The sequence below is a fragment of the Eufriesea mexicana genome, unplaced genomic scaffold (genome assembly GCF_001483705.2).
Source record: "Eufriesea mexicana isolate 0111107269 unplaced genomic scaffold, ASM148370v2 scaffold265, whole genome shotgun sequence".
Taxonomy (NCBI): domain Eukaryota; kingdom Metazoa; phylum Arthropoda; class Insecta; order Hymenoptera; family Apidae; genus Eufriesea; species Eufriesea mexicana.
This window is the reverse complement of record NW_016908444.1, coordinates 1,303,589-1,375,677: the sequence shown is the minus strand read 5'-3', so window position 1 is coordinate 1,375,677 and position 72,089 is coordinate 1,303,589. Positions and strand designations below refer to the sequence as shown.

General features: G+C 44.4%; 2 protein-coding genes across 2 annotated transcripts; both read right to left on the bottom strand.

Moving 5' to 3' along the window:
* Positions 1 to 34,785: 34,785 nt before the first annotated feature.
* Positions 34,786 to 40,063, bottom strand: LOC108555728 (uncharacterized). Its single transcript, XM_017911511.1, has 12 exons — positions 39,828 to 40,063; positions 39,305 to 39,762; positions 39,019 to 39,237; positions 38,446 to 38,948; positions 38,285 to 38,390; positions 38,035 to 38,189; positions 37,100 to 37,202; positions 36,288 to 36,522; positions 35,769 to 36,226; positions 35,241 to 35,701; positions 35,100 to 35,185; positions 34,786 to 35,004 (listed from the first exon to the last, which is right to left on the bottom strand). Exons 1-12 carry the CDS (start codon positions 40,058 to 40,060, stop codon positions 34,833 to 34,835), a joined length of 3,189 nt encoding a protein of 1,062 aa, XP_017767000.1. The 5' UTR covers positions 40,061 to 40,063; the 3' UTR covers positions 34,786 to 34,832.
* Positions 40,064 to 43,020: 2,957 nt separating this feature from the next.
* LOC108555749 (ras-related protein Rap-1) lies at positions 43,021 to 69,461 on the bottom strand. Its single transcript, XM_017911540.1, has 4 exons — positions 69,408 to 69,461; positions 45,042 to 45,152; positions 43,814 to 44,237; positions 43,021 to 43,707 (listed from the first exon to the last, which is right to left on the bottom strand). The coding sequence occupies exons 1-4, from the start codon at positions 69,413 to 69,415 to the stop codon at positions 43,408 to 43,410; spliced, it is 843 nt and encodes a 280-aa protein (XP_017767029.1). The 5' UTR covers positions 69,416 to 69,461; the 3' UTR covers positions 43,021 to 43,407.
* Between the last annotated feature and the right edge of the window lie 2,628 nt (positions 69,462 to 72,089).

Sequence of the window (72,089 nt, the reverse complement as noted above, 5' to 3'; positions counted from 1 at the left end):
CATCAAAGTGCGAACACGCCTGGCTTTATCGGCCAGCAAACGGCTAATTCCACCTACGACTTTGGCCTTCGGCCTCGCGTTTCGATTGGCCACACCCAGCAAGGACCTGTTGATGTCGATATACCCCGTTAACCCGGCTGGTTCCTGCGACTGTCACCGAATCTTCCGTTTGCTCGTTGAGTTTCTACCCTGATCGCGTCATGCAGACAGAAGGGTGCGGACACAGGGTGTGTTTGACGTTTTACGAGGGATTAAACGCGACGTTTCTTCGATTCCTTTCCCTGACACGCGTGTGTTGATTATGATCGATGGTGGACGATGAATTCTGATGCTTTCGCGAATTGTATATTTACCGAGAAGGGGATCCAAGTGAAAATTTGACTTCCGACTTCTTTGTCTCTTTCCTTCGCCAACTCTTTGGTTTCAGCTCTAACTTCCTCGCAGGCTGACCGATATCCTCGTAAGCTACCTATAGCAGTTGATACAATTTCTGTCAGGGAAACCGCGGGAAACGTAACCAGTTGAAACCGCTGCTTCCTCGAAATACAAGTTCGATCCGAGTGGATTCGTGGATATTACTCGACCGAATGAATTGGCTCTGGTCTAGATCAGGTGCCTTCCCAAATTTTACACGGGACACCGAAATATCGTGTCACCTTAAACTTCTTGAATCTTTTACCAACCTTTTCCGCGAGACGTATATCGATGCCTGGTGACGGACCCTAGGAAGTTTCGACCAAGATTAAATGGTTCTTCGACACTTTTCGCCTGCTCGAAACACATGGGATTACGAGGGGATAGAGGAGGAAGACCTCATTGGTATTCCAGTGGCGAATGATTCGCGATTCCAGTCGTGTCACCCGGCGCGGTTAATTTCGCTGAGGGTCGATTCGCGTTTCTTGTCTGGGGACCTTTTAATTACGTTAGTCGCCCACGCGTGGATACAAAGCTTACGAAGGTAAAGAACACGGAAAGGAGAAGCAAAGTTGCGAGGCGACGAATCTCTTTGGAGTTCTTTCTCGAGTTACCCTCTTGGATCGCAAAGCTGCCCCTCCTGACCGCTTAACGAATAGCTAATAATATCAACGTAAACTAGTTTAGTATCAAATACAGTTTCCAAGCAGAAATTGGGTATAAATTATTTCGAGTTCGTTGTAGTATCGGTCATCCTTAGTTCGGTCAGGACTGACTTGGAATATCCGAATCCCCTAACTCGCCTAATAGCTTCCGACGTGGCACTCTTCTGGCTCATTCTTCCCGCCATATTTGTCTCCTGTCAGACATAAAAGAACGCGAGATGAAACGTAGGGTGAAGAGAAAGAAGACGACCAGGAGACAGGAAACCCAATATGGACCGCAAACAATCCCTGAACGACGTTTCGTTCGAGTTTACTAAAAGTCCAGCTCTTAATCCCTTTTCTCTATTAATCGCGTGTTTTCAGCTGCATTTCTCGGACGATTTGCGTGACTCGATATTCCTTTGCTGCAAGCTAAAGTCGTATCGTAAATAGTTTGAAAATATCTCCTGCTTCGACCTTCCTTTAAAACCATAAATTTATCGCGTACACTGTTCTCCCCTTCTACCGTACGCAAGTACCATTTACGACTGTTGGGACGGAGAGGGAAAGAAACGATAGCAGACCCATCTCTGTCAAAGTTGCGAGATAACGAAGAAGCGAGAACTTCCGCAAACACGCTCCTCCATGTTTAATCGTTTCAACTTGATTCCACGAGTCACCCTCGCACCAGTTGAACCTCACGGTCTTTTCTTCCGGCGGACACGTAATTCTCTCGTTGATTCACGACGAGCAGCTCCAGGTCGCCGCTGTCTCGCGCATCCCGCACGGACGACGTTATTTTCGTACATGGGCGAGCAAAGTACTTTCTTACAGTGCTGCACGGCTACGTGACGCCGGCGACAACGACGTCCTGGAAACTCCGTTATCTGAAAGCGCCGGTGTACCAGCGCACGCCGGTAATAAAGCCACTGTGCGCATTTCCTGGCTCGGTATAATGACCGGTGACTCCAGGGAGGAATGGCAAAAGGGGATCCAGCCGCGAGATAATCGACGACAAATTGCCCAGGTTGCAGATTGAACCTGTGTCCAAATAGCCTTGTTTCGGCAAGATTAATTAAACTTCGTTGGTCGAAGAAATTTCCGAGGTCCAAGGTGGCCGAAGACGATTCGCCTGGCTCGATTGGACCGTACGAATGGCGTTTCCACCAGCAAGACAAACGGCCACGTGTAGACGACACTGGGAAAAATTGCTGGACACGAGAGGGACGCTTGACGAAGGTTACCGTGCTCGTCCCTGACGCGGAGTAGAGTCTGGACTCCGGAGGAACAGGCCTAAGCGCCTCCTCTGCCATGGGTGCTACAAATTTCAGGCTTCCCCGAGATCGGGGAACGCGACTGAAACAAAGGACGGTCTGATAAGATAGATGTCCCGTGAGAACGAGGACGAGACCCTGCGGGATATAGCAACGAAAGTATGTCTTGCTCGCCGGGTTGGTAAATTATGAAGATAATTGCGTCAGTCGAGATACTTCAAAGGTGTTACAGTTTGTCAAATTCGCAGTCACGTTTTTAATCGTCGCAAAGCGAGGTTTCCAAGATTTTCAGCTTCCTTGGACACCTCGCGCGCTAGCTACCTCGAAAGCTACGAGGCGTTCTTTGAGGATTACGCCAGGCCGCCTCGTAATTAAAGCAAACTGGCATTCTTTGTACAACCGGAGCTGGCTGGACCCGTCGTGCTCGCAGTAAAAAAGTAAATTGAAATCTCTACTCGAAACTTCTCCCTCACGGTCTCTTTCCATGTAAAGCTGCTAAAGAATTCGTTCGAACGAGACCCTTGGAGGTACTCCGCTCGGATGCAGGATATTCGAAGATGGAACGTTGTTTGTCTTATCTAACGTTGTTCCCTGGATAACTCCTGGGTACTCCCGTGTTTTGATAACTTTAGTCCGTTTTCCTATCCGTGTTCCGTAAAATCCTCGCAACTTCTATCAACCCTTTCGCTGGAACTTCTCTATGCACGGTCTCTGTTATGAAATAGAGAAAAAGTAGCATTGAGCGATTAAAAATTCTAATTAAAACGTGATATATTACATAAATTAAATAGCACCATCGCGGTATCCTCCTGGGAGCAATACGTAAAACTTGCGTGGCAGTCAACGCTGAAACTACTCAGGACTTTCGTTATTAACGACCACGAATTATGATCGTTCTTGAATAACGAATTAAAAAAGGAAAACGAAAGAATTCTATGGATAAATTTGTCTACGTTGGTCGTCAGCGACAAAAGGAATAAAAAATAAGAAAAAGAAGAGAAAGAAAATTCATCGGAGCAATTATGCGACGTAAAATATTCAGGATTCTTTTCACCGAAGTCTAGCCCGAGTTACAGCACCTTCGCAGCGTCTTTGCAGCGTATTTTCCTGCGGAAAGGAGCGAGCTGGTAGAGACGGTAACAGGCTTCGAGAAGTTCACTGCTGATAAAGAAACGACAGCAGTGGGTGTGTTTGAAAGCGGACGCCATCATCGATCAAGGGAAACCAGTGACGGCAGAGGAACGAAGTCCGAGCGCATCTCGCAATATCTCTTCCCGTATTTTCCTCCTTTCAATCGTATCAGTCGGCTCGATACCGTAACGGGAATAATGCAGGATACCGTTATTGCGTTCCGGAGAAAAAGCCGGATATTTTTTAATAACCGCCTCACGCTGAGATTTTCTTACCGAGCTATCTCGCTTCCTTTCCGCGGACGTTTCCTCCTTGCTGCTGCTCTTTATTTCCTCGCCCCTTAGATTAGGTTTTTCTTCGCTCATACCAATGGTCCTTAATTATTTCGCCATTCCGAGAGAACAATTCCCTTTTAATCTACGAGACTAAGGGGTACAATAAACGCGAATATCCTTCGCTCAGGGACGCGTTTTATTCTTATCGTAAACGTTCCGCGAGCTTCTACGCGCTTCTGGGACCAAGCAGGTACAAGGTTTTTCGAAAATCGACTTGGGCCATGCTTGCGAGCAAGTGCATTTTTATTATCGCACGACAGGTCTTCTCAGCGAGGTAAAGCGAACGGTATAAGAAGCAGAGGATGCTGAACGAACGAAATTCGAAGCTATTTTCGGGATATATTTCCTGCATTAAAGAGGAATCGTGCAGGGTACAGGCGAAGCGGTGGAAAAATTAATAAACTCCATCTCGCGGCAAGGGCCGAGCCTTTAAATCATAGAGACACTTCATAACTTCGGCTTCCACACGCGACTATGGCCCTTTAAGGAAATGGAGGAAAAACAGGATTAAACGTCCCTTTATTATTCACCGAGAACTTTTAACTCCCCGTTTTTCGCCACGCTGCTCATATTTATTCGAAGAATATCGCCGCCAACCGCAACCCCAGCTGCTCGTCATTCTACCCCCATCCAGTGTCCCTTTATGTCATTAATAAATCATCGTGTAACTCGAAGGGTAGCAGCCTAGTTTCCGTATTCTGCTCGTCAAGCTGTCTCGTCTGCGGAAATTCGCAATTTTCTGGGAAAAATCGTGGCTAGACGAGACGATCGCCACACTGCATAAAGGGATGAATCGGATATAACGCGACGATGGGGTGATTTATTATTCGAGAACGCAGGTTCCGTGAGTTCGACGCGATGACGGGGATTTCGGTGCCTTGTCCGAAGAGGATGCAAACTCGGATGGAACGCGACGTCGTAAAATTATTCATGACCCGGGTGATTTCGCGAAAGAGTAAACTAGGTATAGGGATGATTGTACTCCCTTTTCGTGGACCATCGAAACACCGGAGTGTACCCCGCCCTCGACGCCACGCGCGTTACACCTACGCGCACCCCCTTGCAGCGTTAACCTCTAATTTTCCACGGTCGAGATGCGAGATCCGAGGGATTCGGCGGCAAGTTTCGCAAGCGTTAAGGCTCAGCTCACTCGCCACCCACTGGAATCTCTCTTAAGTTGTTCTTCGTCACGTAGATGCTCGGTCGGCTCGTACAAACAGCGAGGGAGTGAGCGAATGGGTGACATTCTAGGCAGTAGACAGAAGGGATCGGGGATAGTGTACAGGGATTAAGCCGGCGAGCTTTAAGTTTCGAAGAGAAATTTACGAGACGACCTTACGGTTATTGTCGCCATCTTTAGCATCGCTGCGTCACGAGCGTTCTCTTGGGCTCGGCTTTACGGACGATTACATGACGGGGTGCTTAACATTAGACGACGCCATTATCATCCCGCTGTTGCCGTTCTTGCGCTCCTGTCAGTCTCGATGGAGCGAAAAGATGGCTCGCCCGTAACAAATGTTGCTTCGCAGAGTCGTAAAAGATCGGGGGGGTGGTAGGTAGCCGGATTCGGGAAACTTTCGAGCCAGAAACGTGTCGGGAATGTGGAAGATGTCGTTAGGAACCGATGAATCTCCAGCTTTCATTTAGTCCGCGAATGATCCAATTCATTTCGATAAGAAGAATTATCGGCGAGTTTAATGGATAAAAAGTAATACAATGACAGCGTTCGAACCTGTTATCTGGAGGTTCTGCAGACACAAAGAGAAATGGCGACTCGAAGGGGAGATATCGCTTGCTTCCTCCTAAAAGGCAGGAAATAAAACGGTATCTCTTATTGTCCTAATATTTTCACAAGGTGAAAATAAACTGGTTCTCTCTTTTCCCATGTTCCCGTTCGTTTCTCACGATCCATGCGAGCTTTAACACGACAGGCGGAACGGAAGAGAAGGAGAGTCGCGAGAGCACCCCTGTTTTCATTCGGCTCCCGAGTGAATCCCCAAAACTGCGTTGCCGTTAAAAATAATTACCCGACGTCCACTGTGTTTTTACGCTCGCGACGTCGAGGATCCTCGAGAAGATTCGTCGAGGAACAACCAACCTCCCTTCCTTTATTGTCCAGAACTGTTGCTCCGGCGAACGAGGGGGCGGATTTATGGCGAGGTTGTAGCGTAAGACGGCCGAGCAACGATAGGCAACGAATGGACGAAAATAAACGCTCCGTAATTGAAAAGGAAGACATCGGGAGACAGAACAGCGTGTGTAATTATAATCTACACGACAGTAGCAGTCTTCTTCCGCATTCATTTTTAATTCAGGTTGCACCGAATTTTTAATTCAGATTGCATCGAATTTTAATTCAGGTCATCACTCTATCGATGAATCGCATTTTAAATCTTCGCTAACGTGGATAAAATCGCGTAGAAATTCATGACAATTTTTGTCATTGTCATTGCAACTGCAACGACAATAACGTCATAACCAACGCGGAAAGTTCGATGATTCTTAGCCGAAGAGTATTTAAATTCATCCACAGCCACAGGGATTACCGAGGTTACAGGGGTTGCAATGTTCTCGAAGGATTTCAGCGAGGTTTAATAGTCTTAAAGGATTTATGGCGCAGCGTGAAATCGACTCTCGAATCCTGGAATCTGAGTACCTTCGAAATTCGGGAATTGGTTGAGGATAATTCTTTTAATTTCCTAGTAAATCGTTAAGTGCCTTTGCAATCCGTGGAATTGCCAAAGTATTCTGTAACTGTTTCGAGTCGAGGATAATTCGCGGATTTTCTAAATTTCGAAGAATCATCGTTGGTGCTCCGCAAATGGGACACCGAGACGAAGTAGCAACAGACGGTAAACTAAAAGCACGACAAGCGGATCGCGTAACGAGTTTTTCTTCGAAGACGTCACCTTCGTTTTCGAGTTGTAACCGCATTACCGAGAAATCCAAGTTGGCTCTGCTTTATCGCGGGGTAACAAGGAAGAGACGCTTTACATTTTCTCTCGCGGAACTTCCGTGGGATGTTGAATGCGGAAGAAACTTCCTTCCATGGAGCAGCTTGTGGAATTACGATGTAATGCCCGGGAAGGGAATTCGCGTCGTTTCCAATTGAATCGGATAGTACTTTTGATGAAATTGACTGATTACATTTTTCTTCCCGAGATTCTAACGAGGTAGATCCAGGACTAATGACTAGGGAGATGTTGATATTGAAATTTTGAGAAATATATGGTTCCGTTGATCTGCGGAATGTACAAAGACGAGAGCAGACGTGCAATTTTTCAGAGCAAATATTTCCCTGTAACGCATGAAATGTGTGTCCGTAGACAATGCTCTCGCGTTTACATAGATGAACAAAGTCGCTATTTGCTGGAAATGTTCCCCATTATATTTCAAATTTACATTTCTGAAATATAAAAGTCCATTCGTGACTCATGACAAAGAACCTGGAAAGTTGACAGAAGAAAGGAAACCAACGCGATGTCCATACGGTTATTAAAAACAAGATGGTTTCCACAATACAGTGTTTTCCTTCTTTATGACCCAGCTTTCCTATTTACCTTGCAACAGGGACAAAAGTGTTCGATGATTTCGATGAGTTCGATGATCAGTATACGAGGAAAAAAGTGTCACGTATATCTGGTCGGGAGTATACAGCCATGACAAAGGACGATGTCCGTTCGGCCATTTTCCCTGCCATAAATCTGCAGGCTAGTTAAAGCGACTCCTCTCTTCGCGGTTCGTAATTATCCTCGTTGTACGACTCGCCAGTCTGCATTCAAATTTATAAAACTCCAGAAGAATGAAAATGTTCGTTTTATTTTCCTTGTAATATTCCTTCTAAATATTATTCTTTAATTAATTTTATAAAATTATACTTCTTTCCGCGATTCGAAAGTTCCCACGCTGCGGTGTCTCTATAATAAAACCTATAGGATTATAAAATCTTCGTGCAATTATGCTAGACAAAGGACCACAAGGAACATTCGCGCGCCATTCTTTCCGCCAATTTCATTTTCCCAACGATATCATCGCGGTTCATTTGCTATGCCAGAAAATTCCTCGAGTTGCCAGGTTCGACGCAGCAGAAAATCACACGACATCTCGAGACTCTCTTGGACGCTGCGAAACCACGAGAAGAAGGTTCGTGCAGTCCATAACGACTGGTGTCTGGAAACTTGTAGATAGATCCCACAGATCGGGAAACAATTAACGTCGCGAAAGTTTCTAGATCCCATAGAGTCTGGGAGCCCTGGAGAACAGCGGAAGATGGCAAGCTCATGAGCTGAACCATATCCAGTGGCGCATATCGATTGTTGTTGCAGGAGATACGAGTCGCTAGACCAGTCGTAACCATCGGAGAATACCTCTCCTCTGCCGTTCTATTCGTGTTGTAATCGTGTCGCCCGTTTTGTCATACTGTTTACAGCGGCTGTTTCATCGCACGGTTGCGTAACGCCGACACGTGGAGCAACTAACAGTGGCAGGATCGTCGTTGGCAGGAGTCCATATAGTCACAGGACTCGTAAACTACACCCTCGAAATAACGATACGATCGTTGACTGGATGGAAACACGGTTGGGATAGGAATCGTTTCGCTTGCCACTTGGCTGACCAATTTTGTTCATACTCCTGCGATCCTGCGCGTGTTATCCTTGGACACGTTTAAGCCTGGTCTTCGCGAAGATCCAGAGATCGCTTTATGTAACTTTTAGTACGGGCCACACCGGTTCTGGCATTATTCATGTGCCTAGCTAGGGTCAAGTGTCGCGAAGAAGATGGAGCTTTACGATCCGAGTGTTATCGCCTCGGTGGTTCTTCAAAGAACGATGAAACGGCTGAAACGTCGGTGAAAACGCAACGAGCGTCGCGATGCGATATTTTCCGGCTCATTGTAGCTTCGACCTCAGGGTTCACGGAATCCGAAGTGGCTCGGTATTCCTCCGGATGGTGGACGCGATCGAGATCAGCCTCGGCGAATCTTCGAGCACCTCAGATATCCGGAGTGGCTCCGAGTGGACGACTGATAGAGACAGAAGCCGCGGTATGGGCTATTCTACTTGAAATCTGGGAAATCGAACGAGGCCCAGCCGCATCCACGATGTCAGGAATCGCACTCGAGCACGATGGTCTGACGCTGAGAATCGTCGGGATTACACGATGAACTTTGCCCCGAAACGCGACGCGCTCGTGGCTTGGTTGAACTACTTTCGCGGTCAACTCTGCTCGCTGGGAAGGCGTGGTCGACTAACAAGTGGGTGGTACGATTCAATTTAGGGGATCGCGGAGAGTGTTGCTTATTAAATGAAATTTCGCGGACGGTGCGAAGAATGTTTGACATTGGTGTCTCGCGTAGAAAGCTTCGTGGTTTCAATCTGTCAATCGCTGCGATCTCGATTTCAGCTTTTTGGCAGACGTCCACCAGAGTGGCAAGATATCCTGAAGCTTCCAAAGTTCTTCCTCGGTCGTTGACATCTTGGATTTTGTCCAACGTGCTTCACTTTTGTGTCTTTCTTTACAATTATCGCTGTTTCGACGTGCAATTTGCTGTCCTCTTTTGGTCTGGTTCCCGTTGTCTTTCTCAGTTACCTGTTTCCCGATATCGACTTTTATTTTTACGATTCCCTTGCCGTTGATATTTTTATGCCGTTTTTCTGTGGCTTTTTTTATTCCCGGAATTCATCGTTTCTTGGAAAGTTGGTGAAAAGTTCTCTCAGGAATGGCGGACATTTTGCAAAGTCTCAATTTCATTACGCTGGAATGTACTCCAGGAAAGTATTGTTGAATGGAACCCCGTAGGGGAATAAATTCATTTCTTACCAGTCGGGAAGGACACTCCTCTGTGGAGGAACTGGGAACCAGGAATGAATCCCCAGAAATGTCTGCGATAGCCAGGTAGTTGGTCAGAACGATTTCGGAGGAAGTGACTAGTGGTGACCACGGACTGACCGCTGAAGGAAGTGGATATCCACGTCGGACACTCTCGGCCAAGAGGTAAGTACTTTTGGTAATGTAGACCAATTTCGGATTCCCGTGCGGCCGTAGAAAATAGATGGGACGAGAAACTGGATTCAGGTGCATCGCGATATTTTTCCACTCGACAGAATCGATTGCTCTTTCGTGGAATATATAACAACACGCGCAACAATGGGAATAGAATATAAATCCGATAGAGCCATTCATTAGTCAAATCGATTAATAGCACAAAATAAAAAATAGCAATTTATTTAAAATATAAAATTAATCGCCGATCAAGTGCTTCGATAGAAAAATGGAAAAAGAATTGGAAAAGGAGAGTTAAATGTTTTGACCTATAAACGACTCAGTTATAACCAAACATTTTTATAGCAGAATTTCTTTGCCCGTATATTTCTCCTTTTGTTCTTTATCATTCGTCATGCCATACATCGTCAAATGTCAAACGCAGAATTAAATATTTATATAAACGTCTATCGACGAATACAATTTTTCCGTTATATTTCCACCATTTTATCGGCCAGAGATTTTCGCTGAAACCCGTGTCCAGTACTTCGCGAAATTCCATTGGACGTAGGAGACGTCTGACCATACACGGACACTATCTACTCCATCACGACCGCAACCAATCTGCATTCGACTTTACACGCCATAAATTTATTTCCCGTCGAGCTCAGACCTCCTTGCAGCGATGAAATTTACTTTGTACCAAATTCGAGCGCGTCTGACCACGAGACGGCTGAAACTACTTTGCAGACGGCCGACGATATCGCGTACCGTAACTACGTCGGACTGCGTTTCATTGTACTCGGAACTTACACCGCTATGAATTCGAACTTGCCCAAGCTTGTCGTCCAATTTGCCGAGATTCGATCACGTCGTTATGACGAATAATGCAATCGCGATTAATACTCACCGAATTTGATCGCGGACGTTTGGCAAACGGTCGCAGATGGCTGGAATTAAACGCGATCCTGTCCGACCGGGTATCGACCGAAACTACTACGTTCCAAAGCTGCGAGCAGCTGTTCGAATGCCATTAATTTATACCGAATTTCAAGGTGATAGCCAATCGGAACTACTTTACCCCGAATATCGAACAAGAAACATCCGAAGCCTCTTTACCCGGAACTCGAGTTCAACCGCGATGATTTCAACTTGGAATCGCATTCGCGCCGATCGCCGTCGAATTTCTCCCGCTCGAATGACGCATAACCTATTTTCCACGTTGTTGACCTCTCGAAAGTCTCTCGAAACTCGCGTTCGCCGAGCCGCGCGAAATCTGACTCGAGACAGACGTTCTCCGATCTTCCATCAGACGCTTCTCTGCGTCGGCGGAGAAGAATGGAGGACACGTCGAACGCACGAGTCCTCGGATCTTCGAATCGTGCTCGGCCATCACGAGGAACGCTGATTCGAATGTCGATGGGAATTTCGTGGACGAAGATCGAAGGGAGGATTCGAGACGAGAAGTCGAGGGCGCTATTGAACGGTGACGCCGGATTTCGAGAGAACCGAAATCGGCGTGAAACCGATTAGCCGATCGGCACGCTCCGCGTCCATTAACTTTAGGCAACGAGCGTGGAATAGTCAAAATATCGGTTTTCGTTAATTGACTGTGTCTCCGCGTACGTCCAGCGAATACGCTTTCCTTTCTGTCGCTCTGTGTCCTCGACAAAGCGGGAAATTCGACGAAATATCGACGCCATGCACGCAACGAGCGTGGTCAGCCTCGACTGCGGATCCTCGCTGCCTTTCCGCTTCCATTTTTCTCTTTGTTTCCGCGTGGACGCTGCGGAGAAGACAACCGATCGTTCTTCCCTTGTGTTTCCCTGCATCGTGTATATTCTTCTCCTGCTTTTCTCTGTCGACGGTCGGGAGGACATATGTCGCGTTCCAACCGATATAAAGAAAGCTGGGGGCGTCTGTGGGGTGGAAAAAATCGATCTTTCTTCATTTAGCTGAAGCACGATGGCGCGAGGTATAAAAATGCTTCGATTCGTCTCAAAGCGGTGTTTATCGGTTGCTTTTCATAAAGAAACAAGAGTCAATGCGAGTGAAACGTAGGAGTCGATCGTGACGATGTTCTTCGCGAAGGCCACGTCGAAACTATTCATTAGAATCCCTGCGAGTCTTTATTTTCATTCTCCTCCATGCCCATTTATTTCTTCCCTTTGAATTTCCTCGCAAAGCTGTACAGCTGGTAGCGGCACGGGTGGCCCGACCGTAATTTTTCCACATTTTCTCTCGTTAAAGGCTACGCAGATCGAGCAGGCCGAGTAATTCGTTCGTTGCGTCGTGCGGCGATGAGAATGGATCGGATGATTTCATTGGCCTCGCGGCGAGAAGAAAACTTCAGATTACCATTATACACGACAACGGCTGTAATACTTTCGTTGCGTGTGTTCCCTGCTATGGCCGGCGTGAATCGCGAGAGATGCGAAGGGAGAAATAGAGCAATCGAACGATTCCGCGAAACGCAACGTTTTTACCTTAATGGCCGATGTATTCCATGTTACCGCGAGTAACTACCTTATTGGTCTTTAAAGCAAATTGCACCGACTTCTGCCTTATCGATTTCGCGTTAGTCGATGTAGATGAATTTCGTACCTATTGTCGCGTAAAGTGTATTCGTGTTTTCTAATTGGATATTTAAAAACAAAGATATTCAAACAGAGCAACTGGTTTCAAAAATTTTGATTTTCATACTCGTCGAAGGCACGCGATTGCGTTTAGTAAATTTAAGAAATATTGTTCCGAATTAACTTGTTATTCTAGGGAATAAATGATAAAATGTTAATGTCATGAAATTTTCCGTGAATTTTAGAAGACCTCGCACTCTGGGAAATGACGAAGACTCATACCCGCGGTAAAGTAATTAATCGTCCAGTTTATCGCGGAGGACGTTGCAAGGAAAGGCAAAGACGACAGCAGATGAATTTCTTTCGAAGCGCTACGCGAGCAACCAGTCGCTTTGGGACCAGTGTTTCCAGTCGCCGGGAATAATTTAACGCGCCAATTTGTACGAGCTTAATGCCTGCAGGCGTTGGACGACAAATGAATCCGGGAAGCTAGAGAACATTTTTGCAAGGATGGGGTCGTTATCAGTTCTGTCAAGTTTCGCCACGACAGTTGGATTACTCGGACGAAGACGCGGGTAATCGCTCCGAGTGCCGGCCAAGCGACGCGAAGGACGGAGCGACGTCTCATAATTGCCGTCTGCGACAATTAATTTCGATAATAGACGCGCAGCGTGTGGTCATAAGGCTGATGATCGAGTGTCACGAACATCGAGTGCCTTGGAATTCTAAATCACCGGAGGTCCGAGTATCTTCGGCAACGTCTCTCTTTTGTCCAGCCTCGTTAGCAGTTGCCGTTAATTAAGGTTATTGTTAGCGGTTACTGCTCGTGTCTTAAATTGCTAAATTGTCGGAGATCCGAGGGTGCTCCGAAGTGTCATTGGTAATTACTAGCCAGTGTGGGGAATATGGATTGATAAAGTGAAATTAAAATGTAAAGTAATTACTATGAACAACAATTTCTCTCGCTCTTTTCATACCGCTGCTTTTCTGTTCGACTAATCTTCCGTATCGCTACTTGACTTTATATTTGTTCTGTGACTCTCCTTGCTTCGTAGATCTGTCAGCTTTTTTCCAATATTCCAAGTATTTGGAATATTTACTTAAGTATATATTTACTTAAGTACTTTCTCGCGCAATCTAACCTAAACATCCTCTCGATTCGCTCGTCGTTCACACCGATAATCGTACAATCTATCCGTTATTCGTACCGACAGTCACCCTAAATATTTTCACCCCTGCACTAGCGTTACAACGATCAACAATGTTCATTACTGCCAAGTTTCTCTTATGATCTTCTCTCTGATCGTGCTTCGAAATTGCAAATCGTTCAAGATCCGAATTTCTTCCAGACCATCCCCCTCCTGTTCAGTGCCATTGGTAGTTACTGTCAATTCGCGTTGCTATTAGTAATTACCATTCCCCATTCCAAAGTTACTTCTTCCTTATGAATCGTTCCGTGAAATTCCAGATAGTCGACGATTCGAATATCTTCCAGAACATCTCTCTGCTGTTCAGTGTCGTTAGTAACTACTGTCAGTTCGCGTTACTGTCGGTAATCACCGTTACTAATTCCAAACTCGCTTCTTCCTTACGAATCGTGCCATGAAATTCCAGATAATCGAAGATCCGAGCACTCTAAAAATCCCATCCCTTCCTTCACGACACTGCTACTACAGCAATGGCAAGCATTCCCTAGTAATATCCTTAATTCGATAACGGAACGTGCACAGCGTTTACCCGGTCTCATAGTTCAGAAAAGTCGAGCAGATTTGAAAGCGTTCCCCTACGGCTGTGCTGCAAACGGAAAATAACCCGGTAATATTCCATTCCGACGTAGCGTGGCCATCGTGCGTTCTGCCTTTCCACCCTCTCTCCTCTCTTTCTCTCTCTAGCTTTTCTTTTTTAGTTTCACACACGCGCCCGTCCTACGGCGTATAGTGGTGCTACAGGGGTAAAAGCGAACGAAATCCGGCGTTCTATCTGGAAACGAGAGGGTGGATATGCCACTCGTAAGGAGACGAGATGCTATCTGCCAACCAGACCGCGTTAACCCTTTCATCGATCGGCCAACCAGCGTCTGGTAACAATGTTTGCTTAACGCCAATTCACCGCCACCGCGGCTTTTCGAGGACCTTTGGTCTCCTTTCAGCCGTGTCAGCACACAGCTCTCGAATATACGTGTCTCCGTGCTCTGTGGCCAATGACTAGACACGCGAATGCGTCTCACCCTGCCTTTTTCACGATTTTACGACGAAGTTTGTACCTCGAGCGTGCCGGTTCCTCGCATAGCACTGGAAATACCTGTGCTTCGAGCGTGAACGGAAAATTTGCGCGGAGAGTAGACTGTATGAAACTCGATTGTATCGATTCAGTGGTTCAACAGGCGGTTCCTCCGGTGTCTAACGCGCCACCGATGCTGGATGCGCGCTTTCGTTCACGTTCGTTTAATTCCACGTCCGTTTATGCGAATAATTCTTACATTTTCCATGTAATCATTGGGAAAAAGGTCTCGTTGCCGGTTCACGTTCGACTCGATTCGAGATTTTGGTCGAGTTAGCTCGTAACGATGATTGTTTGTCGAAGAAACGGGGGATGTCGTACCGTAACGAGTATTCAACAAGTTTCCGCAGCTGTGCGTTGCCTTTGTTACGACTACGTTTATCTTTTCAAATGGTATTTGGAGACTGATAAAAATAGGAAGATATATTTCTAGTCGTGTCGACAAATTTCCGGACCGACGTTAATTTGACACGAGATAAGCAACAAGTTCGCCCACCGGTATAAATTACTCGCGTTATAACCGGCCGCAAATTTCTACTTTCTTCTTTTATTTTATCCCACGTGCTGCTGTTCGACCGACTGTTTTTTATTACTTGCGCAATTAACCTCGTTTAGGCAGCGATGAACGCGAGAGTTAGTTTTCGTGACAGCGTGCTATAGTTGGGGAATATACGGCGCTCTAACACCCTTTTCGTGAATCGCCGAATGGGCGACTTTGGGAGTGGCTAATTTCCGCTCGGAGACTTTTAAAAACATATTTGGCTACGCGCCTGGAAACTCGCAAAATTTGCGAGGGAAAATAATTTTGGTACTCTGTAAATTGAAGATCGAAATCAGCTTTATGTCGAATTCGAAAGTGGTTCCAGTAGCTCTTAGAATGGGAATATTTAATATATAATTGTTCACCGATATAGAAATTATTTTCATCCATATTTTAAAAGCTACTTCGATATATTTAAGCATCTTTTTTACATAACGATCGTAAAATCATTGTTACTTGTAATTATTTTCCAAAGATACTTCGCATAGAGGAATTATTTATTTATTTATTTATTTATTTGTAAACGGATTGGAAGTCCCTTATGTACGTAACTGTGTAAACAAAATTTGCGAGGGAAAATAATTTTGGTACTCTGTAAATTGAAGATCGAAGACAGCTTTATGTCGATTTCGAAAGTGGTTCCAGTAGCTCTCAGAATGGGAATATTTAATATATAATTGTTCACCGATATAGAAATTATTTTCATCGATATTTTAAAAGCTATTTTGATATATTTAAGCATCTTTTTCACATAACGATCGGAAAATCATTTCTATTTGTAATTATTTTACAAAGATCCTTCGCATAGAGGAATTATTTATTTATTTATTTATTTGTAAACGGATTGGAAGTCCCTTATGTACGTAACTGTGTAAACATAAAATTGCACGCGATAGATAAAAGAAACAGAAGAACAAAGGTTTTATAATTTCTGGAAAGCCTGTGTGCTTATAAAATTTTAAAGTTTTCGTATAATTGTGATGTTTTGCAATTGTTTGAAATTTTGTAGGAAACCGATAAAGAAGACAATGTTTTTGGTTTTGACGTTATTTACGTAGAAACAAAATTTATCTTTTTATTTACATAAAAAAAAAATGATCGACAAATACGTTGAAAACCATTTCAACCCCTACGACTGACTGTCCTAAAATTTTTCGATATCACCCGTGCAATCGAATTAAAATCCGGATTAAATATCGAAACACGAAATTCCTCGTGTATGTATCCGAAACGGTAGGAAATTGAAACTCGAGAGCCGTCGGAAACGCTCGAATCTTCAAAAGCGTTCGACTCTTTAGTCGATTAAGTTGGCCGACGAATCCAGGCGGTTTCAGCCGCGTTTCTAGAGTAATATGTTCCACGAGCGTGTTGCACGCGTCTCGACCACGATCCGAATTTCGCTGCAGGGGATGGTGGTCTACATTGTGCCGTGTAACGTGCACGGAATTCGCGTGAGTGCTGGATATTCGTGTCGTCCATCGCTTTCGGCTGCCACCGAAATGGTCGACGATTTTACGATTTTACGATCGCGAGAGGACTTTAAGCATCGCGGACGATATCGCGCTAAAGTAGACCCATTCAATTCGCCGGTCGCTTCGCGTTAATGCCGCTCGCTTTGTAAATTTCCGCATAATCGCGTTTATTAGTCTCGTTGATACCTCGAAGCATCTTGCTTCGAGAGGGTCGAGACTAAGAGGATTTGACTCCGCGGCTGAAAAACGGCAAATGAATACGCGAATTGGAGTCTCAAATCCCGTATTTAACGCCTAGGAAGATTATTATTGTAATATCTCGGAGTGGATGGAGGAAAGTCGAGCCATTTCCCTGTGGCAATTTTGATTAAAGCTGTTTAAGTCAAAGCCATTTTAATTGAAGCTAATTTAGAAAAGGGGAAGAAGCATCGATCCAATTCGTAAATTATAAATTACAGGTTTTCGTTAAAATTTTGGTACTCTTCGATTTTCTCCTTTTCAACCCTCAGACAGAATGTGACCTCGAATTTCGAAATTATATTATGGTGAACTAGTGGACGAATGAAAATCGTCGTGCTAAGGTCCGATCGAGTTAGAGAGCATGCACAAGCGTGTTTGAAACGACCCTGTGATCGCTTTTGTTCGATGATTTCGATACAATGCAGCGGTAAGTGCATAAGCGAGATAACTTGGATTGTCCGCGCGAGACGTGGGAAGCAATGTAACAGTCCTCTGTTCTTCTCCGATTATCCTTCAATTCTCCTATTTTCCACGGTGCTTCCAATCCCTCCGCCAACTCTTCGTTCTTTGCGTAATCGCATTTCTCTTTGCTCTGCTCCACACTCGTTCGCGCGTTCTCCTTTCTTCGTAATCCTTCTTCGCGTCCTTCCTCTTCCGTCTATTCACCCCGGTTTATTCCTACCTCGTCCACTTTCCATACCTCGTTTTCCTCTCCCCAGCGGTTCGACATGATTCGAAACGACGGAACGACATTCGCACGAGGGTAAAGTGGAAGACGAGTTACTGGCCTGATTCGGCAGCGACGAAGCTGGCAAAGGATGATCCAAATTCGATAAATTCCCCTCGCGTGCGGCACGATCCGCATAAATATATTCTCGGCTGTCCCGACAAGCGGCGGGAGGTGAAAAATCGATCCTACCGCGTTCGATTTACATCACAAAAGGGTGTGCCCTCCGGTTTCCAGGAGATAAAGACCGTGCGTGTCACGTCGCGTAATCCCTTGCCGCGAAATTTAGCGGAAAAACGAGTCCTTCGATCTCTATAAATATTCCGAGAACCGGGCCCGGTACGATCCGCGTGTTCCCCTTTCGATTTACATTACAGAAGAAGAATATACGTCTTTTGGCGTGGCCCGTCTCGGGGACCTTCGAGCGGAGAAGAAATTCCACGGCGTCTTCCAATGCCGCGAAGCAATTAAATCCTACCCCGTTATCGCTCTACGCAGATCTCCCGGACACGTGTTGCCATATGGCAACGACCATAACTCGACGTCAAAACCCTCGGCCAACGAACTTCGATGTCCCTCCGACTCGTACGTACACGTTCATCGAACGATGGAATCGCGGGAACGAACGAACGGGAAGCAACGAGGAGCCTTGCAGGAATCGATGCCGATCCCGATTCAGGGAACAAAAGGGGTGTGCGGATCACGTCGCGCGGTTGTTTGCGGTAGCGAAATTTAATATACCTGCTGGCCAGCAGCGCTTCGGCACTCGGCCGACTCGTGTGCGTTTCATCAACAAATTCCAACTGGATTTATCGCGACTGTGGAGGGTGGTGAGGCGCGAACAATGGATCCCGACTGGCCCATCCCTCTACTACTCGTGGCCGGTATATGGGCTAATAAGGGTGGGGGACGATGATGACGCCCTGTGCCATCTTCGCGACGCGTACTCGTGTCCACGAGCGTCCACGCGCGTCCACCACGACGACGGAACGAGAGGAGAGAGCGATAGCGAGCGAAGAGACGTCGGCGAGCTACCTATGGATACCTATGTGCGGGTCATGGCGCATGTCAGGCCTGAGAGGGTGCGGCAGAGAGCGGTACCTCGAGGACTAAACCGCGCCAGGGCGGATCCGTCCTTTTCTATGCTCGATCGTGTTTTCCCTTGTACTCGACTCCCGCAAATCCTCCGGACGCGGCCGACGCCGCTCCCTTTATCGGCGGCCGCGTCTCGCTTTAACGTGCGCCAGCTCGGCTAAATCTCGCCGTGCTCGTTTCCATGCGCTCGACACACTTCCTTTGTTGCCCACCACCGATCCCCGCCAATTCGTCCATCCACGATTTTTCCTTCTCGTTTTCTCTTTCGATACCGCCCCATTCTTTTCACACCGCTCTCCTTTCTCTTCTCTTTTTCCTTTCATCCGCCCTACACTCGCGCCCGACTCCGTCGATGCTTTTAAGGCTTCGCGAAGCAGCCACCAACTATTCTCCCTTTCAACCACTGACCCCCGATTTTTCTCTCCGAGCTCCAAAGTATCGAATTCCGTCGCGGTTTTACCTCGCTTTCCTCGCCACGGTTATCCTCCAATTCCAAATCGAGAGAAGATCGGGGGCTTCCAGCCTCTGCTCCATCCAGGTTTCCACTCGTAGTTTCCGGCTCGATTTCTTTTTTATTTTTCTCCGCTTTTTTATGTCGCCACTTGCTCCCAGGCGAAGATCCAGGTTAGAAGAAAATCGAGAACGTTTCGATGGAGGACCTATGTCTTTTGGATCTTTGACCGGAGATCCCGATCTCACGAATAACCTATACCTATGCTTATCTTGCATTTCAGTCTCTAGCTAAGATTAATGTAGCTGACTTCATTTTTTATCGCTCTCCATCCTCCCTTAATTATCTCCACGCTTCCCTCCGGTTCCCTTTTAGAAATGCCCGAAATTCCCCATCGCTCCTCTCCGTAGCTGCTCCGTGAACCGTCTCGCGAATTGCTTCTAATTTCATCTCGGTACTCTTCGATCGAGTATTTCTGACACAGACGGCCACCTATCGTGACGGTCGTCGGGATCGGTAGCGAACTCCTACGTGTCTCCACGACCTTCCCAGTTCTAATATTGGATCGTAGAGTTCAGCGAGGGAAACAAAGCATCGAATCCAGGTTTATCCACGGTTCGTTACCAGAGTCACGCGAGAAGCTGATTCGTCCCGGTGAATCCGATAACCCTAACCTTCGGAGACAAACGAGATTCCTTCGAATACTCGGCGAATTTTTAAACTTTTCTCGTTTCGGATTTCAGGTTCCTGGCTCCTCGGGGATTTGCAGCCTCGATTACTAGTTTTAATCATCGACTCCGTAAAGAAGCAACATCTTGCACCTGTTTGCTAAACGAATCAGCGGAGAAGGGAAATGTTACGCCTGAGGGGTAACGCATCGTCGACCCCCAATTTGCAACCCCCAACCACGATGTTCGGCGAATTCGTGGAGTTACGGAGCCTCCTGAGATTGCTGTGTCGATTGAGCCGAAGCTTAATCGTCGCGAGGAATTCGAGATTAATACGAATCGATACGAATTTTTCGACTATAGTTCACGTCGAATGCTCGTTGCGTTTCCTTCGCGATGCCAGTTCGACCCCGTTTCTCGGATATAACTGATACTTTTACCGATTGTGTCCGAGATAATCGTCTTCCAGCGCAATGCAAATCTGCCGATGTACCATCGCGGAACCTTGGCTGTTTGCGAGCAAGGCCATTTAATGGCAATCGCGAGTAGAACGTGGCTCGATGTCGCTCAAATATTCTTGCGGCAGCTGTATCAATTTCGAGAGGCTATAAAATCGCTCGCAGAGCTGCGTTGAATCAACGGACGGCCATTTTGTGCAATTGCTGGAAAGGTATGCACGCGTGAATCGAACAGGCGCGAAGGCTGACACAGCCGGTGAAGTCGAATCGATGGCACTCGATGAAACGAATCGATGCACGAAATTATCGTAGATTCGAAAAAATCTTAACGTATTATCGATATCGACGAATCAATCGGATGAAACGATACAGGAAGTACAGTTTCGTTATCTTCAATGCCTCTCGAAACCGTCGCGAGTGGTGACATTTCGGGATGAAACCGAGCGACGAAAATATTAAATGGCGCAAGTGGCTCGAAATCAAGCCCTCGTTTTTCTCTATAGCGAATTTCACATTTCACTGACTTTTTCCACTCGTTTCTCGCCCAATCGATCACGGATATGCATCGCGAGAGTTAGCCTTTCGCCGATGAATGCGGAAAATTCGACGATTCGACGAAAAAGTTTCCCCGGTTCACGCATCCTCGTCATTCCCAAATACAACTGCGATTTTTCCAGCGTAGTGGAAACGACTTTACGAGCAGAAAGTCCACGTTATCTCGTTAATTCGAACGAAACGTTACCTTTGTCGGAATACGTTCGCGTGTTAGCACTTCTGGATTAATCGCGAGTTCGAAATTATTCGCGAAATAAAACGAAATGAAATTTCATCGAAACTTTTCCAGTCAAGCCAGTCGCTTAATCAGGTTCGAGTGTCGTATCCAACGAAATTCCAATTCGAATTTAGTCGCGTGCAAACGACCCTAAACGGATGTACGAGTGAGCCTAGACCTTCCGATTCTTGGCTCTTAAAACAGACCGTCGGTTCGAGAGGACACTACGTAGCCTGACAAGTCATCCTCGCGGTGGAAAGTTCGTAAGGTAGCTCGTTGCGAACGCTTCTCTAATCATAGACGCGACCGAGCGAATAGGCCTTAACCCCCGGACGTATGGCGTAACGAAATTTATGGGTATAATTACGGTGCTCCGACGCGACGCGATCGATCGATCACCGGTTGCGCGACACGTCGAGTCGGCCTACTGGATGCATATTTATCCACCAAGGTGTTCGAGCAGGAACTCGACCGAGGAAGTCGAACCTTCGTCTCTGCTCTTGTTTTCGACGCGTGAACGCGCGAGAAAGAGATCAGAGGGGCGAGAACGATGGAACGGAAAGAGAGAAAGAGCGAGAAAACTGGTAACGCGAAGGCTGGATGATGGCCTGCAAGGTATTTAGGGAGCCGCTGCTGTTGACGTAGGATTATTAAACATTGAGCGAGTTATATAAGACTCCTGACAGCAGCGTGACAGCGGTCGTGTTTCACACGAGCTCCCCGTGCACGATACACTGTATGCTCTCAAAGTTTAGCGAAAACGAGCTTCACCGATGAGCCTAGTGTATCCAGCTTCTTCTGCTTATATCGAGATACGGAATCGCGTGTGCAGCTCCAAAATTTAATCCCGGCTATCGATCTCGATGCCGGAAACTCTTAACTCCCGGAAGATCGATCTCACCCCTGTAACTCGATTCGTAGATACGATGAATTGCGATAGGAATTCTCGGAGACGTATTAAGACTGGCTTAATTTTCGCATTTCTCCGCGTTCGATTAATCTATTTAGCAATTAGCCTGGACATCGGCTCGTCCCGTTATAACGTCGCAGACGACACTCGATAGGGTGTTACGCAATTTATAGATCCTTTTCACCGATCGATCCGAGTTCCGCGCACGTACGCGTCGCTCTTGATTAATTGGAAGCAACAACGCGTTAAACTTGATGGACATTTACTTAATCGTGGCGAAGCATCGACGAAGAGACGCACGAGTTGCACGTGTTCGCGCATAGAGAGTTGCACAAATTGCGTTAAAGTCGCTTATCAAAAAGAAAAAATATAACATCCGTTCATATCCAGGCAAAACAACCCTTTGGCCTTTGCCTCGATTCTATTCTCGCGTCGAGATCCAATGTTTCTCCTAACTGCGTTCGGAACAATAGCAGACGCGAGAACTTTATCGACGTTACGTTCCCCGACTCGTCTTCGAAATGCCGAAATTGTTTTCATAAACCGAATACCATGGATTCCCGCCGATTTAAATCGATTCCACAGCGTTCTATTTCATCCCGCGTTTACGATAGTCGAGGAAAATGTACTTTGACCCTCTTGCGAAGTTACCCTTATCACCCTCGAAACCGGGTAAGTATAATAATAGCATAATAGAATATATACGGTGTAGTAATAAGCCATATATCGAGGCAATGAAGCCAGCATACAGCTCGCCCGCACGTGGCTTTCAATCAGCTTCGTTAGAACCACCTCAAGAGCCATTTAGAGAACCCAAAGACTACACACCACACAACTTTCCTCCTCCATCGCGTAATCCCCATTCCCAATCATCGCTCGAATGCTTGAAAGACCTCTAGAGAATAGAAATTAAAATTGCAAATGATCTTTCGCCTTGCATTTCAACCCCTCGTATTTAACGCGTTCTCTTCTACCTCAAAAATATAAAAAAAAAAAAGGAGAAAAGATAATCTACGTAGAACAACCCTCGTCGAACAGATGCCGCGTACTCGCGGCGAATTCGAGCAACAGAAACGGGACGACAAGGTACTTTTTCGCAGTTAGCTCGAGCACATTCGTCATAATGCAACCTGTTTGCACGAGGTACTCCTGCGACACGCCAGCATCCCGCGACAATGCCGAATCGGGGAATTTTACGCGCGTTGGGCTAATTCAATGGCGGCGACACGAGCCGAACGTTGCGGCGGGCATACCTCTGTCAGGCGCATTCGCACGATCGTTCGTGTAACTGCACGAACGCGTGACTGCGAGGAAGTGGTAATACGCGACCAATAAAGGGTGAAGGCGGAAAAAATGGAGGAAAAATCACGACGCAGTACAATAACGAACGACCCAGAAAACGACAGCGAAAGAAATGCGAGGCGGAATGACCGAGCACCGTGCATGTTCTCGTTTGCTCGCTATGGAAAGATGTATCGCGGTATGGAACAAGGTCAGCCATTTTTTTCCATCTTCGCGTGTATTTCTCCCTCGAATATGACACGAGTTACGTTTTCGATAATCGTCCATTCGATCGTTTTCGTAGACCAGGAGTGAAATAAAACGTTTGGCTCAAGTTTGATCGATTTAACGAAATTTGATATATTTTTAATATTTTTTGATATAGGAGTATTCATCGTGGACTAGGTACCAGAAGAAACTTCATCCCCGAACGTATCGCTGTAATTCCCGAGCTTCCTCGAGCTTGGGAAAGCTCGACCGAGCTTTACTGGGCCATGCGTTAGTCCAGTAACGTTTCATCGGGACACGTGGAAAGGAAACGTCGATAAAAGTGTCCGGTGTTGTCTCGCGTTTCCACCCCGTCGATTCGCAGCCCGAAATTTCAGCTTTCGACGAGTAAATAGAGGTAGGAAACGGCGACGAGGCCACGGTACACGTGGAGCCTGAGTCAATACACCCCCATGGAATCGTCGGGGCTAAAAGGAAGGGCTCTGAGCTGTCCTTTTCAAGCAAGACGACGAGTTTACACCAAATAAAGCAGCGCGCTTACCCTCGATTTTTTGGCTCCCTTATCGATCGGCGGACGAGGAATGATCGCTCGACTTGGCCTGCGAGTCAAATTTCGAACGAGCAAGGTGCAACGACCGCGGACGAATCGTCGCGTATGGAACATTTATGTCACGGAACGCCGAGAAATATTCGTTCATAAGCGCGTGAATTATTCCAGCGTGCTTCTTTCTTGCCACTGAAGTATAAGTACCACCGAGACGCGGTGCGTCGCATAAATAAACGCGTCGCGTCACCGCCTGTCTTTCGAGCTTCTCAGCTTCACGTATTTTTGGGCCACGCTTTGGCGACCGGGGGGAAAAAGGGAATCCATGTCACGGCTCGCGTGAACCGTGCACTCGTATTTCGAGTTCCTCGCCGTGTTCAACGTCGCGCTGAACGCCGCGCTGTCAGCGACCTGTTGGAGCCCGGAACGTTAACAAGCCGACGGAAAATTATAGGTCCCATCGGGATCCTGAATGTCCCTCGAAATATACGATTCAACCTGGATCCTCCGAAACGTGATATCCTCGTGGTCCACCCCCGCGCGCTCCCAAGTCGCCCGCTAAATTCGAGTTCTTCGAGTCTCGATACCCGGCTTGGAACTAATACCGACTGGAACCTCGCGTGATTTTTGTTTCTCTTACCTCCGCTGTCTTCTCAGGTCCTGTGCGACGATATGGGTCGACTCGTCTGCCACATCGCGTCGTTTGTCGTCGGATCGAGCAGAAACCTCGTCGTCTGCAGGAGTCTACGAGACTCGCGTCGAGTCTCGCGACGGACGAAGCGGACGGAGCTGTTCGAGTCTCGTGCTGCCAACAGAGTCACGTGCACAAAGGGTGGACGTGCCGAGATCGCGCACGAGATCCGTGGAAATTCGCGAACACTCGAGAGGGTAGAGCGACGAGCAGAGAGGAGCCGTGTCGTCGCGACGTGTGGACGCGTACTGCTCGAGAGACGCGGACGGCACGGTCACTGGGCGTCGCGACGACAACGAACACCACCACGGCAACCACGACGTCGACGTCGGCGTGTGCTACTAGCGGTCCAGGGACGTACGGCGGCTGCGCAGGAGCCCCGTCGACGGCCACGATTCACCGCTGCCCGTCCGATTAAATTAAACCTGAACTCTCCCTTTTCTTCCCTATTTCTTCCTTCGTCTACTACTTCTCCTTCTGTCTCTGCTACTTCTACCTTTCCGTCCGTTTTTCCTGGCTATTCTTCTTCTTCTTGCCTCGCCACTGAACCTCCTACCCTTGGGGATCCCGAAGGTTCCGACCTTCGAAACTCCTTTCTCGTCGCGCGATGGAGATTACCGGTTTCGGTGTGGCTTCCGGTGACGCTGGAACAATAATCTCGGGGGAACAGTGTCTTCTACCAAGATATTGCCTCTAGTAGTAACTCGCCTCCTTCCCTCTTCGTCCCGTTGCTTCGTGTCTAGGCTTTGTTCGCGCGTTAATGACTCGTAATACTCTTTCGGTGATGAGTCGAGTCGGTAGCAAGGGGTAGTAAATAAATTAAGATGGAAACAACGAGACGCTGAGAATTATGAACCGATAAGGAGAGTTTCTTCCATTTCCTTAATCGAGCGACCATTGGTCCCAGGTCGGTTTACTTGGATCTGGGAACTAGGCGCGTTCCGCGTCGTCTAGGGGAATTTGGATCGAGTGGCTCCCTTGACAAGATAAAAAAATGATTCGTCTAATCCGCTACGATACACGCGGAGAGAATTATACGTAATCGAATGACTATCGATCCCAGGCCAATTTCTTGAAATTAAATTCAGGAATTTGTCAGTGATCTATCTCGGCCACGTTTCATCCGCGTTATCTTTCCACTGAGAAGATTGGTATGCCGAAATTCCGTGACACACAACGCCACTGTGATTGTTAGCACAAGGCCCAGGTGGGGGCACGTTAAAGGAATGCTCGTGAATACTTTGGAAGAATCGAACCCCGGTTAGAAAATGATTTTCCACGACGACCCATTAAAAACGTGCACCGTGTTATACGCAGAGAGAGAGAGACACTTTGCATTCGTGAAATTTTCAGTGCTCGACAGAGTAACGCGAACGCTGGCGGAATGCACTTTGCAAAGTAGCGCGGTTTATTGCTAGTCCGGACGTGGTTTGCTTAAGAATACCGTGTAACTGTGTATGCAGAAAATTTTCAGCTATTCGAAAAGGTAGCCGTATTTCAAAAATGTTCGGTAACGAAGTAAGTGGTAGCTCGTTGTCTCGGGTCTGTCCTAAAGGACCAGAAGCTTGCCTATTTCTGAATCCAACTCGATTAACTCGTGATTCGCTATAGACATTTAGATTGAACAGTAGAGGACTCGAACGTTATAGACGTTCGCTATCGAATTACCGGTGATTAAATCGTTGTTATCGATCTCTTAATGAACAGACAAAATATCATAGTATTTTTACATCGCGAGACGAAGTATGACGCTGAGCAAGAAGCGCAAATCTTAGGGAGCGATATAGCGAATTCCGACCAGCGGGGGAAAACAGCATAATTCCTCGTTTCCAGCTTAGCCAGATTAACTTATCTCTTCGCTCAAGACTTCTATAATATCGTCGAGGTTTATAGATCAAACGCGAGCGCATATATTATCTCGATACGTAAATATTAAAACTAGATTCTAGAGAGGAGAAATTAAACTTTGGACATTTTATCTCGAGCGATTAAATGAAGCATCCTTACCGATAATTAGGAAAATCTTGCCCCACCGCTAGATACATATATATAATATACCAGGAACACGAGGATCATGAGAGGCGACATTAAATTACGCGTTCCAATTTCGAAGCTTCGTATCAATACCTGTGGGAGTGCAACAGCAATTACGCCAGATCTATGAGGATTGCCTCATAGCCGGTAGCTCGATACACGCAGTGTATTTCACTCAAACTAATTTGCCTTATTCTAATATCACCGGGTTACGTGGCGGCTGCTTATTACCCATTCGAGGCGACAACTCCGATCGAATTTTTCGAGAGTCGAAATGATAGCGAGAGCAAAATTAGCCGACTCTCGTCTCGAGTTTCGCAATAAAATCGATCGTCCTAATGGTTCGTTAAATTATGTTTACTCGCGACGACGCGTCGTCACGGCGTTTGGCAAATAGAGTCGCGAATGACGGACGCCAGACCCAGGAAACCGTGAAAGAAACGTTTGTCCCTACGTTTTTAGCGGGTCGAATTCGTCGTTGCGGTTTGACACTGTTGCAGTTATTCGTCGATGAGATAATAGAGACAACGAACTTGAAATATAAACGAGATGTACGCGTTGAAAGATCTAATCGGAGATACGAGAAGGGAAAGGAAGAGGCTCGCTGATCGATTAGAAGGCTGTTAGTAAAGTAGGATTTTATCTTCGAACCCGTGGTTGATTCCGATGGATATTCGGCTGAGAGATATATGACAAATGTCAAGCACACACTTCGAATGTAGAAAGATTCGAGGTCTCGAGATCGATGTCTCTTGACCGAGGATTCGCGAGTCGAGAAGTTTACCAGGGTCAGTTCGTCTCGAGTCTACTGCTCTCGTAATTATACACACGAACATGTCGGGGAAAGCGAAGAGAAACGAAGATAATTTACATTCTAGATTAATCGTAGATGCTCCACGTGCTGCTTTGGTAATTTTACTTGGCGTCTCTTTTAATTTTTCGCTTTTCTCCCTTGGAAGGAAGCGCTGTAACTTTCCGAAACATCGGAGGCAATTCTTTAATGACAACTTGTACAGCTCGCCCTTTCCTGGTACCTCGATCAAACTTTTTCAAGATTATCACTCAAGCCTCCTCCGTCGTAGCAAAAGTTCCGAGGTCCCAGTTCATCTTGGTAAACTAGATTTCCCTTAAAATATACGGCCATTAAAGCACCAGAATTGAGTTATAGGATCATTAACTGACTACTTCCTACGAGAACGTGTGCGGTGGACGTCAATTTCCGGTAAATCACTGAGAAATATCGTCCGATGCAGCGTCGATACGACCAGCCGTGCTTTCTTGCCACGCATTTTTCCCACGCTGATGCAACTCGCCGCGTCCAATATCGAGCAGAACTACTGTAAATCCGACGCTTTACAGCTTCACCGTGTCTCACTGCCTTCTGTTTTCATCGACTCGCTTCGACGGTATGATACAAACTCGCGTTGCCTCCGTTTCGAACTTCATCCTGTTATTGCATGCGAAAGTTATAAATCCGTTTTTTTCCTTCTCTCCCCTTTTTCTCCATTAAACAAATATACGTTTTTCGCAAACGCGTACTCGAGCACCAATAGCGCGTTCATCGAGATATCTCTTTAATAAACGCGCGCGAGCGACAGAACCGTGTAAACAGGATTTCCAACCCTTTCGATCTTCAGAAGACGTTCCATTTGTTAATTACGAACTATTTTTAACGATGACCCCGCGGCACGGCTATCGATTTATTCGACCGAGACATTTTTGCGCTTCAAATGTCGGATATCTCTCCGACGAATAAGGTCATCCCTAAAAGGATCTCCCGTTAAGCGAGGAAAAGGAATACGAAAAGAATCCGCCGAAGCATCGAGCTCTTCCAATCCCTTCGAATGCCATGTTTTCTTCGCTGTTCGTGGAAACAGGGGAAGCTCTGATGGATAAGCGTCGTCCGAAAAGCGTAAGTGCGACATCGGGTAACGTGGATGACGTTCCACGGTAATTCCACCATTTACTTCGTACCATACTTCATGCATTTCTGCCCCGAACTTTACCTTCTTTCGTCTGCCAAACGGAAACTTTCTCCGCTAAAAATTTATACCACTTCATCCTAGCTATATACGCTTCTCGAGTGATTCCAAGTTCCCGAGACAAAATCCCGAATCATGACATCCCCCGGGAAACCTGGCTTGCTTGCAAAAATTTTTCACGAAATGAATTTTTCATTCGTACGCGTCGATCCCCTTTATCCCTCTCGCTCTCTCGCTTATTCGAGAACTACCAACCTATCCGATTCAGCCTACCTATCCCATTCATCCTCCCCTTTCTCCCTTCTTGCCAAGCAGAAAGCAGTAGTCCCGTCGTCGGAAGCTTCTCGAAAACTCCAACGAATTACAACCTCCTGCCGTAACAACCCTGAAACACCGTTCTGTTATGTGCATGCAGACACTTACGCGAGCACGTGCGGATGCGCCACAGTAATGGGATGGAATTTCCAGGAAAGGTTACCCGGACGACCTGGAAGCCTCCAATCTGGCCGACTTCCTCCTCGAGCGACGTGCTCGCGCATCGACTCGCGGATACGGTCGCAATCATCGCGCACACCGTCCTGGAACAATTGGCTGTTTCGTCGGGAATCGGATGGAATTTACATGGGAGATCCGTATCGCGTTGCGACTCGTACGAAACGATCGAATCGCCTCGGTACTCGTGGAAAGCTGCTGCCTCGTAAAATTCTCGCACCGCGGTGCACGTTTTCGCGAGCAAAGGGCCGATTACGTTCAAAACGAACACACTCCACTCGTCTCTCGTCGAGTACAGAGACTGTACAGAGCGCAACAACCGAAGGAAAGATTTCGGTAATACGCTGGTTCTTCATTCCAGCCGGCACGCTGGGTCAAGCGTTATTAGCAGGAAGGAAACCGTTAAGGAGTTGGAATCGACTAAGCTTTACGAGCAACCTTCTTCGAATGAACCCATTTCCCTGTCAGGAACCTTCGTGGTGAACCTGGTCGATACCCTGCCCCTCATCTGTACTCGTAATTTTCCCCGCGAATTCTTGGGGAAATCGAACACCTTGTTAAACGTAGCAGGGAAAGTTTCCTCGTAAAGCGCTTGTTATCCCCGAAAACGCTGTGAACGACACCTCTGACTCGGTGAAATGAACTTGGAATCCGGGGACGAGAAGTCACTTTCGTTGGAAGTTATTATATAAATACTGGTTAAATTCGAAGATAAGTAAATACGGTACAATTCGAGTGCGAAAACGACAAAGCATGTGTAGGATAGCAAAAGAAATCGCGAATCGGCCATTGCTAACAGAAACAAATTGTAAACCGATCGATAGCTTCTAGAAGCAAATGGAAAAGTTATTCTATATAACAAAATTAAGTTTCTCGGCTCCCCTAGGGGGAAATGAGGCGTAGGTTAACCCTTTGACTACGGCAGACTTTGAAACGCACCGGTCGTACCTCACAGGAAGGAGTTCATTTACAATGTCCGCCGAGAACGGCAAAATTTTGGGTAGAGATGCGTCCTCCGTGTCAGAAAAGCAAACTGTGTTGAGTACTTATATGCGCCTTCCGTGTCACAAAAGCAAAATTTCTGAGCGCGTATATGCGCCCACAGTAGCCAAGGGGTTAAGGAAAGCATACAAGCGTGGTCCTTGACAAGCAAAACAGAATCCTTAGAAATCGGTTGTGACCAGCACAAGCGTGAGTCGTTTGATGTTGGAAAGAGAGTCTCAAAAGAGTGCGTCTTTGTGTGTTTTCGTTTCGTTATCTCGGTGTTCCTTTCCTAAGTTAAATCAGTCTACGAGTTTTGAGTTTGTGTTATCGCGTTCTTGTTCTTTCGACAATTTTCTGTGTCTCAAGACCAGTATTCGCCATCCTACACATGTCTAAGGCGATACTTGTAAAACGTGGATTCTATGTGACGCGATTCATAAATTGTACTCGATCATTATATAGCGCTTTACGAAGTTATGCGTACTTCTTTAGGTGTACATTCGATGGATACGAGTTTCTTATCCGACGGTATAAAGCAATAAAAATGTACGGTGTTTATACTTTCAAAAAATATTTTTAACGCGCTGACAAGCGAACCTGATGATCCTGGTAAACTAAATTTAGAGAACTAATAGGAAAAGTGTAATGTTACTTTTGGAACCGGAGTCTGAAGATATAAACTGATCCTGATATATTTATGCCACGACGGTGTGAATAATATGCGTTTCAGTAATTTGGTACTTCCGTATGCGCGTAATCCGAACCTCGTATAATGCAATTTTTACGTCGCCACATTTTTCTGCCACCTAACACCTACGCGAGTCACCTGTATTCGTGAAACGGACTCGTGTTGAATTATACATCGATTGAAATGCAGGGTTGGTCTAATTACCAACGTCAATAGAGCTTGATGTCGAATAATTTGCCGCACGCGACTGTTCCACGCACCGAAATTTCCAGTTTATCTTCGTAGTCGAATCAACGTCCAACTATTACGTCCTAATCTCTGAAAATCGATGAACGAAATCGAAATCGGTCGGAAGAACGCTGCAACGATGCTAACAAGCGTGAAAAGCAGAAGCTCGTTACACGAGAATCGGAAAAACGAGAAATTTTCGGAAACTTTTGATCGGAGAATGATCTCGGAATGCAGTAAACACTCAGTTCGAGCTTAAGTGATCACGACACACTTTCTTAGCTGCAATTTAACTATGAATAATTCACCCTCGAAGCGCAGAAATAAATTCATCGCGTTACAAGGATGGACTCGCGAGAGTGAAATCAGACACGGATTCACTTTCGTATTTCACCTGGTAAATTATTCACACCTCGAATTATCATCTCGATTATATTCAGTCAGTGACAAATATTTGGTCACGGTATATGAGATGACGTTTTTCGTGATTACTTACACCGGTCCCGCGCAACTAGACTAAAAGAGAAGGAAAAATTGGAGCAACGTAAAAATTGTGACGCGGATGAAGCTAGGATTATAAAAGCGTGTCGTACATCACGCGTCGAGAAATCGTACATCGACAGTTGAGCGTGCAAATGAACCACTGTGTCGATGTATGACAAACCGAGTATATCTGACATTCGACGTACTTATATTATTGTCAACGACGCAGCCGGAAATGATAGACTTATCTAGAAAATTAATGACACCTGTCTTCCATACACGAAGGATGAATGCTAGAATGCCCAAGTGCCGAAACAATGTTTACTATATACGTCTCCTTGCTCGTTTATATGTGCTACGCACGTGAGATCGTCCGGATTAGCAACCATAGGTTGTGGCTGTAGCGTATACGAGCAAGCATGATAACACTGACCAACAAATTTCGACTTTTACCCTAATCTGTAATATCCATTAGATGATTCTCGTAGAGTTTACTTTCCTGAAAACGAATGCTAATCAAAATTGCACTGTCACCCTCTGATTTGGAAAAAATACAGAGGGAATAAAAGTATTTTGATCCCTTTCCACGATAAGATATCAACAAGCCAACGAGGAAACATTCGAATATTATACGAAATATTCGAATGTCGAATAAAAGTAAATAGAAACGAGAAAATAAACTCCGAAAAAATTAAAAAGTATTAAAACCTGAAAAGAAATAAAATAATTAACAGCTGAAAACAACAAAAAAATTATTAATATCTAAAAACAAGAAAAAAATTATTAAATTGTTTAAGGTGGAGGAGTGGGGGTGGGGTGGCTAGCCCCAACCTCACTTGGGACCCTCCACCCTCGCGCACTATGAAAATTTAGATGTTACGCGCGCGAGGCCAAACCGACAAATGAGTTCTGCAGGGTCGCGTCGCCCCTTATATAGTCTCCGATCGGCCGAGCTCCCCACCCTTATCGGAAATTTTCTAAGTTTGCCGATTTTATTAATTATTAATTTTCCGCTCTCGTAGGCAATAATTTATTAATTTTTTCACTTTTACCATAAGTTTGCATTCTGGACAATTTGTTATTAATAAAATTAATTTATTTTTAACGATTGGTCCAATAATTTATAAATTTTTTGTAAATTATTGGTATTTTTTAACACAGTTACGTTCATAAGTATACTTTTACTATAAATTTAAGACAAGAATGTTCATTCTTCCCTTCTTACTTTTTATGTAATACTTCATTATATCCTAAAATCGTTCGTTTTTATAAAAACTCTCAATCTTTTAGAACTAGGGGTGATAGAGCAATTTCGATTATATTTTCGTTTCCAGGAAAGTAGATTCTAAAAGAATTATCTAATGGATATTACAGATTAAAATTCGCGTTGATCAGTGTTATTAGAGTTCAACGTATTGGGGCTTTCAATCACGCGATTACAATGGATAAGCTGTGCCCAGCAAAGGAATATTAGGGCTAGAATCTCGAGTAATGCCGCAATTTTCCCTGGATGCGATTATTAATCGCTGACCCGGAATTATGCGAATACATGGCCACTCTCGGCAGCAAACCGCACGTTCGCGCTGCTTTCTATTAACCAGTATCGTGCGAACGCGATCATTGCTGCCGTGGAATTAAACCCAGGTATCCCATTCGCGATTAGATTCATCAGCAAAGGACAAACGACTGGATGATGTACGCACTGTGTAGGAAATACTGAAGCGAATTTAATTACGAACTACGACATTTGAATCATGCGACGAGAATAAACCAGCTAGTCGTCAATTAAGTTGAAACTTAAGGATGTTTATTTTTTCACTCGTTTGCTAATTACACATAAGTGCAGTATCGTATAATTTCGGTGTGTAATAATATTCTTGTATACGCTTTTAGAATATTGATCATTGGTAATGGAAATAGGCATTAATTCATTCCTCGCTGCGATTGTCGTCTTGAAGATTGAATGAGAAATAATGTGTTTACTAATGGAAGTTTTAGCGAAGCTTGTGTCAATATAACGTTCTCTGATATTGCTTCGCAAATTCAATTCCATTGAAAAGACGAGTTCAACGAGGAAATGCTTTTAATGAACAGATATGTTGAAATTTGATTAATTTCGTTACCTGTTTGCTCGATGTAGCCAATAATTATGAAAATCGTACAATCGTAAAATGGAATATGCAAAATTTTCTATATAATAATAGATATACATATTTCACATAAGAATGGTAATATAAAGAAAGGAACCTAAAGAATTTAAAAAATTAATTTACTTCAAGTCTAATTTTTATGACGAAATTTTTTCATTTATAACTTTCTTGTCTAACGCTTCATCATTGCATCACATTAAATACACAGAAGCATCTATTAAATTCACATACGAGTTAAACATAAACATAAGTTAAATAAGTTTTGAAGTAAAAATTCATTAAATTAAAAATTGATTTTTGTTAGTATTACAAACATCGATATAATATATTTTCTTCTATTTTAATGATCCTTTCCTTTTCTTCTATAATAAGATAATAATTTGTCTTCAAACACAAAATTATGTTCTAATTATGTGTGATCTAGTATAGTAAGTACATACGAATGACGCGTTATTTCTTTAAATTACGCGACATTTCGAAATGCTCGCATTTCAGTAGCGAGATGAAGTTCAACCAATCAAAATGAGGCAGGAAAGGAAAATTCGACCAAGCCGGACATGCGCGCGCAGGCATTTCAGGTTTTTTGAATCGAATGCAAATAATCGTGAACGTGCATTAAATATCCCCCAAAAAATGAATAATAATACGCATTTTCCTCAGAAATTTAATTCTATAATATAATATTAAAGTGTTTAATTCGGAGGAAACAAAAATTTACACGGGTGAAAAGACTAAAGTGAAATTTAGCAATCGGTACTATTACGTGTCGTTTAACGGTTTTCTTTGAAAGTTTAGCATTACTTTTTGCGACGAAATTTATTCTGCGTTGTGCTAATAAAGTGTTAGCAAATGAAATTTAATCAAGTTTTATAGTAATTACGGATACATGTTACAAGGCGTTGCTGTTTATGTTATACTGAAGCTCAAAAAAAAGGTAATTAGCGTAAACTTTATTATTTATCAATTATTATAAAACAAAATATGATGATCAGGCAATATATTTCATTTTCACAAAAATATTTGGGTTACGATATATAAAATAAATATGTAAATTAATATTCAATAGATTTAACTGGATTAATTGTTCTGTTTTGAAGCATGTGTAGATACAAGTCGTGGTTTTATTATTTGAGCATAACTTAATGTAACAGTATCATTTATTACACATTCTTCTTCTTCTGTTGTAAGCGCAAATTTTCCATTTGGTTCTTGCATTTCAGATAAACCTTCTGTTACAGGAAAAAAATATCTTTTATTACAAGCAACGAGAAATATATTGACATGTTCTTTGCTATTAAATAGAAATTACATGTGAATCACTTACGAGATATTTTAAGGGTGTACAATGATGTTTCTGCACAATAAGATACAACTTCTGCTACGATAAAGTTTGATATTTGTGGTGTATAATCCATTCCCATTTTGAGTATCTAAAAATTAATTTTATGTAAAAACAAGATAAGGAATAGCGTGTAAAAATATTACCTGAAATGCAATAACATCTTTAAGTTGCGGTTTTGTCGTCATAATTGGAAATACTCCATAATCTGTATTCCATGATTCATTTAATAAATCTGATAAATTAGAGGAAATTTCTACATCAGACATGGGCTCTATTTTGATTTCATCCTTTGCTTTAATGTTTGTAAAGGTAAGTAGAGTAGAATTTTGACTTAATGATAATAAATTAGCAAGTTCCTGAGGAGGTGATATATTAGTTGTATTAGCACTATTCATTGTTTCTACAGAAGTAGTATCTTTTTCTGTAATAATTTTATCATCTATATTATCAAAACGAATATGTTTGCCACAGGGAATAGTACAATAATTTATAATCATGGGCTTCTTTAAATTGTTTTCATTTTTCTCAATCTCTGGATATTCAGTCTGCATCTTCTTCTTTGCACGTCTGTATCTTTTTCTTTTCAGGCATACTGAGAAATTTTCTATCATATTAAATACTTTTGTAAGATTTATATCAATAGATTTTAATTAAACTATTTATCTTCTTACCACTTTGTGATCTGGTTGTAGAGTCGCTCGATAGTTTAACCCACATTGATTCTGTTTGTTCAAACGAGGTTCGTACTTTTTGTTCAACTGGATCTGATACTCTTTGTTGAATTGGGGTTGATATTGCTGATGAAACTGCAGTTGACACTGCTTGCGTAACTGGAGTTGATATCTTCTGGTCAATTGTGCTTGATATTATCCTTTCAACTGAGTCTGATATTGTTTGTTCTACTGGATTTGATGTTATCTGTCCAACTGAACACGATACTATATGTGGGACTTTGCTTGATAACGTAGAAGAAAGAGTAGTTTGTAATTGATTGTGTTGATATGAATTCCTAGTTTGTTCTAGTTTTACAGGTGTGTTTCTTGACTTCTCTCCACTTTGGTTTTCTGGTAAAACAGTAGTACTTACAGCTAAATCAAACTGATTTTCCAATCCAGATCCAGGAGAAACCCTAGAACATTTTAATGTAAATAATACACTTTCTTCTTCACTTATAATGTAATAGTTCTTACAGGACTGCTTCATTTTCCTTCAGAATACGAATGTCTTCATTGGGTGGTAAATAATCAACTTCATTTAATAATAAATGAAATGGCTCTTTCATATTGAATAATTTTACAATATGTTCTATTATATGAATAATTTGAAACATTTTTGTACTATCAATGAATATCCAAGAAAAGCGACGTACATCATTGTAAAATTTGCACAAGTCGAGTTTAATACGGAAATTTGATCGACACATAGCTATATTTAAGGTTATGTTTCATAGATATTTACAAAACGTGCAGCATACCCTACGTTTGAGCGTATCAGAAGACACTCTGAAATTTACCGCATTAAGGATGCTTTAGTACAGATAAGATATAGTAAAGATTTAATGTAGTATGTATTTTAACAATCACAGAGATTATGATCATTCTCTCCTACCACTCGGAGGATTTTTAATATTTTTCATTCATTGTAGATCCTTAATTATTCGTTAAAATTAAAATCGAACTCAAAAAAATTCATAGACATTTTATAGGATCGAATTTAGAATCGTTATCGATTCCGAAAATATTTACTTTTTTATATATATGTATATGTAAATATAATGATTTATTAATTTCTTTTCTTTTATTATAAATTTATACTTTGAGAAATTTCTCATGAACAGTAACTTAAACAACTTTTGTATTTTAATGAATTAGAAGTACACTTATACAGCCAACAGCGTAGGACGTTTCCATAAACACTTGCACTACCGTTACTGTATTTCGGAACTGACCCCTCAAAATCGAAAAAAAAATCGGCCTGCAATTTATAAAACAGTCAATTCTACACTGATTAAGCAACAAATCGTAATCAGCTACCAGAATTTCGGACATATAAACGAGAAAATTAAGTAGCAGAACATAATCGGACAGACACTTGCACTTTCGTCTCTGAATTTCGCAAACGAAGGCTCAAAACCGAAAAAAGATAGTCAGACTCGTTAAAACAAAACCTACTCTGTGCTGTATTATAAACATCGATATAATATATTTTCTTCTATTTTAATGATCCTCTCCTTTTCTTTTATAATAAGATAATAATTTGTGTTCAAACACAAAATTATGTTCTAATTATGTGTGGTTTAGTATAGTAAGTACATACGAATGACGCGTTATTTCTTTAAATTACGCGACATTTCGAAATGCTCGCATTTCAGTAGCGAGATGAAGTTCAACCAATCAAAATGAGGCAGGAAAGGAAGATTCGACCAAATTGGAACTGCGCGCGCAGGCTTTTCAGGTTTTTTGAATCGAATGCAAATAATCGTGAAAGTGCATTAAATATCCAAAAGAAGTGAATAATAATACGTATTTTCTTCAGAAATTTAATTATATAAAATAATATTAAAGTGTTTAATTCGGAGCAAACAAAAATTTACGCGGGTGAAAAGACTAAAGTGAAATTTAGCAATCGGTACTATTAACGGTTTTCTTTGATAGTTTAGCATTACTTTTTGCAACGAAATTTATTCTGCGTTGTGTTAATAAAGTGTTAGCAAATGAAATTTAATCAAGTTTTGTAGTAATTACGGATACATGTTACAAAGCGCTGCTGTTCATGTTATACTTAAGCTCAAAAAAAGGGTAATTAGCGTAAACTTTATTATTTATCAATTATTATAAAACAGAATATGATGATCAGGCAATATATTTCATTTGCACAAAAATATTTGGGTTAAGATATATAAAATAAATATGTGAATTAATAATCAATAGAATTAACTGGATTAATTGTTTTGTTTAAAGTATCTGTAGATACGAGACGTGGTTCGAACATTCGTGTATAATTTAATTTAATAGTATCATTTATTACACATTCTTCTTCCCCTGTTGTAAGCGTAAGCTCTCCATTTGGTTCTTGTATTTCGGATAAACCTTCTATTGCAAGGAAAAAATATCGTTTATTACAAGTAACAAGAAGCACATTGACATGTTCTTTGATATTAAATATAAATTATATCTAAATCACTTACGTGATATTTTAAGGGTGTACAATGATGTTTCTGCACAATAAGATATAACTTTTGCTACGATAAATTTTGATAATCCTGATTCATAATACATTCCTGTTTTGAATATCTAAAAATTAATTTTATGTAAAAACAAGATAATGAATAATATGTAGAAATATTACCTGAAATGCAATAACATCTTCAAGTTGTGGTTTTGTTGTCATAATTGGATACACTCCATAATCTGTATCCCATGCTTCTTTTAATAAATTTACTTCATTAATTAATGTTGTATCTTTTTTGATATTTTCAGAGGATTGATTGGAGGAAATTTCTACATCAGATATGGGCTCTACTTTGATTTCATCCTTTGCTCTAATGTTTGTAAAGGTAAGTGGAGTAGAATTTTGACCTAATGATAATAAATTAGCAAGTTCATGAGGAGGTGATACATTAGTTGTATTAGCACTATTCATTGTTTCTACAGAAGTAGTATCTTTTTCTGTAATATTTTTATCATCTATATTATCAAAACGAATATGTTTGCCACAGGGAATAGTACAATAATTTATAATCATGGGCTTCTTTAAATTGTTTTTATTTTTCTTAATCTCTGAATATTCAGTCTGTATTTTCTTCTTTGCACGTCTGTATCTTCTTCTTTTCGGGCGTACTGAGAAATTTTCTATCATATTAAATATTTTTGTAAGATTTATATCAATAGACATTGATTAAACTATTTATTTTCTTACCACCTTGTGATTTGGTTGTGGAGTCGCTTGATAGTTGAACCGACATTGATTCTGTTTGCTGAAACGAGGTTGGTACTTTTTGTTCAACTGGACTTGATACTCTTTGTTGAATCGGTGTTGATACTACTGGTGGAACTGCAGTTGACACTGCTTGTGTAACTGGAGTTGATATCTTCTGTGCACGTCTGTATCTTCTTCTTTTCGGGCGTACTGAGAAATTTTCTATCATATTAAATATTTTTGTAAGATTTATATCAATAGACATTGATTAAACTATTTATTTTCTTACCACCTTGTGATTTGGTTGTGGAGTCGCTTGATAGTTGAACCGACATTGATTCTGTTTGTTGAAACGAGGTTGGTACTTTTTGTTCAACTGGACTTGATACTCTTTGTTGAATCGGTGTTGATACTACTGGTGAAACTGCAGTTGACACTGCTTGTGTAACTGGAGTTGATATCTTCTGTTCAATTGGGCTTGATATTATCCTTTCAACTGAATCTGATATTGTCTGTTCGACTGGATTTGATGTTATTTGTTTAATTGAACACGATACTATACGTGGGACTGTGCTTGATAACGTAGAAGAAAGACTAGTTTGTAATTGATTATGTTGATATGAATTTCTAGTTTGCTCTAGTTTTACAGGTATGTTTCTTGACTTCTCTCCACTTTGGTTTTCTGGTAAAACAGTAGTACTTACAGCTAAATCAAACTGATTTTTCAATCCAGATCCAGGAGAAACCCTAAAACATTTTAATATAAATAACACACTTTCTTTTTCACTTACTTTTAATGTGATAATGCTTACAGGACTGTTTCGTTTTCCTTCAGAATACGAATGTCTTCATTGGGTGGCAAATATTCAACTTCATTTAATAATAAATGAAATGGCTCATTGATATTGAATAATTTTACAATATGTTCTATTACATGAATAATTTGAAACATTTTTGTACTATCAATGAATATCCAAGAAAAACGACGCACATCATTGTAAAATTTGCACAAATCGAGTTTAATACGGAAATTTGATCGGCACATAGTTATATTTAAGGTTATGTTTCATAGATATTTACAAAACGTGCAGCATACCCTACGTTTGAGTATACCAGAAGACACTCTGAAATTTGTCGTATTGGACATCTTTAGTATAGATGAGATATAGTAAAAATTTAATATAGTATGTATTTTAACAATCACAGAGATTATAATCTTTCAATTCTTCTACCACTTGTATTATTTTTAATATTCTTCATTCAATGTAGATCCTCAACCATTCAGTAAAATTAAAATCGAACTTAATAAAATTCCTAGACATTTTATAGGATCGAATTTAGGATCGTTATCGATTTCGAAAATATATACTTTTCGATCGTAATACAAAATGATTTATTAATTTCATTTCTTTTATTATAAATTATAAATTTATACTTCTGTAGTATTTTATAAGGTGCAACATATACCTTTCTGGAAATTTTTGACGCCAGTATTTCTATTAGTTTGAGACACGGTTCCATTAAACTGTAGATTTAGTCTCGTACATGGTATAACTATTGAAAAGCTACATAACTTGGTAACGTTTCCTTTGTTTATAGTTGTGTAATTCTCGATACGTGTAAACGTGAAAATAAAATACGTGTCAGAAATATAAATCCATGCCGCCTTAAGTGGTACTTGATAATATTGCAGTAATCACGTTCAACAGTTGTAAGGAATAGGAATGGAACAAAACAAGATCGCGTTGAAGTTGAATATGACATCCATCTTTTATTTAATTTCTGGTAACGCAATGATATAAAGGCAAGGGCTTGAGCGGAAGCAGGGGCTTGAGAGAAAGCAAGACTACTTAATAATTTCTCACCACATATTTTCTCCAGAGCTACGCTAAAAATAGTTGAAGTCCTGTTAATTGTGACTTGTCCGGTAATTCCGTAAAACATAGATATTATTCGCACCGTTAAATGTTTAGATTTCCGTAGTTTGATGTTCGCTCGTTAAACTGGTTGGTCTAGATAACATTAATCTACGTAACACGAAGTAATGCGGCTGCACAGGTCAGGTAAATACACGAATTCAGCAAAGATTTGTCTATATTAGATAATTTGGAATAATGAAATAACTTTGATTTCGAGATGCGGCCTTACATTGAAACAAATGTTACCCTCTCATCGTGATGTGCGATATTTCACAATCGCGAAACGCGTTAAAGTACATGGCCTAGCCGCGGCTGCTTAATTATATAATTTAAAATATCCACATCACAATGCTCTGTTATTTACATAGATTCTCTACATTTACACTAACGTATGTGTATATATATATATATAGATTTGTATCTGAATAATATATTCGAAAACGTGACATTCTTCTCAAACGATAGATTATATGTATATCTATATATATATATTTCATGTGATAACGCGAAGTAATAAATTTTTGCATCTAATCTTAAAATCAACAATCGTTGCACGGTATTTTGTTTAAAATTTATAGACGCGTATCTTTGTTATCTAATTCCGCCAACACAAATCGCAACGTACATGCTACCCCTTTTCGTATCAACAAGTACAATTATGCTACTCAATGTAAGAGTAAGGATACTCTTAAGTGTCTCTTGACCTGCACCAAATTGGGCTGCAGTCAACCTAGGTGTACGGTGGCCACTTAGCGGTTAAAGTTTTGGAAGGTCACGGACGTGTTTCGTAGATGTGCTGACTTCCCAAAGAGCGAGATCACTATCGGCCTAAGCTCGCCTCTCGATATCTATTAGCAGGCGTAACGTCGCGACGTCGTCGGCGGGCCTGGAAAGAGGGGTGAATAGGATATAAAGGGACTGCTGAGGACAGTCCGGCGATTTTTGACTATCCGTGCAACTTTAGCAACTCGCTGTTTGTCGAGACCAAGTGTCAGCCTGTGTAACATCGGGACAGACAAACACAGAGCGATCTGTGTGATCCGCGTATAGGCATATCGTGTATAGGCGAAGGACCTTCGAGTAAGGTTCTTACGTTAAAAAGCTACCTGTAATCGGATAGAATTTGTACGTGGTTGTTCATCTCACCTGAACGTTATTGTACTCACGGTAACTTAGGTTTCGGGCAAGGCAATCGTGTACAATAAGTTCACGTTGGTCGCAATTGACAAATAATTCGATATCTCGTAGTAAATAGGAGAACGATACCTTTGCGGTACCTCTCGTTAAATAGACTATTTCGTAAATAATGAATACGATGTATCTTATGACGTAACCTATATGTAACTTTTTATTTCATAGATCGAATAAATCGAGGGTAATCCGTTTTTAAATAAAATATATATATGGTATAAAGAAGAGCGTAGGCAAGTGCTTGATGTTAGTTCAATCGTCTAGCCAATGATGCTTTACAAATGTTCTTTGGCCGTTGTTCATAAATGGATAATAAGATAGTGAGTGGGGCAGTGGGAGACAACCCTGAAGTAGGATACCTTTGCAAGATACGTCGATATATCTCTAAAGATGGATTTCTACGGTTCGATAATTCGGAATAATTATGTTTGACCATGGCGCATGTGCCGTTTGCTTCCGTTTACACTTCATCGATCTGCAACATCGCGATAAAATCGAGCATTTCGCATCGAGAAAAGGGAATAGGGACGTTCTCGATGAAAAAAAAGTCGGATGACTAACTCACGTGATATAGTTCTCGCAATTAGCCTAATCACAAAGTGTTCCATTGATCATGGTTACTTCTTCTACCTAGGAACGATAATTCCAAATTTTGCGACGTATTTTTAATCGAAGACAAAATATAGATACATCAAGTACGTTGACTCGCGCTATGCACATCGAACTGTCGAACGATAAACATTGAATAATTATTATTCATCGAATCGTTTCTTTTTTTTTTTTCTTTTTTTTCTTGTACGATAAATTTTCAGGAAAATTTGCTAAATCCTTCAAATTGGACTACGAAAACCTGAACGGTACGATAACCGTGCGAGAATCATAAAGTTTCGTCGGAATCGAATAGAGGCTATCTCCAGGGTAAAAGTTCTTCTACAAATTGAAATGGTACGGAGGATCTTCGGTTCGGAAACGATTCCATTTTGACTTCTTGGAGCTTCAACGATATCGAATTACCAAGGATCGAGAAGGAAGAAATTACCACGTTCCACGGTCGAAGCTGGCCTTTACCTTTTCGTCTACGACATTTTTAGCCGTTTAATTCCTTCGATGGGCCATTCGACGATCGATCCAAAGTGCCGAGCGTGTCGACAGGACATGTCGATCGATCTGACGATCAGCGAACGAACTCGCTGATAGAATCGTCGCGGCATAGCTTTGCCCTAGCCCTTCGAGTCCCTCACCCTTTCTCTTTTGGATCAGCAGAAACGTAGCGACAGACTGTTTACGAGAGAATGCAGGAATTCCTCTTGGACTCGGAACGGTCGCAGATCCGTCGCAGATGCTGCAGCTGTGCCGGCGATGGCACGTGAGCGCTGCTGCTGCGGGAATTCAAATGCTGCGGCTGTGGCAACGATTGTCGACGAAGACGTCTCAATGCAGGGCTTAGGCTGTACTGCAACTTTGCCTGGATTAAAAGCTCCTTGAACACCTCTGAAACGTTCAGGTCCTCCTTCGCTGACACCGGCACGTAACCGTTTCTCCATTTCATAGTCACCAATTCTCTCCTGTCCGCATCGAACACCTGAAGTGAAGTGTTAAGTAAAATTAAAAGAGAGAAGGAATTTGCCAGTGACGTAGCACGAAAACGAGTGAATGGGGACAGGATTTATAGATGGGATAAGGTTTACCTTGTAATCAGACTCGAGCAAGTCGACTTTATTGGCGGCGACGACGATCGGAACAACGCCCTTCGTGCTGAGAACCTGAGCTCTCAGAGTCTGCACCTCGACGAACGTGTTAGGGTCGTGAATATCGTAGACCAGAATAAACGCGTCTGCGAACTTGATAGATAGGTCTCTCATGGCCGGAAACTCGTACGCGCCCGAAGTGTCCAAGATGTCGAGCGTCAGATGTTTGCCGGAAACGTTGAAATCACCGTGGTGCATCTCTTCCACCGTTCGCTTGTACTTCGGGGTAAACGTGTGGTAGAGAAACTGGTTGATTATAGCGGATTTGCCAACTTTCGCCGCTCCCATCACCACGATCTTGTGCCGTATGGAATTATCCGTCTGTTTTCCACCGCCACTCTCTGACTCTGACAATCTCTCATTTCTGCAACGTATTTAAAAACGATGAATTTTCGATGAAAGTTTTCCAAGCTATCTTTTAAGGGAACAACGTCCTAGGGAAGAGAATAGAGCTAATGAACGCTAAAGATCCCTTTCACTGGCTCCACGCGTTATTGAATACGCGTTTTGTGCACGGGCTGCCCTGAATTTGAGCCTCTATTACACCCTACAACGTCAAGCTCTGTGTAGAGTGTGCAAGCGACAGCGACGTCGGCTGTACACCGGTGCTTTTGCATGCACCAGATAACAACTGTTCCTAAGTATCTTCGTAATCATCCACGCTTATTACGAGGAGGAGTCAGACACGGTTATTACCGGGCGCACAAAGGAGGAGAGCGCGAGCTTCCCTTTTTGCGGAGACTAGCCGCAAAATTAAAGCTCGGCCCGGTCTAAGAGGGAGTCAAGAGGAGGTCAGAGGGTAGAAGAGGAGGGAACGGGAGAAGAAAATGAAACGAAGTAGGGGGAACGAAAATGGTCGAAACTTGGAATCTGCTTGAAAATAACGTAAAACGCGCTTTCCACCGGGAAAATTCTCTTCTTTCTCGTTTCTTTCGAATCAAACGAAGTAGTACTTCGCAGGATATAGAATCGTAGTCGGTTTGCGTACGAAGAGGAAGTCTCGCGGCTCGTTCTCCGTGAAACAAGGGGAGACGAGGCACGCAAAGTGTACGAGTAAAGGTACCTCGGGGATAAGAGAGGGAGATTCTTCTTTTCTTATCGAGGTAAAGGATTTGCGAGCGCGAATAAGACAGATTTAGAGACGTTTCGAAGGCATAAATTTCCTTACCTACAGCTTTTCGTCGTTCCATCTTCCTGGCCCTCTTTCATCGACGACGGCTGGAGACTGAAGCGACGACGAAATTGATGCCGACCTTTCATCATTTCGCTAGAACTCTCCCTATAAAACAGACATCATAAAAATATTTCGGGCATAAAACAGAAGTTCGAGGAGGAAGAAAAAATTCACGACAGACCTTTCTCCTAGGGTAACGTATTTCGCGTTAGGATATTACCTAACCATGGGTCTTTCGTGAATCTAGAGAAAAGAAAGTTGCAAAACACACCAATGTTCTCCAAGAGATTCGTCTGAACGTTTTTAACACGTGTACGCGATGGTTAAATCTAATTCGACGATTCCCTTTTATCTTAGGATATCACCTAGCCATGGGTCTTTCGTGAAACTAGAGAGAAGAAAGTTGTAAAAGACACCAATGTTCTCCAAGAGATTCGTCTGAACGTTTTTAACACGTGTACGCGAAGATTAAATCTAATTCGACGATTCCCTTTTATCTTTCGTCCGTGACTCCCGAAATTAGTTTGCATAATTAACGGGTGTCGGGGACAATTAACGTCGGACGACGCTCGCAGCGTTTCCCGGCGTATGCATATCGTTAAAAGTTTCAAACAGCTGCCACGAAGCTAGTCCACGGGAGAAACCACGGCCAATAGAACCGATTGATCCACCTACGATAGGCAGATAGATGCTCGCGTTTCTGCTGATAAAACGGGACGAGCCACACGCGTCAAATCTCGTATCGATCGGCCTGTCGAGTTTAATCGCGGTACAACAATCCCGATTGTAGAAAAATCGTAGCAGTGAATTCGTTACTTAAATCCACCGGTATCTTCTTTCGATTTCCGCCTACGTAATTTCGCGCAGGATCCGATTCGAGAATTCCAGATTGGATCAAAGGAACTCGAGAGCAGTACCGCCGACTTAATGGGAAACTTCGCGGCATAAGAAAAGGGGCGGATCGTAGGAAGCGTTTACGCTTTTGTCGAGCAAGGATGCTAGTTGGTTAACAGCTTTCTGGATACGTGTCTGATTTGAATGTTAATTCAACCCGAATGATAATTTTCGAGTCGATCAGTGGTTAAACAGAGTCGATAGGGTTAGTTTGAATCGATTCACTCTTAAGTTCCATCGCATTGAACAGCTTTGAACTCGTATCCAGACGCGTAGCTTTTCGAGACATCACTGTGATCTTATTAATTCGAAAGCAGGCAAGAAAATTATGCGAGTATTGGTTTTATATGCGCGAATGGTATTGAGGTAGAACAAATGAAAATTATTTGCTATGATATAAATATAATATTTTCGAGTGGAATCTAGTGTGAATGTTGATGAAAAATGTTTAGAAGAATGTGCCAGAATGAAACAGTTACGTGAGAATCGTGATAGAGTAAACACGAGTTAATACGATTGAGAGGGAGAGAAAAGAATTTTCAAGATAGAGTCAATCTTTGTGTTTAAAAATAGTTTATTTAGAATTGTTGTCAGTATTTAAATATTATTATCTAAATGTATTAATTTGTCAATTGTTAAAAAACGTGGAAGATATTGGTATTCATTTCTATCCATAGTACGAATTAGTATTCCTTTAGAATATTTTATAGAAAGGATTGGTGCATTCATAAAATAGCCTAATGTCTCGTTTCGAGATTACTCGCGTGTAGAGTAGAACTTATCACGTTTCGTACTACTTTAGATACGTGACACATGTGTCATGATAAAAACTGTCTTCAAAATCCTATAAATTAAAAATTTTTAATTCGCGAATTTATATCTGGTAACTGTTAGAGATTAGCAGACATTTTACAATCGCGATATCTTCCTTCAATTCGTGTAAACAGGTGTCTTTGTCGTTACGTGGTATAGCGAGTGAGTCAGTCTGAATTCTGTGGTAATGGTTGCATAGATTTTTAAATATATATGTGTTGGGATAAGTGGAACAAGTATGCATGGGATGGAAATATCTAATGAACTCGGGTTATTCATTTCTATCCACAAATTATTCACCTTGATTCAGCTTATTCGCAACGTTCCTTCGCTAGGCACTTCCTAAGGGGAATTAGCAAACGCGCGGATTTCATATCCGTAGATTGTCGTCTTAAGTTCCGTGTCTCTTTCCACGATACTTAACGAGTTTCTCGCATCCCTTTCTTCCTCGCTCCGATTTTTCTTTTTCGCACGAATGGCTGTGCTCTGGGTGAGAAAGTAATCAGCGATTTGAAATTCTTCGAGAGATTTTCCTGTTTGGTACGTCGTTAATTTCGTATCAACGAACCACGAAAATCTTGAAACGAACGAGAATTTATTTCTTCGTCGAATTTCTCCGTCCTTCGATATTTCTAGTTAGTCTAAATTCGAGTGTAAGAAAAAGGAAAAGGAAAAATAATGGTACAAAGGGAAAACCAAAGATGGGGGTTGAGATAAGATATGGTTTAACCCTTTGCACTCGATGACTTTTTCGTTGCAGAAAAATAGTAATTTGAAGACTTTCTGTCATAGAGTCGACGATATTTTTAAAACGATAAATGAGAAATCATATGCAAATTAAAACGTAGAATTATTTTTCTTCCACACTCCACACATCGTTAGGTAATTTTAAATTTGATATATTAATTAACGTGGATCTTTAGAATCTGATTAAATGGTGACTGAAAGTCACCTCTCGAGTGCAAGAGGTTAAGTGTGTAAATAAGAGTATGTTTATGTTAGGTTAGGTTAAGTTATTATTATGATTGTATCATAGGCTGTTGTTTCGTTAATATTGTACTGTTGTTATAGTAGTTATATATTTTACATAAAATAGGCAATATTTGTGGAGAATAAAGAGAGACGGAACCCTCGTAATCCAATAGGAAAACAATAAAGATTTATCTATCTATCTATCTAGTTAATCTAAACTCTGGAACTAGGCTGCTCATTTTTTCGAATCTCCCTAATCCGACATTCGAGTCGCGTAAAATCTTTCCCCGTTATTGCGAAGTGGCTCGGAATGGAGTCCATAAGCGACCTTCTGTTCCTCGCCGTAGGTGACATTTTCTAATCTTGTCCAGGCGACTGCTGATTCCCTGTGGATAAACATGTGAACTCGCCCCTAGAAATGTTTGCAGCAGCGTAACGCAATTTCCCATCGCGATAAACGATACGCGTGTTCGACGGTAGAACTTGGTCGTCGTATACGTATTTGCCGGGGAACAAGACTTCGTAGATCGATAGTCGGCCGCGATAATTGCCAGGCAACCGTGTGAAAACCTGCCTGATATCGCTTCCGATTGTTTTGATTGTACTTTTCGAGTCCGATGCAATACGGGTTCCGTGCGAGAGATATATTATCCACGCGACGCGACATCGTACATTTTAACCGTGAAAATGGCGAGAATTTGGCCCCGTGTCTCGCGATATTTTTCTCTGCTATTTCTCGATGAGAAAGCGTTTTAATTCCTGGCTAACGCGCGGCTCTGTTTCGTGTAACCAGTCGTTGTATCGTTAAAAAATTTGATGGCCCGTTGCCTGTAGGTGTAGCTATAGATAAACATGAATAATGGACCCGACGTGTTTTAAAGAAAAGTCAAGCTCGAGAAAAACGAGCGGCCGAGAAATCTCATGGTGCGCTGGGGGATTAAAGCGCTTTGTCTGCAAACGCTGCGTGTCCTGTTTCCCCGTAGCCATTATAAATTCCGCCTAAAACTAGCTACTTTAAGTTCTTTTCGCGTCAGCTTCTGATGCCTCCCCTCTGACTCTGATAACACACGGAACGTATATATCGGAAGTGGGTTCGAACTTAATTCACGAATCCTCGAAACTCTAATCTGAAACTTGGCGAGATTTCGAAACTTCCGCGAACTTTCGAAATTTGAAATTCTAATTTTACTTTGCGTCCGGGATATTTCGTTTTATTCACCGGTATCTCGACAAAATTTCTCCACGATTCTTTATCGATCATGGTTACGACGAGAGATTTTTTCCTCGCGCATCAATTTTATATTTCGTCCTTCTATCTATGTTTCGAGAATCTGAAATCGCGAAAGGGGGGAAAAATTTCCAAGTAATGAAACTTTCTTGGATTTCGAAAAGTTTCGAGAAACCCATCTGCATTATGTATTAGGGTGACCAATAAGTAGTATCGGATTTTTAGAGTAGACGGTGCTCCCTTACTTCTGCTTGAAGTATTAAGTATAACGACTCCTTAATTAATATTATATAACTACCCTTAAGATGATAAGAAGTTTTATATCAAAATTCGATCAAATTTCTTTATATTTTAAAAAGAACGACTACTATTTGTATGCAGCAAATATGGATGATACTTGTTGGCCTGGTGCTTTCAATCGTGATCGAAGGACTATGAAATATCATGGAAATATTTTCATTCTATTTTTCACGTGGATCGTTTGAAAAGCAGCGGGACAAAATTGGTAGAAGTTTGAGGCGATTCGGTCAATGTCCCGAACACGTTTTAATCTGCGCCTTTATTGCTTCGTAAAGCTTCGAAGAACAGGTATCGATGCCCGGTATTGATCATCATTTTCCAGCGATATTACCCTCGTAAACCATCGATCCGTTGGTTCAACTTTTAATCCGGTTGCTCGAGAATTTATTTCCGTTTGTACGAAACGTTTCCGAATCCGCCATATTGGGCCACGCTGGAACTCGATCGCTGCACGAAGTAGTCCTGCGCGTCGCGATCAAATCGCGTTTGCTTAATTTTCTCGTGTAATTCGTATTCCGACAGACCTGTCGCGCGATACAAATTGCGGTAATTAGGAAACGCCGCGATCAGAAGTACAAATATATGCGTTACTATTCGTAATTAACTATAGGGAAACGATATTCCTCTCTCTCTCTCTCACTCGTCCTCTCTCTTTCTCTCTAGGGACATCAGCAATTGCGGTTCTACGAGTCTTTAGGAGCATTTCCGATAACGAGAAGCGGTGCTTATTATTAGAAACGCGCGTGATAGACGACACACGAAATCCGTTTCATTTCCGTCGTTCCGAATCTCAAATGGACGATCTTCTTACCCCGAGATTCAGCCGTTTGCCGAGAAATTAAAACTTTCGCATCGACGAATTAATTATCTGCCGTTCCTCCTCGGGAATCGAAGATGTTCCATCGTGGAAAGATAAACGAATCTCGTTGCACAGCTTGGGAATTGAACGAATAGAAAATGGAAATAAGTGCCGTGGACGTAAAGTATTCGAACCGATGGTGTTACGGCTTTGTTCGCGTAATCAAATGCATCTCGAAATCCAGGCTTTCGAAATAATCCGAGCTAAGTAGATTCAGGATCTCGTTATCCCTCAGACTTCCGTTTTCTTCCATTTGGCCGCCATAATCCGCCCCCTAGGCGAACGGGACGAGCACGGTAGGTGTCTCGGACGGTTTCACGAGGCCGGAATTAATCCGTCGACGAAACACGATTCGTCACGATCGAAACGGCAACATCCGCGGGGTACGGGCATCGCCGAGAGGCTGGAATTATGCGGAAGCGGGTGATACATTCCGGATCGATATTCAAATTATCCGAAAAAATGATGCGGGTAGGTGTGTCGGGATATCGAGTGGCATACCACGTCGCGATAAAGTCCTCCACGATTTATTGCCAATTTGACGAACGTATTTTTCCTTTTATCTGTCGCTTTAACCCTCGCCGCTTTTTTCTACCAGCACGTTCGAGCAAATATATTTGTCTAACAAGTTGATGACGGTGGATAAGCTGGGCGGGGCTTAAACCCGCGTCGTTCTATCGATCTTCGCGATACATTTTACCATGAAATTTGGAAAAAAAGGGAAGACGAGAAGGAAAAATGGGACAGTTCCGGCGTGCAGCCGTCAAACTGACGTGCACTCTTTCAATGCGTCGTGACTGGACGCGTCGCTGCTGTGACATTAAATTAAATTCAACGACTGCGTTAATGCCAACGTTAACGGGTCGCTGAAAAAGTCACTTGACTGTTTTCCGATAAAGGACGTCGCGTCGATTTAACGTTGATTCTACGTCGAATCCAATAGGCCAAGCGGATAAGCGTACCATCTACGAACGTGTCTACGTGTCACTTTCGTTGGAAAATTTCTCCACCGCGTGAGACGTGTGCTCAGTCTCGAAAAATCCGTTGTAGCTGCAAGTTTTGTTTGTACGCGTTGGAAAAATCCGCCGATTCCTAAAAGCGATGCATCGAGTAGCTCTCGAGTTTCCCCGGAATTTGAATTTAAGATATCGAATCATGTGGAACGTGGTAGGGATAAAACGCTCCAAGTCACGCCGGAGTTGTGTTTCAACAACGGCCTGAACTGGAAGTGGAGGGTGGAACGTTAAGTTACTTCAAAGGCGTCTATATTTTGGGAAGAAGTTTCGGTGAAGCCTTTAGCGGATTCGCCTCGACAAACATCGATTCTTTCCCGAGGATTCTATTCTACGTTTTCCTCCCTTCGTGATTTACGACGAAGGGTCCGCGAGCTGCGGGTCGCGGGACCAGAGAGGGCTTTCGGATGTCGAATCGTACAAGTAATTTCGATCGCGCTTCGGGAATCGTACGAACTGTACAGGTTAATTCCCAGAACCGATTTATTTTTCATTTGGCACACGTCCGTGGAAAGTATTTTCCCGAGTGAACCGAACTTTCGGACCTTTTAAACTTTCCTCGGGAAGGTTAAGTCTCGTCGAACGTTGCTAGTAATTAAAGAAGCGGGAAAAATACGCGAGTGGCCATTTTCGCGTATTTCGCGTCTCATCGTTGAATCCGCATCGCGAAATCGCGACGATTATAAGCATACAATCAGCCTTAATTAATCTCCAGGACTCGTTTCTTATTCTTTTTCTTTTTTCTTGATTTTTCTTTCTTTTTTCTCGCACGCGAATGGAGTTGAAGCCCCGACTTGACTTTCTTCGCTCGACGATGACTCTAATTACGAACTCTCAACATTCTCGCGACTGCAACAAAGGTTTTAAGGAATTCCTGATAAATTAAGGTTCCCAGAAGAAAGGACCCACCTCATTACCAACTTTTTGTCAAGAAATGAAAATGGCCCCCATTATCTCGAACTACTTCTCGGCCCGGGGCGAGTGACTTTTTAATTAAAGAAATTGCGAGACGCCGCATGCATATTCATGGTATATTCGTATAAGAATAAGCACGCCGACGTGACTGTATCGATGATTGTTTCTTGCGAATATCCCGGCGAAATCCTCTCGAATCACGCGCCGCGTTTATTATCCGATTCGAAACGATTCAGCGTCGTCGACGCGGCGTTTTATCGAATAAATGTTAATCGCTCTTCCTGAAATCCCTCGTTTGAGGTGTTCTTACGCTTGGATGGAAATTTGTATGTAACGCGAAAAGGCCTGACCGTCCACAGCACCGTTTCAAAATCCCCGCCATTTACCGTTATAAAGGTGTTTACCGGTCGCAAACACAGGTAAACACGGTATAAATGGTCGGAGCTCTGGTACAAAATATCTTTGCGAACCTCGGTCGACCTCGTGAATTAAGCATCTATAGCGGAGAGGCAACAAGTTCGCGACAATTACCGGCTAGCCGAGACTCGTTCCATGGACGATCGTTTCCGACTTCGAACAGCTCGTTACACTTGCTAACCGGTCGATGTACGAATCGTTGTGTACCAGTTTACGCGTACCGGACAGCCACTCGAGATAGTCGAGTCATCGAGAGACAATGGTGCCCATACCAAGGAAAAATAAGACGATCGTTATCCTCGAAAATCGAAGAACCATTCCTGAGGTTCCACGACGAAGTTACGAAAAGTAAAAGGACTCGAAAGCAAACATTCAGGAGACGACGGTACGGAAGCGGTCCGTTCGATTAATCACACGGTGTGCGCGTAGAGAAACACACGGGGATAGAGCGAGGCCGGTGATATTACGAGACGAATCACGTGAGGTCGAGGAATAACAAAATCCGCGAAGACGTCGGGTGCCTTGGCAAGCTTATCCCTGTCCGTCGACGTTCGATACGAGCTTCCGCTGGTAACTCACGGAATTAGCGTGACAATCCCGACTGTGATGTCCCTCCGTATCGGTAACGCGTGGAAAGTAAAGAGAGCAGCGTAGTCGTCGAAGGGTGAAATAAGAAAAGGCGGTAAAGGAGAAACAGAGCGAGAGAGACGAGGGGACGTGTGCCCTGAGTCTGTGACTCGACAGGACGCCAGAGACGTGTCTGTGGGAAAAACTAGGAGAACCGAGAGGGAATCGCGCCCCCTTTGCTGGTCGTCGACGGCGACGTCGTACTCGCCACCCTTATTCCGACTCGTCTGAACTGGATCGGTGCAATACGACGAAACCCGACAGCATGGAGCCGGCTAGTTCCGACTGACTTCCCGGTCGTTGCTCCACTTTGCTCGTGCACGCATTCACCTCCTCACACCACTCCATATCCACACTCGCACACACACAGTTGGCTGATTATCGTCCAATACTGGACTCTCTACCGCGTGCACACTCACCCTTCCTCTCTTTCTGTTACTCCCACCCTCCTTTTCTCCTTCTCTCTTACTCTCCATAGCACATAGCCAGTTTGACGTGGACGTATTTACATGCAACGACGCGTTGAAATTCGTTCGGTCGCTTGCGTTTCATTCTGCGCGAACTTCCAGCCAACTTCTGCAATTGTGTTCACGTGACGCTGGCGTGTACATCCGGAGGCGTTCTCGTGTGCGTACGAGGGCGGAAGCTTCGAGAAAGGACGGTCAGATCTGCCGCACGAGTTACGCGTGGTGGTCATTGGCAACGGAGCTCTTGGCCAGCTTCCGAAAGCCGCGACGGGTTGGCTTTCGTTGACCTTAATGTACCGGACAACCGCGATATTAATGGGACATTCATCGCGAAGCGAAATGGGGCTGTTGATTACCGGCGGACCGCGATGGCGTGGCGTATTTTGGTCAGCAGCGTCGTCTTCCAGGATTCGCCGTCGAGGAATGTAGTTCCGTTTATCGTCCCCGTTTCGACGGGCAACGGCTCTGCTTTATAGACCCCCGTAACCGACCCCTCCGTAAAAGCAGCGGTTCCACCCTCGTCCTTTCCTGCGGGCTTGTGCCTTCGCGATCTCGAATTAAACACACGCGCAGCCTACACGAACACCGGGTTGAAACGTCTCCGGCGACCGCACCTTTATAAATGTGCGGTCGCGTCAGTGCTCGCGCAATTTTCCGTCGACCCCCAATAACGGCCTGTGTACGGCCATCGGCGACCGAGCGTAAGTGTGAGACGGTTGGCTACACGTATGTACTTTGTCCGATAGCGGAGACGTTTTGGGAGCAGTGAAACACACTCGGTACTTCCCCTTTCTCTCTATTTCCCCTCGCCACCGTCCTTCTTCGCGTACCAGCCCTCCACCGGAATCTTGACACGCAAGAAATTTACTATTCCCTTCGACCGGGTCCCCGTCCAACTGGGACGTCCAGGGCATTACTCCAGTTTTGGCCGATGTTTTGGTGACGTCGTAGCCATCGCTCGTCCCCGCGTCGTTGAACCCAACGTTAATGGTACGAACCGGTACTTCTTCTTTGCCTCCAAGGAGACGCTTCTTCGACCCGGCGGGGACGTTCCAGATGAATTACGAGACTTTTTCGGATCGCGCATCAGCGTCGGTTGCGTTTATCGGTAATCGTTGCGTTTACGAGTGGCAACGAGAATTTATGGCCCGGCGTTTGTCACGGGATTCAGGCCGAATGGCTCGCGGAGGATCATCGCCAGGTCTGCGTGCTGCTTCTTGCGTGTCCCGGTAGCATTCTAATGAGATGACAAGCCATTGCTCCAGTTTCGTTGGCCTGTTTCGTCGTTGCTGCAGCAACCCATCCGATGCTAACGACGTCCACGGTAATCGCGCCTGAGACCTGTTTTTGGACGACTGGCATGCGTTTCGGGATCAAAGTGAAATTGATAAATGCGCCCGTTCGCCAGGCCGATAGACGAACCGTGTTTTTGTCCACGAGCGCGATTTCGTCGTTCCATTATTCTCTCATGGTAACTTCTTTGTCGTATGGCCGGTCCACGGGGGCTAGAGACGCCCACTTTCATACGCCGTCACGTTCAATTTCTTGTCGGGAGTTATCTCGACCATCGCGATCTCGGTTCTGTCCTTTGTCGAGAATGATTCCTTTCGACACCTTTCGATTTATAAACTTTCAGCCAATAGACCGATCGAATCGGCCAAACTTCTCCCTGTCCGACACTGACAAATAGCAGAAACGTTTTCCCGATTCTGCGTGAAACGTAGAGTCTGTCACGCGATTCGACGCGCTGGTAAATGCCGTTTCTTCCCATCAACGTCCGTAGAAAGTGTTTCTCCTCTCGTCGAGTAATTCCACTCCTGACTCGTGAAAGAGGATGCGTTAGAGCCGACAGCCACGAAGAAACCAACGATTGATAGACGAACGAGTCGGGACGTAAAGGAGACGGATGCCTCTTCGTTTTCTTCTTCGTTTTCCTTCGTAACCCTCGAGAACGGGCTTCCGAAGGGTTCTTATACGGTGTTGATTCGTGGTATTGATATACGCGGACTTACACGAGATTGGAGAAGCTGGCGGAAATTAATGTTTTCTTTTTTCCCTCACGCGAGACGTCATAATTAACCGTAGGGAGTAAGACGCATAGACGTGACAGAGAGAAGGCGTACCGTACAATAGCCATTTTAGCGAAACGATCAGCTACCTCCAAGGGAATATTACTTCCTAGGATATTGGTTAATTTCGTAAAACCCCAGAAGTGCATCGGCCCAGATAAGAGAAGGATTTATGTAGCAGACACTTGGATATAGACTTAATCCCGATCTTCGAGAGATTCAAAGAGGTCAGTAGCTCCAGTATTAAACGCGAAGATCCTCTTAATGCCATTGTCGCTTCATACGTATGTATATCTATAGTATTGGCCTCGTACGCTCTAACGCTCTGTTTCAATCGCTTCCATACAATCTCTACCTCTCTCTCTCTCTCTCTATTTTGCTCCAATGGTTTTGGCAAATCGTCCATTCGTATCTCGCCCGACAATCTCGAGAAACTGTTACGGGCACGTTAAATGAAATAGAAAAATGTCCATTTTCTAAGGTTAACCGAAAATTACCTGGCTGTGAACGGTTGCTATATTCCTAAGGATCTTCGTTGGACCGAGTCGACAAGGATCGTGTATTCCGGATAAAGTTGCTTCTTCCTTCTACAGCGACCCTCTTTATTAGAGCAGGAACCCTGTCTACGTTATTTAAAACCCAATTTTATCCCTCGGTCCGATCCTCCGTGCAGATACAAAACTCCAAACCTACGATGCCCACCGTTTCGAGTACTGGGTCCACCGATAACTTTGATTAAATCACAGAGAGGAGAAAAAACCAGGTTAGGATCCTGACCATTTCCCTTTACCCTATGTCCTTTCGATTCCCAAGAGATTCCCGAACAGTTTCCAAAATTTGGAAGCCTTGATTCTCGGTGGATACGCACGTCGTGGATATGGTATGTATCGCGTGGTACAACGTGCGTACACGTGGTACACCGTGCAGACGAACGTCTATTAAACGACATGGCGGGGGTGTGTCGCACGTAGACAGAGAACGCACGTGACACTTGTTACCGAGTATTTGGGTTAAGCCGTGATAACGCAGGTGACACCGCACTCGATAAGTGGCGAACAACGACGCATAAATTTCAGGTATCATTAACGGCTCGCTCGGGCGCCTCTTTACATCGGCTGGACGTTCTCCTCTTCGCCATGGACGATGGGGAGAAAAGAAAACAAAATCGTATTTCACGGAGTACGCTCACATGGTGCCAGTGGCTTGTTAAGGGTGCTGACCTGTGAAACTTCGAAATGACATCGCGATACGCGTCATTTCGTCGAAGAAGCACAATTAGAAGACGAGTTCTGCTTTCGCTGATGGTTACGCGTAGTCAAGCGGAATCCGTGCTATGTTCTTCGACATTTACCCCACGCGTTATGGAAGTGCCCTTACGAATTTCGAATCCAACTTGGACTATCGTATTTTCATCTCCGATTCTAGAAGATTATTTCATTCTCGGGTTCCACAATCGTGGGTGTCAATGGCGAATTTAATCGTACAACCGGAGAAACGAGATCTCACGTCTCTGAACCACGATCGAGTCCATTTTCTTACTATTTATCGCGTCTCTTCGCCACCGTATCTGTAGCGTCCTACCGTATCGAATCCCTTCGATGTCCTAGAACGCTTATCACGCGCCAAATTAATATCGCGTGACTAGTTGTAATAATAAGGATCTAGAGTGTGTGTTCAAAAGAGAATGTTTATTTATAGAAAAGTATAGAATAGTTATAATGGAGACGTTGAACGGAGTACCATTTCGAACACGCGTTTATATGTGTAAGATATTTCAAGGATCGGTGTCGAAGACGAACTGATTTCTCGAATTTGATCTATGTCGTGTCTCGTCGTGTCCTGTCCGGTGTTTTCTCCAGTTTAGTTCTGATTGGGCAGAATAAATGTCGGTGGTGGAAAAGTAAGGAGTTTTAATTGGACAGAGGGTGTGACGGAAGGACCTTTGGCTAAGGAGTAGGAAACTGTCAAGGAGCCGATTTTTGATGATCAATGACGTGCTGTCCGTTCGTCGCTTATTAGGTCCCATCTGTCGCGTCTGGTACTTGTAAAATTCCTAAACTTTGCTTTACCTTTATAAACTTAATCCGCTAGAACGGCGATGAGGCACATCTAACCTCCGGAATTACAGTCTAAAAGTATAAAATCTAAAATAAACCGTTAGTTCTGTTAAAAGTGTAAGCCTTAGAATAAAAATCATGTTATAAACTCGCTCTTCGGGACGGAACAGTATCGTAGAGACACCCTTTAGAGTCTGTTCCGATCTTTTCAACCCCCAAGACCGGATGCCGTGGAGCGTTCGATTAACGACGGAGCGAACTTTAATTTCTTCCTGCAGCTTTCGTTAAAGTTTACGCGAGAACATGAATCTTAATGTCTACTTTCCATAATTCATTTTTCCGCGACGCCGTGTCGCGTTCCCGGCGCGGGATCGCTCTGCTGCCGCGTTCGATCCGTGCACGCAACCTCTCCGTGGTCGATTTCAATCTCCGCGCTCGTTTCGTAAGCCGACGACTCACCCGACGCGAAAGGAACGTACCACGAACCTACCACGAACCCGCCACCACGAATACGAAGAATCGAGGTCAACGTGGGAAACGTGGAAATGCAAACCGAATCGTGAGCTGGGAAAGCAATATTCCAACGGGGTAGACCGGGATGCAACCGGGAACAAACGATTTCCCGCGACGAAATCCGCCGCCGAGAGCAAACAAGGAAGAGACCGTGAGCCGAATATCGAATTCGGCCGCATCGCGGAAATCCAGTAGATCGTGATCCGATGGAAAGAAACTCGGTGTTTCTCGTTCCTCCGAATCTCGTTCAGCTGTCGCTTACGCTTTCAACATCGTTGTCGAGTTTAACGATTCCGGCGTTTCGAGAATCATCGCGGAGAAAGCACTTTCGGGGGAAGCTGACGACGTCTTTTCTCGATTTTCTCGATTTTCTCGATTTTCTCGAGCGGTGCTGGCAAGTTTGTCGATATTGGTTTAGAGAAAAACGGCGAAGTAGCTTCCGGTGGAACTGGAGGAAAATCGCGACGTTATGGGCGGAATTCTGTGGCGATACAACGCCCGGAGAGGGAATAAACAACGATCGAGCGTCGGTGGCGGACTGCAAATACAAATGAGGCGGTGAGAGCCCGGCGAGAATATCGTTTCAGCGTTCGATGAAGATCGACTGTCCGGGGTGCGTTCTTGCGGCGGAAAAGGGCGAAGGAACGAAGACAAACCGCGCAATTTTCCGCGACACGCGAAATCCATTCCACGAGAGAAATCGTCGAACGTTGCATTGCTCGCGCGGTATCTGTAAATTCTTTGCCCGTAGGACGTCTTTTTCTCTTGGCACGCGAGATTTATTCGACGACATTGCCGTTGGCTTCGAGGAGTCTGGCGAGTCAGCGGAAAAATTTCTTCGGATCTTACATCGCGATAAACGTCCCACGTCGATGTTCGAGTTATCGCAGCCGAATAATTTTTAGGTATACAAATTGCCCGAGTCGCAGAGGTGGTTAATATACAATTTACGCGAGTTATCGCGCGACCATTATTCAAACGGGTCACAGTCGGAAAGCTCTCGCGAAAAATTGCTCCCTTAGTCACGTGGAAATGAGCCGTTTAACACACTCGTTCCGAGGGATTAATTTCGTAACGAGCATTAAGCGGAGCACGTTTTTCGTTTTTCTTTTTCCCGTGTTTTCATCGATAGCCGATGAAACGCCTCGTAGTGTGCGCGAGTTGGGTGAAAATAATATCGACGACAAAGTGGATTAAAGATTTCAGCGGATTTGCACGAGCAGTTGCGCGATCGGGCATCGAAATGTTAAACGATCGCGATGAGGTCAACTTTCGCCTAATTTAACTCGTCGCCTTTCGATATCTGATCGATTCGATATTAAACGCCCCGATGTTCCCGCATAATTTCGTTTATGGATCTAAATTGCGGTATTATGTCTGGTTAGACCGACAGTACCGATTATCGATTAACCATCCATTCGAACTATTGGGAAAAAATATATTTAAGGTACTCCGACGCGACAACGAGCGACGATTAAGTGACGCGAATATTTATCGCTTTAATATGGCATTAATTGGATGAAAATAAAGCGAATATGATTAACGCGGCGTTAAATCCGTGCAATGTTAATTTATAAATTGCTAGGTAATAAATTGACCGGGTTAAGTAATTCAAACTTCGGCACGTGGAAAGCTGGAAATTTACCGAGTTTCATTTCAGCAGTTTCCTTCCCAACGTCGTGTATCAAATTTTCATATTAAGACCCCGCGTTTAATCCGATTTTATCTCTTGATAAAGAGAGAAGACCCCTGTCACTTTGTTCGAACGGAATCGCGAGTCTCCCTCTCATTCATGCTCCATCAAGCTTAACGATCTACATGCAGAAAAGTTTCCGTTCTATTATACCCTCGTGACATCGCGTATTTTCCGCGATATCGTCGTGGCTTTTAGGCCAGATACAATCTTTCCAGGCTATACAAATTAATTCCCCTCCCGAAGTTTCCTACGTACTTATACACGCTAATTGCATCGATGCTTTCGCGCGATCCGGTCGAAAGTGATTATAATTTCAAATTCCGCCATTTCTCTGAACTTTATTTAAAAGTTAGAGCAGGTTTGTAACGACGATCCGAATACGTATCGCATCCATTCAAATTCACGCGGGATAATGCCGCGGAATTGTACATTGCACTTTGCTCGATGAATATACGGGTCGAAAGCGTAAACCAGAACAGCGTTATTTATCAGCACACGTATTACCGTGTGCGCACGATCGATTCTTATAAATTCGATACATTCTATTAACCTGTTCCCGCTCGGTCACGACAGAAAATCGAGCTTTAAGCCGACTACGAGTCCATTTCTCTCTCGTATTAAACGTTTCCCTCGCTCCTCATTTATCCCCTTTTATTCTCCCAAGGCGAAGAGATCGAATTTTTCCTATTCGTGCAGATCTATGTAGCCACTCTCGCGTCATCGACGGTTTTTAATCCCGTTCCATAGACGGCTGGTATATCGGGATACAGCCATTCATAGCGCGAAACAGCGAGCTTCGGGTACGAGAGCCGTGGGAAAAAGACGAATATCCTTCAAACGCCCAGCCGGTTATTTCACGGTACCGGGAAATACTTAATCCTTACACGCCGTGGCACGAAATATTTCCCGCGCTAACAGGATTTCGTAATTCTCCTCGACCCCGTTTTATTCCTTTTTCGTCGCTTACCGTCGTTCAACCGCGTCAAAGATACGTTTAAGCACCAGAAACGCGTACTCTATCCAAACCCGACGCCATAAATCCATATTTTATTTCGTCGCGCTTTCAAGCTCGAATTTCACAGAGGCACACTTCGTCGATGAGTACCCCGAGGTTCTCTCGCACCGGGATAACGCGATTGATCCCGAAATGGCGAGGAAAACAAGCGCGATGTTTCTCCCTTATGTGGCAACTCGGATGAGTAATTGAAAAGTTGCCTGCTCCGAAGTGCGCGAAAGCTGCATCAGACGCATCCCTCAGCTCGTGCATGTCTGACGTTTCATTGACCGAATAATTCGCGGTCGCTGGGGGACGGAAGTACCTGGAGCCACGTCGTAAATTCAAAAATCAGCGCATCCATCCGCGCCCGAGTTTCTCAGTGCAAGCAATCGACGTAAGAGCTTCGCGGGTTACAAACTCGAGCTTCCGGCGAAACTTGCCACCGTGGTGTAACTTCGGTCGCGTTGTTTTTGCACCTCGATCGACTTTCGACGATTGAAAAGCCACGCTAGAGAACTTTTCTGGGTTAATTACCCGCTGATCCCGCGATGTTTTGTCTTCCGCGCGGCTGTCGTTGACGAAATTCGCCGAAATCGCGAACGCGTCCTCCGAAGCGTTTTTGGACCCTTTGCAATTAGGGTGAGCTCGACGATGTACTAGTTCCTCGCCGATTCTCACGAATTTATTTAATTTATAAATTTATAAATAATACACGTATGAGTGCCGATAGAATTTTACCAAGTTTTTCCCAGTGTCGGAAACTGTTACCATTCGTGTGCAAAGGGAAAAGTTTAAGATATGGCGTTTCGTAATATATTTCATGCATCGTGTAAAAATCCGCGAAGAGTCAATACGTCGACGAGTTCACGCGAATCCGATTCTATGAACGATTATTCGTGGACGTATACACGTAAACTATTGTCACGACCGTTCTTCTTCTTAGCGTTGTTGCTGTGTATCGAGAGACGAAGCGGGAAGGAATGGAAAGAGGCGAGGGAGCGTAGAACGCGATCATTTTTCACTGACAAACTTGCAACAGCTGGCGCAGGACAAATCGCTCTCTGTCGCGTTGATTCAGAAGCGATTTCTCATTGAGCGAATTTCCGGCTTGAATTTCGCCGGAGCATCTCGCGCGTTATGAAACGTCACCGTAACGCTGCGTGAAAACAGCCGGATATTTTACGCCGTATCCTTCTCGCGGAAATAAAATCTGTTGTTCCATCACGGTGAACGATTCCTCTGTCACGCTCTCTTCCCCGCCGAATTTTTCCACGTTTTCGTTCGCCGAGGTTCATGCACGAATAATTACCAGCTTCCGCGTTAATCAGGCGAAAGCTGGCTCGCAGTTAAGCGCGTTAAATTGTCACAGGTTTATTTTTTCCTCGCGTAATTGTAATATACGAAGCGATTAACAGGCGTGTTTCGAAAGATTTAACCGTAGTCTCTTAATTGCTTCGAGCGGCATTTATGAACCCCGAGGAACGAAGAGTGCACACGCGGCTAGGTAAAAGTTGGGAAAATTGTGTTGCCATTGACGTCACGAGGAAAATCGCGAGGCAAGGCACGATTGATTTATACCTCGAGGAAGCCGCGTATTCTCAAGATGGAAAAGTCGGAGTTCCAATTATGAAAATCGTTACCGACAAGTGTCGTTTACGAGTGGTTGCGAAGTCTCTGGCAGGAAAGTGGATCGCGGGATGCACCGTAATGATAGGCTATACGCGGTGAAATTAATCTCGTATCCGTCTATGCTGTAATTAAATGGGTGAATAGAACGCTGGGAAAAGCGAGCACGGATTATCGTGTAATTATTGTCGCGTCGCAAGAAATCACTAGCGCCCTCGTCTCGACGAAAGCACGCGCTCATCCGCGCTGTTTTTCCGACGCTTTCGTTCCATCAAATCGCCACGTTTAGGCCACGGTTCACCGCAATCGAAGCTTTTTGCACCCATCTTTTTCTCTTCGCGTCGCATCGTCGCAGGTTCGATCGAATCACGCGAATCCGAACTGCTGGAAATATCGTTGGAAGACATTGCTTTTACGGATCGGTAATGCGCGGTCTACACGATCGACGTTCTAAAAGGTACGGGAATATTCGACGAATTTATATTCCAAGGAGGGAGACACGCGGTATAGATCAATCTCTTCTAGAAAGCAATGGCGAAGCGACGAGATCGCAAACAGGGCACGAGAAACGAGCAGCACGGGATGAATTTGTTCCCGAAATCGGTGCTCCTCGCTCGATTTCAATCTCCGAGCATTCGACGGGAAATCGTCGTTACGATTTCAGTGAAAATCTATATTTCGATTTAGTAGTTTATTTCGAACGCGTGATTCGTCTATCGCCTCTGGTAAATTTCATTTGTACCGAGATGGGATAAAAAAAGGCGAGCGATTGCGATGACGGTGTGACTGTGCACGTGGAAAATATTCGACGTGGAAATTCGTTCCAGTATCGCATCAGTCGTAGATAAATCTTCTCGGTGCTTGGTTAGCGGAATTTCCGTCGAACTCGCGGCTCACCGCGGGCAAAATCAGATATCCTCTGTAATCATGGTCCCATAATATCTATAGCGAGGCGCGTATCGCCGTAACGACGGGCTATAAGGGAACTGTGTTATTCTCTCTGACGCGAAACCTCTTACCTCGTCGCGATGTTTCATACATTCGGTGGACTTGCTGCGACGGTCCTAAGTAAACCGGGAGTGTTCGCCGGCTGAAATTTTGATCCAGCTCGAGGAAAATTTGATTTCTCCGTCAGCCAAAATTCTCCACGCGGACCTTCCTCCTCCTTCACCGCGAATTCCTATCTCTTCTTTGGCAAACTACACGGAAACCGATTGATAAACCGCGCATGGATCCTAAGTAAATTTCCTCGAGCGTTCTCGGTCCACTATCCGGACTAGACTTTCATCCGCCATACTTGTACAAGAATTTAATTCCCCCGTCGTAATTCGATCTTCCGAGTAGATTGGAAACGAGTCGACTTTACGTACGCCACTTTCCTTCATCACGGAAATCGTCGTATCGAATCGGGAGATTCTAAGAGTTTCCACTCGCGGCTGCTCTTTTAGAAGAAAATTTTTCGCCTAATTTAATTTTAAATAATCATTCGTTGCCCGAATAACGAAGCAAATTTGATACTATTAGTTACGATGGAAAGAAATTTATGGTTATCAGTGGAGCTGGCGTTAAACATTGGTCCTTGTGTCAGGCGAGTGTCTCGATTCTGGGTGGTTTGCTCCAAATTTCCTCGATGTCGAGAGTCTCCGAGTCGCCTCGCGGCCGCAGAGATCATAGGCAAATCGACCTAGCCTCCTAGCTCCGGCCAAGTCCTATCTTTTCGTCGTCGTGTTTCTCGGCAATCGATAGCTGTGTCCGCGCGCAGAGTGCACGAAGTCAAACATTATTATCGATAGTGGGTCCCCTCTCCGCGGCCCTCGTTTCGTTGCGTCTAGCATGCAACGTTAATTGAACGTACACGTACATCCTGCGGGTTTATGGCTGGAAAGGCGTCCGTTCGTCGTCCATGCCGAGTCGCTCTCACGACTGCTTTCCCGACGACAGCGTCCGCAACGAACCGTGTTTCAGGCAGTTTATTGTTCCAAGCTGACGCGACCGAGAGCGAATCGCAATTAATCGTCACTGTTGCGAACAATATCGAGCGAATTCGAATCCTACGTGGTTGTTATCGCTAACCGCGTTTGGGGTTGCACGCTGAAACGTGGTTCGCGTGATCCGAGGCTGGTCGAGCCCCTTTTCGCGACGTTTCAGGATGCAACGACGACGGGGTTGCTAGAATGCGGTTCGCTCGTAAGTTAAACCAGCGATGTTTCGTTTTTCCGGTCTAGACCACACCGGTCCCGCAGTCGAGACACCGATCCGGTCTGTGTCCCCCTTATTTAAATCCACTGCGGTTCTTTTTCGCGAGGTTATTCAGAAGTCCGAGCCGCGATAAATAATTGAACAGACACCTCGGTGAAAAATGGATGTCGCATGATACAAAACTTATTCCGAGACCTTTGAGGAGCTAGAACACTCTCGCTGAATAAATATACGTATTATTAGGGTAGCGGAGTTTTTAACAGCGATCCGGCATGCAAACGGCATTTTGAATGCAATTGGATCTGCCGTGTCGCTGAAAGATCTCGTACTTTAATCCCAGTTTTGCAGATTTTTCGATGCACGGGTGTAATGCGATTAGGGATCAAAGGCAGGAATATCGCGTCGACGCGATGTTACATAAAGCGTTGGAAAAACAGGATCGAGATATTCACGTGGGTCGTCGCTTCTTGCGCGTTCAATTTACACGGCCGGTTATTGGCCAACACTGTAACCTTTATCGTTTACCGCCTCACCTTGTCGCAAATGTAATTTGCTGAAACGATCATTGCGTAATATCGGCTGGAATGAGCTATGCCGCTGGAATGATATTACCCGAACCGACCTAAATCTCGTTACAATTTACCGCGATCATTGCAGGAGCATGGTGTGCCGTCGCTGCACCCAGATGCAACAGATGTCTCGCGAAAAGCCGTGAATGTGTCATCGACTAATGCCATCCAATTAACGCGCTTATCCTAAAAGATTACGTATCGCGGTTCTTTCTCTACGCGTCGATCAATCGAGTATCCAAATACCAAGGTCGGATTCCGTATCGTCGCTTCGCGGTGTCGCGATCGTCACTTCGAGCTAATAATCATCTCCGTGACCGTGATTCCGATTTTCGAGATCGAAATTTCCATCGTGTCGCGACTATCGCGATGAGATGTGGTTTCCGAGTTAAATGCGAGTCCGCGCACCCTTCGAGAGTTGACGAGGAAGATGGGGGTCGACCGACGACGCGTCTGCACGGCAATGGCGAATCATAATCGGGAAGTATGCAGTCGGCGAGCGACGAAAACGTGTTCGACAAGTTCTCGCGCGTGCTCTATTCTCTAACGCGACTCGTGACACGAGATCTCTAGCCCCTAGCTAGGCCTAGAGTTATTCGGTCCGCGTCGTTATGCGGCCAGGGAATCGGGGTGAAATCCACTCGGCGGCGAAAGCACCGGAAGCGTACAAAGAGAAACACGTTTGCACGGCGAAGTTGAGCGACGTGATGCTTGCAAGCTGGAATTCGCCGCGTAGGCGAACATTAAACTGGGAAGCTAATTAATTCGAGACGAGGAAAAATGAACAGCGATGCTCCGAACGAACGCTATTGCAATTACGCGCCGAGCATGTTGCGGGACGTTCTCCAAACAGATGGCAAAACGCGAATACCACAAATATTTCCGCTGCTACGAATTTTTATCATTTAATCCCGCGCGATGGAAGTTTCAACCGAGAACATTTCGAATTTGCGCACAGCCGGCGTCGTTAGCGGTCGAGCTACAAAGCGTCGGATAGAATAAATATAATTAGAATAAGAAACCCGTAAACGTGTTATCTTATCCCCACCGTATTCGACGTCCTCGAGAAACTTGTTCCGAGTTCCGGCCTCACGATAATAGCTGCCGCGATCATCGCGCGAAAACTTTCCGAGGGTCTTTTGGGTCGTGTTTTCACGCGGACGAGTCCGGAACCAGTTGTTTGTATCTCGAAATTCTCCCCAACTTCTTCATACCCAATTATTAGCGCGGCTTTGCGAAGAACTTGGGGTTTTGACGCAAACGATTTTTAAGTTTCCGTCGCGATTCTGTAGATTTTCGCGCGAGACGGGCACACCCTGGAAAATCTCGAAATCGGTCTTACGATTAAAAATATAAGTGCTCGCAGCTATCAGCTGCGGCTGATACGCTTTTCCCGAATATGAGTTTAGGATTTACGGCAAATTCGCATGCTAGGTATCTGCACTAGACGCGGTCGTTCGCTCCCATGATTTCGACCGCAAACTAGTGTTCTTCGTACGAGAACAACAGATAGAGATTCTCCGATATTCTCCGCTTTCCGTGCGTACTTTGGCATTAAAATATTTCCGCGAATATTCGGGAATTGTTCGAAAATATCACCGAGGGTTTTGGAGGGTGTACCAAGAAATCGCGCGACAGCCATGAGACAGGGGGTTCGCAAAGCGTTATCGAATCACTCGGAGAAAACATTCGGCGATTTGAATAGAGGAAAGTTTCTATTGGCGAATATAGGCAAAGTTTATCGAAACACTTGACTCGTACTCCGCGTGTTCCACCTTTCAACGAAATAGTATTTCGGGGTCTCCAATTTTACCGGGAACGCAACGCCGCAGCGTCGCTGTCGACCCCCCGTCCTCCGGATCTTCTCTCCACCGAATTCGAAGACGCAACGAAACTGCGGGATAAATTTAGAGAGTGAAATCTTGGAGGAGAAATGGCGACTAATCTCGCGAGCGGAAACTGCCTTGGAGGACGTAATAGAGGAGAGAGATTTTTTCGGGTTTTTCGATGGAAAGCAAAGCTGACCTAAAATAACAATGCTCGGCCATAGATTCTCCCGACGGTCGTATATCTTCGTGGTTGGGAACGGAATGGTGGTGAATCTGGCGTATGAAATCGAATGGCGATGGCCGAGATACGCAGCGTTAAAGCCGGCACGCGTGCGAGGAAGCGTTCGCGAGGATCCAGTGCCGAAGTCACGGTCTGAAAGGACTTTGGTAAATAGCACAATCTACCGCGCCATTTCCGACACCTGACGGAACAGTTGCCCAGATAAGGCCGAAGGGAAATGAGGAAACATCGACGTGTATGGAGAACGTGCCGAAATGTTGGCAAGCTTTCGTGTCTCCGAGAGAGGGCTTCGAGGGAAGAAAAGTCTCAGCATCCGGAAGTTTTAACGAAGAGAGAATAAGGACGTGTTCTTTATACGAACAACCGTGCGATGAGTTTAATAAGGGTGAAATTCGTTGTCGCCTAGTAGACGATAGACGGGTGTCGAAACGTTATTAAAACAAGTATAAAGCACGATGTCGCGCGCGCACACCTTGCTCCACAACCAGAGTAACTATACTTGTAAATACATTTTACGGTGGCACAGAGAGCTGTGGATATTTACCGTCTTGCTTGTCTTACGTTAATTTCGTTCCTGTGTACACGAAAGCGATAACCCTCTCCTTTATCATCTCCGTTGCGTCATTTCAGCCAGGGAATTAAATCGGGAATGAGTTTCGAAAGAGCGTTGCCGACGAAGAAATCGTTCCGAAATTTGACCTTCGACGGGACATCGAAATTTCGCTCCCCGTTGGAACGCTATACCGTGACACCCAAAACGTTCTACGGGGTATGATTGACATTCGGATACGCAACCGAGGTACATCGGTGGCTGTGAAAATCTGCGTGGGAAGATTGGGGGATACATTACGGCGTGTAATGCTGCGAGAATGCATCATCCACACTGTCGAGAGCAATAGCATTAATATCGCATCATGGTCGCGTTCCCCAGCCCGGCAAAGTGTTCCCGATGCGAAGGTAATCGAAGCATTGGTATACGAAGGCCACTGTTTTTATATTTTCAACGGAGAAAGCGCGTTCTGCTAGCAGAATAGGATTCAGCGAGGCGAAACTGCGTGTACCAGGAAGTGGCGAGTTTCATTAGGATTCGCTCAAGTTTCCAGCCAGAGACAATGTCTACGAGTTAATATTCTACGAAGCTGTGCCGTTTAGGTAATTCACGTGTCGCCCAGAAGAGTTTGAGAAAGTTTTCTGCATAGCTCGCCCGGTCAAAGCACCGGTGTTTTCACTCACGCCTATGCGGGTGCGATGGTACACTTCGTCGAGCTGTGTAACAAATTACAGAACCTCTTTTCACTCGAAGGGCTACTGAAAGACGGGTAGAACGACGTCTGCGAAAGAGTAGCGGGATTCTTTGACTATTCGCCAACTACTTCCAACTCTGACCTGCTTTGTCGAAAAGCTCGTATAATTTTAAGAGCTTCCCTGCTCGACGCTGTATTTTAACTAATTGCAAGGAGCAGTCGCATCTCGCGATTGGTCGATTTTAATCAAATTTTATCCGTCGATTCTAAGGCGAAAATTAGTTGATACCCGTTATTTACGTAGATATTTAAACGTTGTAACTTCCTATCTACAGACACGACTGTTTTCTTAGCACCGTAACCAGTGACGTGGCAGCAAAGTTGGTAATGCAATGGATTCTTACGCGGCAGTTTCAGCAATTCGAATTCTACGACTGGAGGAACTTTCCCTCGTATTATCTTCGCTTTTGTTTCCCTCTCCTTCTAGTTTTCCTGTTCGTTACATAGAACGCCGAGTTTTACGTTTCTGTAATACCAAGTCGAACTAAATTCACCGGTTCCTAATCGAGTTTGCTCGTTATACTATAATTTATACTTTTCATATTTTCATAACGCGTGTCGCAATCGTGATTAATGTTCCTTTGCGAAATATTACTCGGAAAAAGTCGTAACGTTCGAGGTCGTACGTTTCGTATTTAAATTGTTCCCGATACTCGAAATAAACGCGCGACGACGGTGATTATAGAAATTTAAAAGACAGTAAAAGGTATAAAAATAAAAGAAAAAGAGAAGAAGCTCGCGGTCGGAAAGCTTACCTGGACATTAGCCTCGGGAAAGAGAAGAGCGCGGCGACTCGGTTTACAGATGAAAACCGAGTCGGGTGGAAACGCGGGAAAGCTGGGAGCGGGCTGTGGTAGATCCGCCGGTAACTCGCGATTCTCCGTCGGTGGTTCGATCCGTCAGACTCGGTGGGCTGTTCGCGCCGAGTTCAACGAGGACGGCTGAACAGGCGGTGCGTGCGATTGCATCGGAGGTGGCAGGTGAACGTGGCTCCTGGGTAGACCGACTCGCTTCCAGACGAACACAGCGTTGCGGACGAGCTAGCTCTGTCCGGAACTTCGGTACCGTGCAGGGTACTATCCTCGATGCTTTCGGTCGGCGTCTGCGCTCTTGTAACCTTCCGACCTTCTCTGCCATCTATACACCCCCACCGAGTGCCCAGCGTATTTTAAACTGCAGCCGTGCTAGCTGCTCGTCTCGCTCCCTCTCTCGCATTCGCCTCCGCTCCCTCTCTCTCTCACCTTCCCTCTATCCTTCCCACTCCTAGCGCACCTGACCCCCTACCAGCGCGGGAGCACCTGATGCTGCACCTGAGGTAGTAGGGTTAACGCTTCTGCTCCCAACTTCGGGTGGACACCAGGCAGAATAACCTGCGGACCACCGACCGAGGTGCTGCGTTTGTGTTTGTCGCGCAGATGTTAATTACTGCCGTTCATCGAGTGTTTCGCGAATATTTGCACGAAACTCGCGAAACGTGCTTATGGTCGTCGCGTAGATTATTTGGAAAAGATTATGTCGTCGGGCTCGATGGTGTAAAGGGTGGCACGCGATTCCCGATGGAAAGGGACATTTTACACGCGTGTTTCAGGCCTCTGAATAATTCGCCAGACCTGCCACTTTCGTCGCCTCTGAGCCTCACTTTGCTCCTCGAGATGTTTACGCGGGATTTAATAATTATAGGCTTCTTGGTTATTTAATTAGCCTTCGTTTATGGTTCATTGGTCAAATTGTTATCGCGGGAATTTTTCATTTTCTTCCACCTGTTCGGTACACTCTTCTATGTCCTGGTTGTTTAATGCGATATTACAACGTTGGCTTTAATATCGTTTCCTTTAAAAGATAGAGATGCCCCGGTTTTTCCTTCTCGCCCTTTCCTCCCTTGATAATATACCCCCGGCGCCGACGATGTTTCCGCTGGAATCTTTCTTCTTACGAATTTTCACTGCCGGCAAAGGTTTCGGAGTCTGCCTCGCAAAGATATACGCGTCGCGATCTCTGGAATTACGTTTCCAAAGAAATCCTGACGGAGTAGCGGAGATGGAACGTTTGTTTACTATGAATTTAGAGGAGGCTCCGATTCGCGAAAGGGAATAGACAAATATCGCTATCATTTTCATGCGAAGAAGTCGTTTATCGAGCAGGCTCGGTAAAGGAGACGTACAGACTTGCTCGGTCTTATCGAGATTCTTCGAATACCGGGAAACTCGTCAGTATTACGTTACCCTTGTACACATTCGTCGAATAACGCATTCGAGTTTTATCGATTCTCGAGTAGGATACTTCCTGCGATCATCGTCTGAAACGCGATAAGGTCAACGTTTGCAGGCTTAAATGAAATTCAGCCCGTGTCTCGCGACGACTCCGTCTCGACGCAGCTACTGCTCCATTTACGTACACGAACTAATCAAACTTGGATCTCTTCGCTGATCGTGAAACGTGTCCATCGCCGTTGCCGAAGGACCCATAAACCCGAACGATCTTCGCCGATAATTTTATTCGATTTTCCAAACTTACGTTGGCCGAAATTCGTCATCAGGGTCGGAGATCTCGGGCTTGGAGCTCGCGCCAGGTGTTCCTCGCGTCCCATGATCAGAGTAGTTACCGCTTCCTCGGCGTTCCTCGAGCTGGTCGGCATCGATGCACCTGATGCACGGGGTCAATGTTTGCGCGAGCAACTTGGATGAGATCGAAGTTACTTCCCGGGCCCGGTATTAGGTGGATGCAACGACTAGGCGTAGCTCGAGCAGGCGAGAGGCGAACGACGCCGCGATGGTCATTCAATTTTACCAGTTCGTCGAAAGTTTTCCAATTTTACGTCTGCCAGCGACGGATCAACCGACTCGTACGCTCTCTGCCACTTTTTACCCGGCAAGTTACGCCGCTCTACACTCTCTCTTTCGTCTCTGTTTGTTTTGAAAACTGATCCGAGGGAAAAATGTACCCTTTCGCCGGTGTAGTCCGTTTTGTTTCGTCCCTCGTTAGCCACCCCTTTGTGCCGCCCTTCTAACGGGATCAAGCTTTGAAAATTTATCCCGTGTCCTAGCAGAAGGAAGCAATAGGACTCGAGGAAGAATCGCGACCACGTTCTCGACAGCCGAATCACTTGGACAGGCAACGACCGAGATCGAGGCGACTTGTTTTCGCCGTAGTGCCCAGTAGAGAAGTCGACGTCGACAAATATCGTCGATCCACTTTGCAGAGGAGCGCCGGATTTCCTTTGCGCTTTTTGACCCGTTTCTTGCGCGGTTGTCTCGACGCGGCCGACCGCGTACGGACCTTTACTACTTGAACTCCGAGATGAAGCACGGTTCCGAGACCACTCTCGATTTAAAACGCGATCTCTTTCCTCGATGGGGTTTTACCAGACTCGAGACGAGACGATGAGTGCCTCGAGACTCGTGTAGGTCGATAAACGTGAATTATGCAGTCGCAAATGA

Bases quoted from the DNA above. Each gene is read 5' to 3' on its own strand.
- LOC108555728 (XM_017911511.1), bottom strand. From the start codon at position 40,060: ATGTGCCGATCAAATTTCCGTATTAAACTCGATTTGTGCAAATTTTAC. The intron at 35,702-35,768 runs GTAAGAAGATAA...TTAATATGATAG, and splicing joins TACAACCAGATCACAAAGTG to AAAATTTCTCAGTATGCCTG. The intron at 35,186-35,240 runs GTAATATTTTTA...ATTAATTTTTAG, and splicing joins AAGATGTTATTGCATTTCAG to ATACTCAAAATGGGAATGGA.
- LOC108555749 (XM_017911540.1), bottom strand. The intron at 44,238-45,041 runs GTAAGGAAATTT...AATACGTTGCAG, and splicing joins GGAACGACGAAAAGCTGTAG to AAATGAGAGATTGTCAGAGT. The intron at 43,708-43,813 runs GTAAACCTTATC...ACTTCACTTCAG, and splicing joins TGCTCGAGTCTGATTACAAG to GTGTTCGATGCGGACAGGAG.